Source organism: Nyctereutes procyonoides, unplaced genomic scaffold (genome assembly GCF_905146905.1).
Source record: "Nyctereutes procyonoides isolate TBG_1078 unplaced genomic scaffold, NYPRO_anot_genome, whole genome shotgun sequence".
Taxonomy (NCBI): domain Eukaryota; kingdom Metazoa; phylum Chordata; class Mammalia; order Carnivora; family Canidae; genus Nyctereutes; species Nyctereutes procyonoides.
This window is the reverse complement of record NW_026575121.1, coordinates 36,003,568-36,075,656: the sequence shown is the minus strand read 5'-3', so window position 1 is coordinate 36,075,656 and position 72,089 is coordinate 36,003,568.

The window sequence follows — 72,089 nt, the reverse complement described above, 5'->3', positions numbered from 1 at the left end:
ACAAAAGTCACCAGTGCTAAAAAAAATAAAATAAAAAATTAAAACTCACCAGTGCTAAAAGATATTTCCAATATCAAAATATTCTTTCTGACCACAGTAATATTTGGATGGGTGAAGGTTCAATGCAACTTTATTTATTTCCTATGTTCCTCCCATTAATAATGTTGTAATAGTTTAATAGCTTCAAAGATGATATTACATGTTTCTATTCTGCCAAACAAAGATTTTTTTGGTAAGCATGAAACATGTCTTAGGGCCATTTTGGGATATCGAGAACTTACGAGGTAAAGAAACTTAACTTGTTTCTGCAAACTAAAATTATAATAAAGTAGTCTAACCAAAGATTTCTGGAGGCTTATTTTGGTGTTATAACCTTAGTAATAATGATCAGGATGTAGTAGGTATACGGATCATGCTTATTCATGTCTTTAGAATTCATAGACTAAACTTGTATAAAGCTTGGGGATAACATTGTATGGATGTTGAATTTATGCATTTTTAATGCTATTAAAGTAGAAATTCTCAAATTTAAGGAAGACATAATTATTAGCTTATACTTACTGAGAGACTTTGAAAGTTGAAGAATATTGAAAAAATAGCTTGGTGATCAGAAGTCATGGGTGTGTTAAAAGGTAAACTGAGATACATTTCATTTTTTTTCAAGTTTCTTTGAGCATAAAGAGATTAGAAATGGCTAGCACCAAGCCTAAGGTGGTTAGAAGCACTCCACTGATAACAGCTAGGTTTTCATGCAGAAAATGCAGAAGCAAAACAAGGAGATTATTTGATTGGCTAGAGCTTAAGCAGTTGCTTCATTCGGAAAAGCCTAGTCGACTGTTGTGATTGGCTGTTCTTAAGTTCTGTTTTCTTGGACTTGAGTGCATTAACTCTGGCTTAGGTTTTGGTTTGCTGACTAGGCTACCAGGGCATTAGTGACCTCAATGGCTCCCTTGTTTAATGACTTCAAAGGTGATTTTGTTTGTTTTCATTGAAGGGAGGAGGAAAAAATAGATTAAAATTATACTATCCTTCAGTAAGACAGTATTTTTCCTTTAAAGAACTTACAATTCATGTCGTCTACCATTTCTTTTAAAATATATATCAAAATAATGACTTAGAATATTGATAAGATAAATAACAACTAAAGGAAAGAAAAAAAAAGCCATTACTATCATGTGCAATGTAGATTTTCTCTACCTTGATATCTTGAGAATTACTAAGTTATGAAAATAATTAACTAAGAAGATAATTTATAAGTATTTTCTCATATGGCTGATTTTAATATTAGGATTTGCAATGCCTAAAAAACAAACACAGGAAGAATATGGGAACAGTTTTGTATTTTCTGAAGATCAACTCATGGGGCATTTATTTTTAGTATATTTAAAACCATCTTTTTAAGGCTGTGCTTTCTTATGTTTTAATATTTGGTTATTATTTTTATTAACTTTAGTTCATTAAACATGCCAGTTACCAATGATGGAGTGATGACTAATAGATTTCAGGCTTAAAGGAGTGTCTAGTCTACTGGGGGAGAAAGGTGACTTAAAAATGTTTCCTGGCAACAATTATAAATAATTCACAAGATCCAAAGATTCTACACAGTCAAGTAGATGTCTGGAGAGTGCACAGTATTGCATCAGAGTAGCCACTCTTTTCAGAAATATGACATGATTTAGTTTAGAGTAGATAAGTGATGAGATGTTTATAAAATTAAAAAAAAAAAACCCTCATTCAATAGTTCTGTGACAGAGATCAACTAGACCAACATAATGAAAATTCAAAGAACTATACATTTAGCTATCTTTATCCACATGTGATTATCAGCATCGTCAGATGTTATAACTAAAAGTTACAGCATCTAGTGATAAGTCACTCATTCATAAAAAAAGGATTTTTGTTCAAATCATATAAAATCATCTTTACTACATTACCTTTAATCTTAGTTATAAACAAATCGTTTTTTTTTTTTTTTTTTTTTTTTTTTTTTTTTTACGATAGTCATACAGAGAGAGAGAGAGAGAGGCAGAGACACAGGCGGAGGGAGAAGCAGGCTCCATGCACCGGGAGCCTGACGTGGGATTTGATCCCGGGTCTCCAGGATCGCGCCCTGGGCCAAAGGCAGGCGCCAAACCGCTGCGCCACCCAGGGATCCCAACAAATCGGTTTTGTCATGAACTGATATTTAGTGAAAGACCCATGACATTGAAATAAATTAGTTTAGCATACATGTATAATTATTGATAAGTATTGATTACAGTATATATTATGTCAAATTTAATAGTGAACCAAGGACTTATGAGTATGCCCAGTCAATGGATTTGTAATTTTTCTCATCAATTGCTTTATGTATTTTGTATGAAAGTCCATCCATTTGCAGATAAAGTATTTATGTAGCATGCAGTCAAATCAACCTCATTAAAATATAAGAAAAAAATCTGCTTAACTTTAAACATTGTAAATCACTAAACCTTTTCATTTGAGGTCAATGACCCAGAGATACTTGAATTAACTACGTCCAATATTTATTGCAAAGGATGTCTCTAACCCTGTATCACTAAACTTTTCATTCCAAGAGCATTTTATGCCCTGTTCGTATTTACCATAGGATGAAGCTGAAATAAGCAATGATTACCTGACTTTCTCATTACTAGATTTCTTTCAAAAATTGATAAAACTCCAGGTGATTGTAAAACATAGCCAATTTGTTCTGCATGTCTAGCCAAGGCTAGTTGCCTGGATAGAAAAAAAAAATGGATCAAAGAAGATGCTAATTGAAGTACACATTTGTTTTTAGTGGATCCAATACACTTGCTGGAAGAAAATTTCAGGAGTTGGACAGAAGTTTAAGGGTAGGTTTAAAAGAATGTGTGTGTAAGCAAGAATTTTTGAGGCAGAATTTTTTAGGTAGATATAACTGAGCTTGAAACCTGAAGGAAATAAATATCGAATTTAGTATATATTTTACCAGGGTAAGGAAAAGAGGAAGTTTTACATTGCCTCATCTGAATCTCCAGGTTCTGCTAAAGTATAATGAATGCTTGATTATTGCTCAAAGCAAGGAGAGAAGATAATACAGGAAGGAAAGGGAAATTGTGGATAGTTGGAGGTATGACAGCTTACAAACCAGTAATTTGAATATGAAAAATGCTTTGAAGTTGATCTATTCAAGGAATGGTAATAATGCCTTGTATCTTAAAGGAGGACAGCAATAACTAATGGATTAAAGCCTCATTTTTCAAATAAGTACATTTAGCTTATTAATAAATTGACTAAATTGGTTATAGTTTCCCTGTGAAGACTTTACTTAAGTCTTTAATTTTACCAAATATCTGCTTTGTGGAAACAGAACATTTATATTCTACTTTAAACCATCAATCTGTTCTCTCATATTAATCTTGCACTAATTAAGGTGGTTTAAATAATTTGATAATTCACAACAGGTATTTATATTAATACTTCTAAAATAATTTAGCTAGTAAATTACTGACACATTTGAAATTTAAAGATGTGTTTCACTTATTGTATACTTTGACTTATCTGACGTTATTTTTATTTGTTTAGGATACTTTGAATATTTTTGTTTTTCTTTTTCTTTGAGCCATTTTGCACCACTAAAACTAAGCTGGTGAGAAGGAACATCCTGGGGGGGGGGTAGAGTATACACAGGGTGGGGGGTGATGGAGATAGGATTTAGTGGATGGGATGTAAATGTCATCTGGGCATAGGACATCTTTGAGTTTAAAATATTCTATAGTGGCAGACATGTTAGTCATTTTTTCTTTTTAAAGTGAGAAGTAGGTTTAAATACCACCAGAAGAATGTCAAATTTTAGGAAGCTGGGAAAATTCCTAGTTCCTTGTTTGCACAGATGATTATATGCATATATGCCTGATGAGTTTTCTAACTCTGGGTATTAACTTCAGATTAAGCATTACATCTAGCCTAATTTGGAGGATTTTCTAGCACTGTATAATGTAGTTCTTTGTTTGCAATAGGAAACTGAGTACAATGTAAAACCATACTAGATTCTGCAAAGCTGCTGTCATTTGTTAGCATAAAGTAGACAGATATAGTTAAATAGCATTTTTGTGAACCGTTTGCAATGCAATACTTAAGAGCCCAAAGTAAGAGCCTTTGATTTCTGGCATATATAGAAGGCAATATTCAACAATGATAATATATGAATAGAATTTTTAAAGATCATACAGTTAAAGCCCAAATAGATTTAAAGAACTTTATAGTTATATATCCATCTGTAGCCTTAGCAGCCTTAGAGAATATAGTTTATGTAGATTATTACAGATAATAGGTAGAAAATACACTGAGAAGTCTGAGTTCCTCTCCCTACTTCACAAAACTAATAGGAATGGATTTAAGCCACAGTAGATTTCTATTATCCTATGAGACTAATTGTCTCATTATGATTATAGTCCCAAGACACTTTAACACTGGTTACCTCAAAACATTGAGTCCTCCAAATTTCTTGTGAATCACAGCCATTGAGTCCTACATCAAAAAGGTTAGGTGAGCTACAGCTCCTCCATTTCATATACATGATGTCACTGCCATCTGAATTTTAGTAAAATGGATTGAGTTTTATTTACTCATTTTTTTTAGTTTATTTTTAATTCCAGATAGTTAACATATGTTTATATTAGTTTCAGATGTACAATATAGTGATTCAACAATCCATACATCACTCAGCCCTTATCATGACAAGTGCACTCATTAATCCCCATCCCCTATTTAATCCTTTCACCCTATCCCCTTCCCTCTGGTAACCATCAGTTTGTCTCTATAATTAAGAGTCGATTTCTTGGTTTGCCTCTCTCTCTTTTCCTTTTGCTCATTTGTTTCTTAAATTCCACATATGAGTGAAATCATACGGTATTTGTCTTTCTCTGACTTATTTCATTTAGGATTTTACTCTCTAGCTCCATCCATGTCTTTGCAAATGGCAAGATTTTATGTTTTAAAATAACATTCCTCTATGTGTGTGTGTGTGTGTGTGTGCATATGTATGTACACACTCCTCAATATTCTTTATCCATTCATCAACTAATGAGCTGTTGGGCTGCTTCCATATCTTGGCTATTGTCGATAATGCTGCTATAAACATCAGGGTGCACGTATGCCTTTGAATTAAGGTTTTGTATTCTTTAAGTACATATCCAGTAGTGTGGTTGCTAGATCATAGGGTAGTTCTATTTTTAACTTTTTGAGGAACTTCGATATGGTTTTTCAGAGTGGTTGCACCAGTTTGCACATCCACCATAAGTGCAGGAAGGTTCCCCTTTCTCCATATCCTCACCAACACCTGTTGTTTCTTTGTTATTGATTTTAGCCTGTCTGAAACATGTGAGGTGATATTTCATTATAGTTTTGATTTGTATCTCTTTGATGGTAAGTGATAATCAACATCTTTTTATGTGTCTGTTGGCTATCTCCATCTTATTTGAAGAAATGTCTGTTCGTGTCTTCTGCCCATGTTTTATTTAGTTTATTTGGGTTTTGGGTGTTGAGTTTTATAAGTTCTTTATATATTTTAGATTCTAACCCTTTATTGGATATGCTCTTTGCAAATATCTTCTCTTCCATAGGTTGCCTTTTAATTTTGTTTCCATCACTGTGCAGAAGTGTTTTTATTTTGATGTAGTACCAATAGTTTATTTTTGCTTTTGCTTCCCTCACGTCAGGAGACATATCTAGAAAAAAGTTGCTATCGCCAATGTCAAAGAAGTTACTGCTTGAGTTCTCTTCTAGGATTTTAATGGTTTCAGGTCTCACATATAAGTCTGTAATCAATTTTGAATTTATTTTTGTGTATGGTGAAATCAAGTGGTCCAGTTTCTTTCTTGCATGTTGCTGTCTAGTTTTCCCAGCACTATTTGTTGAAATGAATCAAGTTTTAAAACTAGGTGATGGTGATATGAATATTATATATTGGCATTTATTGTGTTATTTATAAAACTAAAATGGTTTCAATTTGATTAAAACAATGTTGTCCAATGGATTCTACATCATGCTCAAAATTAGAATTTTCAATTACAACATACGTTACCATTTCTCAAAGGTCTGCAGTAATGTGAGGAGGTGGAGTATCAAAGAGAAAAGAATGTAAGCATTAGAGTAAGACTGAATCTTATATACTAAATAATAAAGTATAGCCACTGTACCATATATATAGATAGGTAGATATAGATATGTTATATATCTATGTATATCTAGAGTCTTACATATTATAGATTTATAATAATATAATCAATATTATAAAAGTATTATAAATATTTATAATACATATGTGATATATCTATGTATCTCATCATAGTGCTATAAAAATTACCCTAGTAACATTGTGTATTCTCTCTCTCCATATATATGTATGTATATATATGTATGTATATAGATACATACATATATATACACAAAAGTAATAGCATAGTAGTGTAAATTAAGAATGACTCTGAAGATTTATTATAGTGCTTTTAACCAAGATTGAGGAAAATTAAGAGCATGTTATAGGGACAAACAACGATGTGAGACATTCTGTATTCGAACGCCTGTGCTATAGGAGAGTCAGTAATTACATTCAATAAATGATAATAAGTATGGGTCATAAATGTAGCACAAATATCAGAATATCATAAATTTGTGAAGAATTGGGAATAAATGCTGCATTGAAAGCCATCAACATGGGCAATATGTGCTATAGAGTCTGGATAAGGAGGCAAGGAAAGTATCAAAAACAGAATCTTGAGATCACAAAGTTTTGAAGAGTCATTAAAAGAAGAGAAACATGTAGAAGAGGCTGCAAGTGACTTCTGAACAAAAGGAGAAAATGGAAAGTGTGATTTGGAAACATAAGAGACAGAAACATGGAAGACCTAGCCTTTCAAATGCAGCCAAGCTTTCAAGTGAAATCAGTTGTCATGGATGCAGGCTTAGTTAAAGAGGTAGGAATGAAAACAAGACTTCGTGATTCTAAGGTGTAAAAAGCTGAAGAATGGACACAGCAAATTGAATATGTCTTTAAAGAAGCACGTCTATGAATGAGACAAGATATGTGAGGTGTTTGATAAAGGAAGCTTCAGGACACAAGGAGGCCTTCTGAAAAGAAGATGAGAAGAATACAGCCTTGCATGATGGATTGTCCCAGTGAAAGAATACACTTATAAGATAAAAGGGAAGGTAGATATCAATTAGATTGATTAGGGTTTCTGAAAAATAGGAACAGGTATTATCCACAGAAGAGATAAAGAGAGACAATAATTAGCTTTGGATTGGAGGGGCACATGCTACCTGCCGCATTAAAAACGTGAGGTGATAATGTATATGTATATATAAGTTGAAGAATAAGAGACTAAAATGAATCCTAATTCCTTATTTTTTACTTATAAATCAGAAGTGGGGTCATTGGTTTCTTGGGAAGGGAATTAGAAGTGGGTAACCTGGCTTAATTAGACTGATAATGTTTAGTATATTAAATAACAGAGAAGAGGGAGAGAAGGAAAGAGGACACAGAACATAATCTTAAAGAATAAGGGTATTGGAGAGATAGGAAGAGATGGTAGGGGCTGAAAAAGAAACCAAAACAGTGGCCAGAGAAGTTGAAAGGAATCAGAGGAATAAAGTTTTCATGAAGATATATGGTCAGTAGGATGAAATGTCTTTCAGTTATTTATATGGGAATATTTAATACTTGTTTTGGCAAAAATAACTGCAATTTCAGAGCAATTAGACAAATTTTGCATAAAAGCATGATTTAAAAAATGGAACATAGTGACAATCAATTTAGTTAATTCAAGGAGTTTGTGCAGGAAAGAAAACAGATGGGGTCATATGGTTGCCAGGCAGGCATGAGATCAAGGGATAGGATGTGAACGAGAAAGAAAAATCAAGTATGCTCAAGTAGTCAATGAAGGATCCAAAAAAAAGTGTCCGCTGAAGGCAGGACAAAATAAGATTAATTAGCAGATAAATATATCTGAAGAAGGAGGGGAAAAGAGAATGAGATGATTATTGCCATAAAAAGGTAACTTCTTGAATATTGGCAGCAGAAAGTTGAGCATTTCTGTTTGTGATTTTGAAGGAAACATTGTCTATTGAGAATGAGGACGATGGAAGATAATGTTTACAATATTTTCTCTGGAGAAAGGGAATAGGCAATAACTTGAAATGATTGACTTTGTAGAGAGCCCAGATTGTGTTGGAAAACAAGGATATACACTGGCACAGATTTATGAAGTTGAGCTATGTTTCTCTGGCAATAAATTTGAAGCCAATCATTTGTCATAATTCAGGTTCAGAGTGTCCTGGAGGTAGAGAGGGTGGTATGGTGAAGGGCAATACACAGAGGGACTATACGTACTGATAAGTCAGTGGTTGAAATCATGGAAATGGGACCTAAACTGAATATGGAAAAAGGAAGCCGATGATAGGGAAAAAAAAATCGAAGGACTAGAGTTCTGATGAGTGCCAGTATTTGATAAGTGGAAGCTCCAAGTAGATGCAGCCAATATGATTAATGAGAAAAGTAGGACGTTGCAAGGATCATTTTTCCCCAATAAAATAAGGATGAATTATGACAATATAAATGAGCCTCAGAGAACTGAGGTTTGCAAGAAAAAGCATAAGTGTGGCAGTGGCAGAGAGGAAGGAACACGTAGCCTGTGGGAGTAAGTTGTTCCTTTACTTCACAGAGATACACAGGAGATAGGTCCCTCAGGGGAAAATCTATTTTTGAAGACAAGGACATTCAAGATCCCTTAGTGAAGAGTTTTTGATTATACATTCTGTACTCAGAATAGTGCCTTCATAGGGAATCATGAAAAGATTTGGGTAAGAGTAGGACAGTGAAATTTGTGTTAGTGAAGTAGAATTAATGAGAAATATAAAATAGACATTAACATGATATGACATGTAACCAGTGGGATTTGCCTTGTGGGTAATACCAAAGGATATTAGGCATGATATGGTAGTTTTAGTGATGTCACATTAAAGATTTTTAGTCCTATGAATCTAAAATATAACTAAAAAAATTTGTCTTGTAACTAAACTTAGGTGTGGCATGATTGTCTATATTTTTTTCTTTCCAAATCACTTTATCAAGGTATAATTCGAATGCCATAAAATTGACCAAGTGTTAAGTGTACTATAGTTAGTAAATATACAGAGCAGTGTGACCATCACCACATCCCATTTTAAATTCCATCACCCAAAAACTTTCCTTGTGCATATTTGCAGTCAATGTGCTTACACTTAGCACCAAGCAAACACTGATTCACTCTCTGTCTTTATAGGTTTGCCTTTTCCAGAATTTCCTTATAACTGGATTCTGGCCTCTTTTGTGTCTGGCCTTTTAATTAAACATCACATTTTTGCTTATGTGCCACTTTATGTACATCACTTTATATTTCCATTAACAGTAATGTGTTTCTCACATTCCTGTAACAGTTTCCTCCACATTTGTACAAATACTTGATATCATAACTTTTACTGACAATCACCGTTCTAGTAGTACAGAGTGATACCTCACTGTTGTTTTAATTTTCATTTCCTTAAGGATATGTTTGCTATCTGTTCACATATCTTCTCTGATGAAATGTCTATTCATATCGTTTTTTTTTTCTTTCAAAGCTGGTTTTTCTTCTTAGTATTGAGTTTTAAGTGTTCTTTACACATTCTGAATAAAATTATTTTAGACATGGGATTTATAAATATCCTCTCCCAGTCTGTAGCTTATCCTTTTTTTTTAATAGTAGTGGTATCCTGCTACTTTGTTGAATATGGTTCTTAGATCTAGTAGTCTTTCTGTAGGCTCCTTAAAATTTTCTACATACAGGATTATGTGGTCTGCAAATAAAGGCAGTTTTATTTATTATTTTTTCCAATATGGATGCCTTTTAGTTGTTTTTATTGTTTTAATTATCTGGCTAGACTCTCCAATACAGTATTTGAACAGGAGTAATAAAAGCAAACATTCTTGCCTTGTTCCTAATCTTAGGGGGAAAATAGTCATTCACCACTAAGTACAATAATAGAGATTGTTTTTCATAAATGCTTTCATTAGATAAATATATTGCCCTTTACTTATAGTTTATTGTGAGTTTTTAACATTAATAGGTATTGGGTCTTGCCTGATGCTTTTACTCTATGATATGATGCGTTTTTGTCCTCTATTCTATTAATAAATATATTAAACTGTTATCAGTTGTTGAACAAACCTTGCATTCCTGGAAAAATTCCAATTTGTCCTGGTACATAATACTTCATATGTGTTGTGGGATTTAGCTTGCTGATGTTTTGTCAGTAATCTTTGTATTCATGTTCATGGAATTTCTATAGTTTTCTTGTGCTTTGTTTTGTTTTGGAATCTAGGATATATAGCCTTCATTGAAAGAATTGGACAGTGTTTCCCCTTTCTCTCTTTCTAAAAGAGATTAAGATTGGCAGTATTTCTTCTTTAAATACTTGATAAAACTTATCAGTGAATTCATAGAGCCTGAAACTTTCTTCATGAGAGATTTTTAAAATTATTATTGATTTAATTTCTTTATCTATAATAAGTTTAGTCAGATTATCTCTTTATACTGAGTCAGTTTTGTTAACTGCTGTCTTTGTATTAATTTGTTAATTTTATTTAAATTGCCTGATTTACTGGCATAAAAATTGTTAATAATATTCCCTTACAATGCTTTAAGTTTCTCTAGGGCCATAAATAATGGCTTTTTAAGTTTCTGATTTTGATACTTTCTGCTTTCTTTATTTTATCTTACTTAATGAATGATCAGTCAAATTTGTGTTTTTTAAATTAATTTTTGGTTTCATTGATTTCATTTATTAATTTTTCTGAATTCTTCTGCTTTAATTCATTTCTTTTTCCTTTCTCTTGAAAATTTTCTCTTTTATTTGCATTGAATAAAGATCTTTTTAAATAGAGACACTTAAAGTTATCAATACCTACAACCTATATTGTTTTTGTTTTGATTCAATTATTTTCTAATTTCTTTGACTATTTTTATTTCAACTGTAGGCTTATTTAAATTGTGCTGATTAATTCCAAATATTTGAAGATTTCCCAACTCTGTTTATTTCCAATTTAATCCTATTATGTTTGGAGGAGGATATAATTTCAATTATTTCAACCCTTTTGAGTCTTTTTTATAACATACCAAATGTCATATCCTGGAGAATATTTCATGTGCACTTGAAAAGAATATGTATTATTCTTTTTGTGTGTGCTGTGTTCTATAAATGGCAGATCAAGATGGTTCATAGTATTATTCAAGTATTCTATATTCATGGTAATGTTTTTATATAGTTGTTTTAGTAATCATTGAGAATGTGGTATTGCAATATTCAACTGAAATTATGAATTTTCCATATATTCTTTCAGTGTTGTTGATGTTTGCTTCATGTATTTTGGGTCACTTATGCTAGGATGAATTTTTAATTATAATTCTTATCTCTTATGGATCTATGTGTCCTTTCATTATTCTTAAATATTTCTGTCTCTAGTAATATTTCTTGCCTTAACTTCTATTGTATTTGATGTCAATATAGCTACTACCATTCTTCTGCCATTACTATTTGGCATGTATATCTTTATCTGTCTTTTTACATTCAACCTATTGGTGTTTTTGGTATGTATGTATTTCTTGTAGGCAGCATTCATTGAATTGTGATTTTTTTCAATTTTTATTTATTTATGATAGTCACAGAGAGAGAGAGAGAGGCAGAGACACAGGCAGAGGGAGAAGCAGGCTCCATGCACCGGGAGCCCAACGTGGGATTCGATCCCGGGTCTCCAGGATCGCGCCCTGGGCCAAAGGCAGGCGCCAAACCGCTGTGCCACCCAGGGATCCCCTGAATTGTGATTTTTCATCTTGCATTTTGATTGAATAATTAGCTAAAATTCATTTAATATAATTCTCAGTATATTTGAGTTTCTGACTACATTTTCTTTATATTTCTCATATCTTTTTTTTCTTCCTCTGTTCCTTTTTACTCCCATTATTTTGTGTTAATGATTGTTTTAGTGCCCATTTTCATTTCCTTGGTGATTGTCTAACAATATATTTATAGGGTTTTTATGCATTTTACTTTATCACAGTCTATTTCATTTTTTTTTAAATTTTATTTATTCATTCATGAGAAACACACACAGAGAGAGGCAGAGACACAGGCAGAGGGATAAGCAGGCTCCATGCAGGGAGCCGGATGCTGGACTCCATCTCGCGACTCAAACCTGGGACTCCAGAATCATGCCCTGGGCCGAAGGCAGGCACTATACCACCGAGTCACCCAGGGATCCCCTATCACAGGTCTATTTCAAGTTAATTTCAAGAGCTGTAGAAATTTTGATATTTTGCCTTACTTTCAATAACAAATAGCCTGCAAGAGTATCATGGAAGCTGACAGAGTATATGTGACTCTTAGGGAAGAAGCACAGGACTATATTACTCGCAGCAATAAATGGAAGCAGAAGGATGGGCATTCCAGAACTAGTTCTTTGAAGCCTATTTCCCACAGGGCTAACTTAAAAAGTTCGAGTGGCACTTGCAAACACAGTGAGTTCCTTTACAGGAAGGAAACTCTGAGGTTAGCTTACTTAGATCTTCTATATAGGACTGTAAGTTCACCTGTATTTTGCTCCAGTGGGAAGACACTATCTCTATCTTCCAAGGCTGTTCATTATTCATATATCCTTAAAAAGATAGTCCAAACCAAAGCCAGAAATATATATTGTCTCTGCTGACAAAATATATGGAGATGTGAAGGACCTTTGGGAATTTGACTCCCAGTGATTAATACTGTCAATCCTAGTTAAATACAACAACTTTGCACTAATAGAACCCTGTCCCAACCCTTTTGTGCTATGATTTATATATGTCACATCTTCGTATTTGATCTGAAAAACACAGTGTTGTAATTATGGCCTTATATAATCATGTGTCTTTTAAAGAAATTCAAAGAGGAAAAGAGGCATATTTTTAAAATAATTTAATTTGCCACATATTTGTCATTTCCTCTACTCTTGATTTCTTTCTGTGTATTTGTGTCAATATCTCGTGTAATTTCCTTTCAGTGTGACAGTTTCCTTTACTATATGTGGAATGATAGGTATACCAGTAATGATTTTATCACAGCTTTTGTTTATCCAGGAATGACTTTATTTCACTTTTTTTTGAAGGTGTGTGTGTGTGTGCGTGTGTGTATGTGTGTGTGTATGTGTGTGTATTCTCAACATGCCATTCATTGGCCTTTTAACCCCCAGTTATTTTGACGAGAACTCAGAATTAATCTTACTGGTGCTGCTCTCTACAAGGCAAATTTTTTTTTCCATTGCTTCTTTCAAGATTTTTTCCTGGGATCCCTGGGTGGCGCAGCGGTTTGGCGCCTGCCTTTGGCCCAGGGCGCGATCCTGGAGACCCGGGATCGAGTCCCACATCGTGCTCCCGGTGCATGGAGCCTGCTTCTCCCTCTGCCTATGTCTCTGCCTCTCTCTCTCTCTGTGACTATCATAAATAAATAAAATTAAAAAAAAAAGATTTTTTCCTTTGTTTTTTGGCTTTTGAAAGCCTGTTTATTCTGTATCTGGGTGTGCATCTCTTTAGTTTTGAACTTCTTTGTCATCATTTTTAAAACCAAATTCAATGGGTTGTGCGTCATCATCCTTCTTTTTTTCTTCCTGTCCCCCTTGTCACTCTCTTCTGACTCCCAATTTATCTATGTTGGTGTGCCTGATGTCCTCTGGGTCTCTAAGCTTCTGTGTATTTTCTTTCATCTTCTTTTCTTTCTGTTCTTCAGATTATGCACATTCTATTGATCTGTATTCATGTTCATTGATTTGTTATTCTGTCATCTTAAACCTCCTGTTAAGCATATCTATTTTTTTTATTGTTTTTACTGTTCACACTAGAATTTCCCTTTGGCATATTCGTAGGATTTCTGTTGTTTATTGATAATTACCTTTTCACTAAAACATTTTCATGCTTTTTATAATTATTTAAGGATAGTTTTCTTTGATTCTTTACATAGGTCTAATAGCTGTTTTGAAATCATTGTCTATAAAATCCAATACCTGTGCCCATCAGGAATAGTTTCTAGAAATTAATAGTTTTCTTGAGTAAGGTTTACACTCTTTTATTTCTTTACATGTCTCTTACTTTGCTGTGGGAAACTGTACCTTTTGTACAACCTATTGTAGCATTTCTGGATTCTAGTTATCTTTTTTTTTTTTTAACAGAGAAGTGTTATTGCCATTGCTAATTTTTGTTGTTTTGCTTTGCTTGATGTTGTAACTTTCCTGCACTTGATCTGTGTACTCTGTCTTCTCTGAAGTTGTGTGGTCACTGATGACTCTGCTCATTTGATCTTATGTTTTTAGCCCTAATTCCTAGTTAGTCTAGTAGGCAACCAATGTTTGTTGAAAGAGCCTGCTCAAGCCTAAAGCTAGTAAGGTTTCCACTCTTTTACAATAGCTCTTTGTACCAGATTAGAGAATATTTCCAAAGTCAGGCAGTTTTCAAATCTTTCCACCCAGCTCTCTCCTGTCTCCCATGAGCAAGTGCTAAGTTTTCTATTCTGCCGTAGTTTCTTGGAGACCTTGGGGCCATTTGAGTCTCCTCTTTATGTACATAGTGCTACCCATAGAGCTCAGAATATGGAATTGCTTATCTAACTCTACTATGGCTCTTAATTTCTAGGATCCCTCAGCTAAAAGTTTTGATTGGCTAGTGGACTTCCACTAACTCCAGGCATGATTATTACCTTAAGCTAAGAGAGCTATAGGCTTTCTGAGTTTCCAAGTGTGTTTGCTATTTTTATTAGGAATATTGCTGGAGCTGGACTTCCCATTTTCTGAAACAAATTACATTTGCTTCCTCTGCCAGGGAAACTTCCAGTTTTCACAGTTGGCACTGCTCTTGTAGAAATACTAAGCTGACTGAAATGGTGGGAGGTGGGTACAGGAGAAGCCCTAGCAATAATGACACAGATTCTCACTGTTCTTACCTGAAATCCATTGGTACATCATTAAAAAATGCTTCTGTTTTTGTTCATTTGTTGGCCTTTGACCAATTTCCAGAATCATGAAATAGATATAGATATTTGTGACAACTTTGTTCAGATACCAATTTGGATTTGAAAGAGACCATTTTATGACTTCTGTATGCCTCCATAACCAGAAGATCTCCATGTTCTTTTTGATAAGACAAAATGAAACAAAACAAAAACCTTGATTTAAACTCTTTTAAATAACAGACTTTTGCAATTTTTCTCAGATATTCCTTGCTTAAAGAATCCTCCCTCAAGGCACCTGGGTGGCACACTTGGTTGGGGTTCTGACTCTTGGTTTCAGCTCAGGTAATGATCTTGGGGTTGTGAGATCAGGCCTGTGTCATGCTCTACACTCAGCAGGGAGTCTGCTTAAGGGTCTTTCCCACTTCTCTGACCCTCCTGCTCATGTTCTCTCTCTAAAATAAATAAATCTCTAAAAAACAACAATAAAAAAGTCCTCCCATCCAGCCCACTCCTCCCTTTGTTGAGTTTCCAGGATCCTCTAGCAAAATATACAGTGAACTGTTATCACTGCCCTCATCAGACCTGTTTGGATGCTTCCTCCATCACTTCTACTGTTAGATCCCCTCTAACTGACAGTGAGAGCCCCTATAAAATTTTCTGTTTGTGTTCTCTCTCATGGCTAGTTTCTGTATCTCTTTTGGGCATGGACAAGTGGAATTGTAGGTGTCCATCATGCACTACTGAGGAAGGAAGGAATTCTGTGTTTGCTGTCTCAGGCTTGGACACACAGTGCCATTGTGATGACTGAGAGAGGCTTTATCTTGAATTTGCAGCACTGGTCTCCTTTAAAATCATTTCTCCAAATGTCAAGAGAGTTGCACCATTACAACACCTCACTCCAAAAGACTAGATCTTAAAAACAACACCCCCCCCCCACACACACACAAAATACAGGTAGAAATTATAATCTAAATATCATATCTACTTTGTTCTGACTCTATATCCTCACATACTCTCCAGCTCTCTTTCTTCACAGTTCAGAGAATTATATGGTTGAAAGCAAGGGTTCAGCTTTCTATATCTTTCTCCTTTATAGCAATAAGGAATATTTTTATTTAATTTAAAAGCTCAGAAAAAAAAAATTTAAAAGCTCAGTATTTACTAGGTTTTATAATCTTTTCTCAAGACAATGTCATTGTTCTGTCTCAAGACCTGATTTGAGAGGATCATCAGAGACAAGGGAGAAACATACTGCAGTTAGTGTATATCTTCCTGCCACAATTGCAATAGACTTTTCAAAATAGAACAAATCCTGAACATTCTCTGATTAGTAAAATACATCTAGGCCTTGATTTATCATATTTCAAGGTGCACCCTTGACCAGAGGCACAGACTGGCAATGTGAATATCACCACATGCTGGAAAAGCAAGAGCCTGTGATGTTTGGGAAACACTGAACTTACAAGAGAAAGATGTGGCTGGGAATATTCTAGCCTAGTGGTCTCTATGCTTGTCGCACATTTTTAGTTGGTCAGGGAAGAGCTTGAATATAGCAGGGTTCATGTTCCACCAAGAAATCATGATCTAATTATCTTGGGATATGAACACTGTTTAATTCTGTGATGTAGCCACAGCTTGTTTCAGCCTTTCTTGGAGGAATTAGCAGAAGACTCATTTGGTTTTATGAATCTACTGTACATACTCTGTATGAGCTAATGAAAGTCTTAGGTAGTTGAAAAATGCCTAGACTGTAGTCACTGGTGGCTAAAGAGTCTCATTTCTCTACTTTCCTTGATAGTCTTTTATCTTTCTACTTCCTATTACTTCCTATTATTATCATTATATTATTTATTAATGTCAGGGTCCCCAGACTAAAACACCCAGGCTCTGATAATATTAATGTTCTAGAACATCAAAACAGAGAACCTAGTCTTGAACATAAATAATGACCAGCTTGAGTTTACCTGCTGAAGTACTTCAGAATATATGCACTTTTTCTTTTTCTTTTTTCTTTTTTTATCTTAGGGAGTGTGTGCACGAGTGGGGGAGGGGCTGAAAGTGGGGGAGGGGCTGAGGGAAAGGGAGGGAGAGGATCTCAAGCAGACTCCCTGCTGAGCATGGAGCCCAATGTGGGACTTGATCCCATGACTCTAAGATCATGACCTGAGCCAAAATCATGAGCCAGATGCTTAACCAACTGAGCCACCCAGGAGCCCCATCACTTTTCCTTAAATGACACGTACAGCACTTCCATCTTTAAATTTTCACAAGTATTTGTTTATGGAGAATAAGCTGTCTGAGGCCAGCATGGTAGATTATTTTACTAGGCTTGCCATAATGAAATACTGCAGACTGGGTGGTTTAGAGAACAGAACAGGATTTTCTCACAGTTCTGAAAGCTGAAAGTCCAAGATCAAGGTGTTATTAGGGTTGGCTTCTCCTGAGGCCTCTCTCTTTGACTTGCAAAAGGCCACTTTTCTTCATGTGTCCTCACATGGCCTTCTTCCTGTATACATACTTCCCTGCTGTCTCTGTGTCTTATCTCCTCTTTTTATAAGGACACAAAGCAGACTGAATTAGGTACAACCTTAAAAGCCTCATTTTAGCTTCTTCACTTCTTTAGAAACCTTACCTCAGAGGGGGTTGGAACTTTAACATGAATTTTGAGGGGACAAATTCAGCCTATAACAGCTGCTGATGCTGCTGAAAGAACACGGAGAAACAAAGCTTGAAAGAAGGACTGTTTTAATCTATGATCTTGTGACAACTACTTAAATTTTATTTTTTCTTGTTTTCTTTACCTATAAAATGAGGGAAAAGTGATCATCATAGTAGTTAAAATTAGAACATGCATTAAAATTAGGCTGCACAGTATTAAGATATGAATCTCCATGGATTCATTGTGTTTCTGTGTGATCTCTTGACTTCTGAGCAAAGGGCATGCTTGAAAAGCAAGTGAAATTGGAAATTAAAAATAGTATATCCCTCTGGAGAAATTTGGAGTCATCCTAGGGCATTGAAGATGAAGCCTTCTTCCCCTCACTTCAACATATGCTTACATTATGGAGCAATAACCTAAAGATGGCATCCTAGTTTCCCATGGAGGAATTTTGCTTACATCCTATGGTACTGAGTAAATTTCACTCTCTCTGAAAGGGAGGATAGTAAGGTCACCCAAAACTCTGATAAAGATCAGAATCTTAAAATGGCAGATTTCCTTTCTTGTGGTGACAGGTTCTCATGGTGTCTCCCTGTGGGAATTGGGGTATAGTGAATCACTATAAGTTATAGCTCTGGTTGCCTTTCACATTATACATAATAAACTGTGCTTTTGATCCAGGGATCTCATGTTTTTCTGTCAGTATGTAAACATAAAATTCTACTAGGCTAACTAGCTACTTTCAAGTCTGGCGAAATTTCAGACCCTTCACAATATCTGACTAATCCCAGATAAGTACTAAATAAATGCCAGTTCTTATGATAATTTTGTCAGGAATGTAGATTACTTTAAACTGGAAAGTACATAACAGAGAAACTTGGAAATCCTCTCTTGGAATTCTTTCTCAAGGGTGCAATTTAATCACTGTATATTTGCCATATGTATGAATTAAAACTTTACTGAATTCACTTGTTCTTTTTATGATTGGAGGCAGAAATAAATTAGGAGCAAATATTCCACTTGAAATAAACGAGGAACAAATACTCTGCCCGAAATTTCTTGAAATATATTAATAATTAGAATATTTCTTAGACTATTTTAGAGATTTCTTGATTGTGTTAATAGGATATTTTTAACAAATTCTAATACAGTGGATGAGTTCAAAATAATCAACAATAATCATTATTTTACACAATTGGTAGAAATGACTTTTGTTACATTTATTTAACAAAACTCCTTAGCTTAGCTCTAATTAATGAATCTCTTTGTCTTAAAAGAAAGGGATTGGGACATAGAAAATATTTTCACTTTAATTTTTCCACCTTACTAGAATATGCTTGGGTTCACGGTCTTGAAAGCACAATCTCAGTAGAATCTGTGACAGAAACAAGATGCAGTATTTATAGCAGATTAACCTATTTGATACCAATAGTTACAATACCTGCCTTAACTATTGCACATAATAGACCAGGCAGTAGAAGAAAAGTGCATGGATCAAAGTATCTCTAAGTATATGTATAGGATAACAAGTGCATGGGATGGTGTAATTCAGCTTTGAATTTTAACATATGGCTAATGCTAAAATTTTCTGTTCCACTCATCTCCAGTCCTGTCCCATGCTTTTTATTCTATCCTCTCAGTATGTTCCACTAACCCACATCAATTCCTCTCTTCCATTTTTCAAAGTGTAATTTGAAAAACAAGCTAGAATAGCTTTTGATTTAATCTAATTTTTTGGCTTCATCCTAACCATGAAGAGACCTGCCTTAGAACCACACTTCCAGGTGACTCTTATGTGCACTAATTTTGCATTCTACTTTCCTGGCCTTTAAGTCTCTGTGAAACTTTCTCATTATTTTAAAATTCAGGCCTAATAGTTTAATTATGTTCTTGATTGACTTCTAATAGATCCTGCCAGACTGTACTAATAGCGCTCATATTGACACTACGCAGGCACTTCGTATAAGTTATCTCTCCTAATTATCACACCAGTCCCATGGAATGGTTTATTCCCATTTCACCTATCAGAAAATGAGATGAAGAGTTAAATAGCCTTATAATTCACTGGCAGCTTGTAGCAGGAAGAACTTGGGTTCTAGAATACCAGAAGCAGGCCGGTAGCCAGAAAAAATAGATATTAATTCTATCTAGAGCTAGGCATTTCTGTCTAAAAATTTTCATACACCAGTCGCCACCAGTCTGTCCCCCAATAATGTCTATCTACAATCATTTGCTTCTTTGTATCCCATAAATAGCTTTGCTGAAACAAATGTTTTTGAAGTAGTCATTATGAGAATAGACCATCCCCTCCCTTGAGATTTCTTTTTGATTCTACCTGAGTTTCAACATGTCTTCCTCCAATCACTAATTTTAAACTAATTGTAAAATTCTCCATCTTGCCTCCCAAAACTTTCTGGGAAACTGAATTAAAATGCCATGATTTTGTTCTCAGAATGGTTCTAAGATTGAATTTGTATTTTATTCTTTTAATAATGTAACAGAATGCTCAGTTGTGCTTCTGTTGTTGCCCAAAATTGACAATGGTATCCAAAACTGGGGACTGAGAAGCATCAAGCAACAGGCAGTTAGAGACCAGATACTCACTTCAGCATTTAATAAGAGAAGCGACATTGGCTGTGCTACCCTGATTCTAATCTAGTTTCTGAGCCCTCCATTTTAAGCCAAGTAAGAATGTTTCCAACAAAATTACTCACAGAGTTTTAGGGTTGCCTTCTTTCTCCATTTGAAGGTCTGTTCTTTAAACTATCAGCTACATATGCTTATTTAGGCAGGAGTTGGGGAGGGAATTGAAGTGAAAATGCTAGGCAGGAAGAAGGCACAAAATGGAGCAGCAAGCATAACCATCACTCGAGGTGGCAAGGATGCATAAGTTTTCTGTGGTATTTATAGTACATGAAAATCAAATTTGAGACATGTTGCCATTGCTGGTATCTCAATCAGGAAGCCTGCCAAATCTGCTGGCTGCCAAGTGAACAAAAGACTGTGGGGTGGTAGGGGAAGGGTTGGAAGAAGGCAAACCAAAGGAATCACCCTCTTTGCATATCTCCTGTCTGTAAGTTTACCCATGTATACAGTGAGATAGCCAGCCTTCACACTGTTACACAGAACGTCAGTGATGACCTAGATATGGGAGGAAAGAAGATGCAGCCAAAAGAGACACTTGTTCTTTTCTACTCCTCTTATTCCTATCCTGGTCTAGTGAAGGAGAGCAGAACCTGAAAGAAAAAAGAAAGCAGTGAGAAAGTAGAAACTACCACCTACCCCATGTGGGCTACTAGGGCCAGAGTTGATCCTGACGTAGGCAGAGAAGTCTAGAAGATAAGCATTGAATGAGATAGGATTTTAGACTATTGCACTTGATGAAACTTGTTTGACTTTTTCAAATCTGACAAGAACCATAATGTTATTGAATCTTCCCACAATTGGATGAAAGGACAAAGCCACTGAATCTTTTTCTCTTATTCGGTTCACACTTGTGTAGCAAACAAGAGAAAACTAAAATACAATCCTATTCAGAATAATGGAGATTTAATTTGGCTTTGCATTTTTAGCCATTCTTACATGCCAGGATCTCCTTATCCTTTTTTAATCTAGGAGTTTTGAAAGTGTAGTGTTCAGATCAGCTGCACTGGCATCACTTGAAAGCTTGTTAGAAACATAAATTCTCAGGCCCTAACCGAGACCCACCGAATCAAGAACTTGGAGGTACGGCCCAGTGATGTGTTTTTTAACCTGCCTTCCAGATGATTTTAGTACAAACGGGAGTTTAAGAATCACTGTGTATTTTGTTTTCTGTTTTGCATGTCTTGAGAGAAAGAGTTACACAGATTTAATATTTAAATCACAATTTTGTAGCTTCAAATATTCATCACTTCATTTCTATAGTATTTGGTTTAACTTAAAAATATTTTGGATCTTTTATTACAGTATTACAATACTGTACTATACAATATTACAGTACAATGTTATTCAGTGATTTAAATAGTTTGGAATTTTTGTATTTTTCTAAATGAAAATGTCTCATTTCATATATTTATATTTGTAATTAGTTACTGATTATTTAATATAAACTATTAATGAGCTATCCTACTGAGGAGCTATTCCATTAAAATTTCTTTAGAATATCATGCATGGCCTTTAAAAAATGTAAGCATTTCTGTAATTCAGTATTATGCTTAATTCAGAATGACAAAGTTAAATGATTAACACATTCCCAAAATTTATATCTGGCTCAGTAATTCCTTAACAGTTTGTAACTGACCCATATTTAGCTGATAAAATATTTCTATTGCTTTGAAAATTTTATCACAGCCAGCTTAAAGTTAGCTTCTCAAAAATGCCTTATGTCTGGTTTAATCTCTAAAATGCATTTCTAGCCTTGATTGGTATCTGATGATCTTTTTTTTTTTTGTAATTTAAAAATTGGTAAAATCCTTTTCACTTTAATAATCATACATTTACATAATAGTAAAACAAGGAAGAAGGTTGTTGTCCGTGGCCATAATATTTTTTATAAAAATACAGATACATGTGTGTGTGCAAACACACACACACACACATACATATTTCTAATTAAATCATGGCTTGATTCTACTTTGGAGTTAGAATAAGGGTGCATAAGGACTTGTTGGATAACTGTTTCTGAGTAAAATAAACTTTAAAAATTCTAATTAAAAATTCTCAAATTTTACCATGTTGTGAAGCATAAAGCATTGCCACGTTATATTTAGAAAACTAGAGAAGAGACTAATGATAAATGTGCTAAATGTGCATAATAACACAAAAATGCATTTCTGCCAAAAAAAGGTGATCAGAGCAAAGATATATTTTGATTTCATGTTAGTATTTACAATATATCCACATGCCCTTAGTGTAATGGAATTTGACTTAACTCTGCTAGAGTGGATTCATAACAAAAATAACAATATCACTGTGTTTTGGGATGTTCGAAGGATGTCAGGAATCTCTGTAAATGCTAAAAATACAGTGTAGTATACCAAACAAAGGGATGCTAAGAACATGTGAGGTCTAAAATTTGTGGATTTGGGCCAGCTGAGCACAGCAACAAGTAGTTCATTTTAGCAGCATGCACAAACACTTCTTTCATAGAGGAACACTCTGTCACTATTCCAGCCCTCTGCTCTCCCTGAAAAATCCCATACATGACATTTGCATTGACTTCATCAGCTTCAAATTGCACCATCATGAATACTAGCACGTATTTTGTATTCTTTGCATCAATAGCCAGGACAGGAGGCTAATTAGTGTACCACCAATGCTTTAAACACAGAGTTGCCATAAAGAGCAATTCTGTCTTACAAAAACCTCAACTTCAAAACTGTCAATTTAGTCAGAGATGGGATTTTTTCCCCCTAACACAAAGTGAACCTGAAGAGCTACCCTATGTTAAAAAGTTTTAACTCTTATTACTAAAATGTCAAATAATATTTTAAAAACTATTCCAGTTTCAACTAAGAAACTTCAAATTCTAAGTGAAATGAAATCATTCATGGAAAGAGCTCATAAATTAATCTGACTGCTAGATAGACTTCGAATTCTGTGATAAATTAAATGCAATAGCTTATTGAAAGCTATTATAAAGTAACATGTGGTTACTTTATAGTATTTAGAGTATTAGTTGTGAGAAGGAAACTCAGAGCCTTTATTTTTAGTATCTGACCCCAAAGTTGTGAGAATGAAACTGAGAGCCTTTTTTTCTCGTATCTGATACTTGTGCTTTGAGCAAATATCACTGGGTTTAGACCTGCCATAGTTCTTAGAAACTCATAAATTTCCACTAAATAATAATATCTTGAGCATGAGAGTGAATGACCATGTATAATATTTCAACAGAATATATATACCTGCATATATATTTATATGTACTTACGCAGACATGTACAAATACACGCAAGATTTTTCTTTTTTTTTAAATTATAGATGGAAATTTGAAAAATATTGCTTCCCAGATTTTTTTCCAATAAAAAATAAACCAAGATATCTGTCATGGGAGTTGAATCTGTCACTTATCTTGAAAAAATAGATGCAAACTTTTGGTTTGTAAAAAACAAAAACTGGTTTTGAAATTGGTCAAGGGCACTTGATGGGATGAGCACTGGGTGTTATACTATATGTTGGCAAATTGAATTGAAATTTAAAAATTTAAAAGAAATTGGTCAAGGGAAAAGAAGATAAAACATCTATATATTATCTGAAATTGTTTAAAATTCTCCATTTGTAACCATGTAGTAGTTGTGACTGAGGGAAATCTCTCCAGTTTTGTTTTTGCAGAATAGTAAAAAAGTGATCATTACCATCTATATGTGAGTCAGACTGTTATAGTGAGGTCAATACTTCTGTGTAGTAAACTTTTCAAAGCACAATTATAATTGAAAACAATGTTAACAATAGTTTTTGAGGAGTTATTTTGCACCTGTGATGATAAGGTTTGACCTTTAATGGCTTTTTTTATACCTGCATATATTCCAAAATAATCACCACAGTAAGTCTACTTAACATCCATCACCACACATAGCTACAATTTTTTTCCCTTGTGATGAGAATTTTTAAAACCTGCTCCCTTAGCACCTTTCAAATATATAATATAGTAGTTAAAACTGTAGTCACCAAGCTGTACCTTACATTGCCATGACTTACTTTATAAAATGAAGTTTCTACCTTTGGACCCCCTTCACCCATTTCACCCATCTCTCACCTTCCTGGAAATCACCAATCTGTGTTTTATATCTGTGAGCTTTAGTTTTTGTTTATTTGATTGGTTCATATATAAATGAGATCTTAAGTTTGTTTTTTTTTTTGTTTCATTTATTTCACTTAACATAGTTCCTTCAAGTTCCATCCATGTTCCTTCTCTTTTATAGCTGAATGATACTCCATTGTGTGTGTGTGTGTGTGTGTGTGTGTGTATGCGTGTGTGTGACATTTTCTTTATCCATTGATGGAAAGTTAGGTTGATTCTGTGTCTTGGCTATTATAATAATGCTGCAGTGACCATGGGGATACATATATCTGTTTGAATTAGTATTTCCATTTTCTTCAAATAATGTCAGATGTAGGATTGCTAGATCATATGGGAGTTCTATTTTTCATTTTTTGATGAACCTCCATACTGTTTTCTTTCCATTAGTGGTTGCATTAATTAATGTTCCTACCAACAGTATAAAAGTGCAATGCATTGTATATGACACAGGAATTACAGATTAAATATGTGATCTCAATGTGTTTAGAATGAATCTTCACAATTAAAGAACAATTTCATATTTTGTTTTGTTTTGTTTTTCTTTTTCAGAAGCCATTAACAATGTGGCTTTTTAAAAAGACTATGCACTATGGTTTTTATATAAAAGGTTTAAAAAACATAGCATGTATTTTTTAAAACCAGTGTAATAGGAAGCATATCATTTAATAATTTTCTTATTATGGCTACCAAAAGCTCGACTGAAAATTGTAAAACATTATAGAACATCGTTCAACTAAAAATTTTCTGAGATGATAGCATTAAACTAGCAGAAGAGTAAATTAATGAGTATATTAATTTAGAAATCATTAGCTCATATCTCATTTAGCTGTACTGCTAAACAAATCAGAGTAACTGAAAAGATTTTAATTATTTAGTTAAATGTGGTCTTAAACTAAACTCCTCTCCTGCCTGTGTTGAAAATAGACTACAGATGATTACATTTCCATAGACTTCAAAACATAAGCTTCTTTTGGTTTGAAATAAGAATGTTAGAGTTGCCAAGTATAAAGTTTATAACTGCTGTTATTTTGGATTATATAGAGTTATGAAAATCCAAATGTTTTACAAAGTTAAAAAGTATTCTTTTTTTTGCTCACTTATAACTCAAAAATCTCTAAAGTCATTCTGCCAAAATATGCCAAGAAGCCCAGCTTCTTGCCATATGTCTGCATAATCTTATCGAATCACTGCTATCCACGTGCACACTCTCACACACATACAAACAGGGGATGCCAAAGATTAAAAATATACTTATTTTACAGAAGCTTGAATTGAGACCATGACCTCGTTTGAACATAGCATGTGGCCTACTTCTAGGGTTATTTTTAAGCTACCATTAACACAAGTATGTATGTATATTTTACTTAATACCTCCTGTATTACTTCCTATAATTTCAATGTATCTTACTAGTCAAGAACTATTGAAATAATCTAATACATAATTTATTTTTTAAACTTCATTTCCTATGTACAGTTTTCTTTATTTACCAGTTCATAATAGGAAACCATATAATAGTGGATGGTACTCAGGAAGCACTAAATAAGCACTAGCCATAATATAATAATATAATTAATATTTAATAGTATTATTAAAACACATGTACAAGTTGATTCTTAGACAAGGCCATTAATGTCTTAAGTTCTTAAAATAATTAATTCTTTTTTAAAAAAGATTTTATTATTCATGAGAGACACAGAGAGAGGTAGAGACACAAACAGAGGGAGAAGCAGGCTCCCTGCAGGAAGCCTGATGTGGGACTTGATCCCAGAACCCTGGGATCATCATCTGAGCCAAAGGCAGAAGCTCAACCACTGAGCCATCGAGGTGCCCCAAAATAATTAAATTCTATTAATAAGCTGTCAATTCGATTCTTTTCCTTTGTGAAACATAGCAGCTCATCAGTCTGTTCTGAGGTCATGATTGTCCAAAGTTCCATGTTTTCTGTTTCTAGATACCCATCACATACCTTCCTATAATATTAGTCTTCAGTTCCAGGTCCTGTGAGAAAACAGACACCAGGATTGTATTTTCCCTTGAGACATGGACTAAAGGGAATTTCAAATTTGGATGTTCTAAAGTGTTTAAAGAGTACCCACTGCAAGCCAAAAAATAATTAAAAACCATTCCTGTATGTCTGTGTTTTGGGGAAAAAAAATGTGAGTGGGAAAAAGCAGGAGGAGTGAGCTCCTCTCCTTATCTCAAATATCACCACATTTGTTCTAGAATAAGTAAGTCTCAAATGCTTCAGGATATAGGAGGTTCTTTCCAAGCTGATCTCTGTTCACCCTTCTATACTAATATTTTACTGATTTTTCTAATCCAAATTACTGTGTCAAGATGTATGTCCTTTCAGATTATAATGTGCATTTTGCACCTTTACCCCTTAAATGTCATGTTTCTCTCTGCTATTTATATTCACACTGACTTGTGTGTCTTGTTAATTGTCTTTCTGTTATCCAGTTGATAGTGAGCTACTTTAATTTTGCTTTTATTCTTAGTCCTAGCTAAAGGACTCATGTTTATTTAATACGTGAACAAATGAAAACTTTTTTTTTCGAGAAATACTGAAAACTGTATATAATCCACTCAGTGGGAACTACTGCCATTCAATCCCACTATAATGAATTTAAATCACTTCAATGGCACTCAGCCTTGGATGCATGTATAATCACTTGGAAGTTTTGAAAGAAATCATGTTTTAAAGACCTGCTCCAAGCACTTACATTAAAATACCTGGAGGTAGAGGAGACTTGGCATTAATCAGTTTTAAACTCTCCCAGGTGATTCTGATGGGTAGCCATGGTTGAGAACCACAGGCATAGATGACCTTGTATCTATCTATAAGTTTTAATATCACATGTACTTACAAGTTAGGACAAGGCATCAATGGGCTGGGTGTTATTGAAGCTAGCCTATAATGTGGCTAATATGGATCTACTTCCTGGGCACTTTTCTACTGCATAGTAATGTAAGAGGTTTTTTTATGGAGTTCAGACCTACGTTTTATAATCTATTTCTTATGACTCAATTTGGTCACGGTTTTGTGACATAGCTGTGTCATTTTAATCTCTTCTACAAAAGAGATTTTGCAGATGCTTCTTTAAACTTTATTTGAACAAGCCACTTTGTGTTTTTTTCTGTGATACAGTCTATACCTATTAATAGATTGTTCTAATTCTAGTCAATTTCCTGTTTAAAAAAAATAAAATTCAGCCGAGTAAATTTGAAGATCTAATTAGCTTTATTAACGGATTCATGAATCAGGCACCATCCTATCTGGTAAGTAGAGAGGAGCTGGGAATTGTACAAATGGAAGGAGGGTGGAGCATCCTTACTACCAAAAGAAAAGGATTGTTCCAGGCAAGGTTGATTTTGACTAGGGGGAAAAATGGGGTCTTATCCAGCAGATGACTTCATTTTCCTTTGGGGGATGAAGAGGGCCCACATAGTAGATTGCTTCATTGACACCAATGAAGAAAAATCCTGACTGACTGGTTAAAACTACATTTCTGGGAGACATTGAAACAACAGTTGGATTGAATATTAAACCTCAATTTGGGGACTCTGCATAAGTGATGCCATTTTGGGCTGTAGTTTCCTTTTGAACACTCCTCATTTGGATTGATTAAAAATCAGCTTCCCTGGGACACCTGGGTTCAGTTGATTGGGCTTCTGACTCTTGATTTTGGCTCATATCATGATCTCAGTTTTCTGAGGTTGAGCCCTGCATCAGGCTCTGTGCTGAGCATGGAGCCTGCTTAAGATTTTCTCCCCTCCCCTGCACACACTAGTGTTCTCTCTCTCTCTCAAAAAATTCTGCTTCCCTATAGTTTTCCCTGGTCTTTGCACGTGAAAGAATTCTGTTTACCATCTGTAAGTCCATTGAGTATTTGAAGATGATTATTTATTTTTTCCAAACTGTGTCTTTACATTCCTCTTATGTTATTTGGCTTTTGTATTACTTGGTTTGTAACAACTCTAATTAAAGTATAATTCTGCACAAATATTTAATAATGCAAAATGCATAGTGAACTAGCACACACTCCAATAAAATCATATATTTTAAGGTGACCATTTTATCTTGGTAAACCAAAGTTACCCCTCCCTTCCTACCTAGCCTGTATTTTTATTGTTTTTTTTCCCCCAAAGATTTTATTTATTTATTTATTTAAGAGAGAAAGCATGCACGAGAGCATGCATGTGTTGGGGGAGGGGCTGAAAAAGAAAGGAGAGAAAATCCCAAGCAGATTTCATGTTGAGCACAGAGCTCTACAGGGGGCTGATCCCAAGACCCTGAGATCACAACCTGAGCCAAAGCCAAGAGTCAGACTCTTAACCAACTGTGCCACCAAGGTGCCCCTATTGTGTTTTATGTCTAAATACAGATGCTATTTTTATCGTGGCTTAATATTAGTTTATTTCACAATTCTCATCATATATTATTGCATTCTAATTGTTCTAATGTAAGAAAAAAGAGATTTCTTGAGAAAGCTGGAGGCAGAGATGTTTTTCAGAGTCATTTGGGCACTAACTATGAGTTCTTCCTCTGGAAAAAGTATGGCCTTGCTGATAGAGAGTTTGTCTGATTCAGGACCTCTATGTATTTCCTTAAAAGAAAACACATTGATTGATAATTTGAGATTTTCTAAAATGTCAGCTGAAGTTCCATGCATGAAGGTCAAAATCATGAAACAAATTGACTTTTTGGAAACTGGCAAGACCCTACCTTGTTCACAGTGTGCTATGTAAGGTGATTGCCTTCCTCTACCAGGGACTACATCTGTTTGGGCATTTTTATTATGATTTTATATTTTTAGATAAATAAAATGGCAATGCAGTCTGTGTAGAGTATGTTTATCTGTGTGTATGTATGTGTATGAACATGTGTAATTATATGCTTGCATTTTGTTTTGCTTTGGTAAGCAAATAGATATTCCTTTCCTCCTTATTCAGCTTGTCTGAAAAGCAACACTCATCAGGTGTTAAATATTTCTTCCCATTCTGGCTGATGCATGGCATCAACATCCAAAATGACTTTATCAAAGATGTTAATAAAAATGCTGAAGGGAGGGATCCCTGGGTGGCGCAGCGGTTTAGCGCCTGCCTTTGGCCCAGGGCGCGATCCTGGAGACCCGGGATCGAATCCCACGTTGGGCTCCCGGTGCATGGAGCCTGCTTCTCCCTCTGCCTGTGTCTCTGCCTCTCTCTCTCTCATTCTATGTGACTATCATAAATAAATAAAAATTAAAAAAAAAAAATGCTGAAGGGAAAAGGTACAAAGATAGGACTTTGTAGCATACCACTTAAGAGGGCTCCCAATACTTTCTACCTGCAATTTGAAAGCAATCCATTACTCAACATTCCTGGGACATTACTTTTCAAATAGTTATATTGTCCTTCCACCCGTGAACACACAAGGAGAAGGCACCAGGTATAAACCAGAAAAAGGGCCCTCACCAAATAATGCAATCATGTTGGTGCCCTGTTATTGGACTCTGAGTCTCTGGAACTATGAGAAATAAATTTTTGTGTTAGGGGAAAAAACAACAACAACTAAACTAAACATGGTATCACTAGGGACACCTGGGTGTTTTAGTCAGTTAAGTGTCTGCCTTTGGCTCAGGTCATGATCCCAAGGTTCTGGGATGGAACTCCACATCAGGGGCTCCCCTGATTGTGCTCTCTCACTTTTTTTAAATAAAATCTTAAATGATATCACTAAGAATTCCACTGGCTTCATATAGCAAAGGTTTATTTCTCACTACTGTTCTGTGTCCTCTACTGTGGGTTCTATTTCTTAATATTCTAGAATTCAGGCTGAAGGAACAGGCGTATCTAGGATTTACTGGTTTTGTGGCAGCAGTGGAATAAGCAGTAGAATAAGCAGTGTCAAACCCATCCAGTGGCTCTGAAAACTTGAATGTGATTGTGGTTGAATGTGATGTATCACTTATTCCTTCATCTCCTTGGACAGAGACAATCCTATGACCTATTGGCCCTGATGAAAATGGGAGAGGGAGGTTATATTCATCCTACAGGTAGAACACTAAAGAGATGTTTCATAGATTGGAGCAGTGGATATCTAGAAAAAATAGTACAATCTATTAAGGAATTCTTTAAGGTCAAGAGCCTTGCCTTACCCATGGCTATATTTCCAGAGTCAACAATAATGCATAGTACATAATAAGATCTTAATACTTGTTTGTTTATTGAATGGAAGGATTGATGAATGACTGAATGAACAATTGAACGATTAATTTTCTGTTATTAAATACAGATGCCATTGAATACCAAGCTAAGCTCCTTAACATTTTAACTGTTAAAAGAATAAGTAATCATTAGAAGACATGACTAAAAGATAGCTAGAAATTCTTAGTGAAACTATGGAGCAAAATACAGCCAGAAGACCATCTTCTTAAGAGCCCTCAAAGAGATTGTTAAACATGCAGAATACTTGAGCTAGATCTTCTAGTTCAGATATAAAATACTGTCTATCTCAGAGAATTATGAGCACTGAATAAAATATGTTTAAAGGCATAACACATCAAAGAGTAAGCAGTCAATATTAACTATTATTAGACATTGGTATAATAATTATAAATTATATGGATGATATGTATTGCATATTTCATTGGGCAAATTTTAATTTCACTAATATCAATACATATTATAATATGTTGATGAATCTGACAGTTTTAAGATTTTTGACACATAAATTTTATTTTATAATAATTTTCTAGAGAGCATGCATAGAGGTAAGCCTTGAGTACTCATATTTTCACATTTGTGCTTTCATTTTTAATATTTGTTTGGTTTGGATATAGAATTCTAAATTCCAAATCAGTTTCCCTCCCATCAGCATCATATTGTTTGAGTTATTATGGCTGTATTCAACATCACCTGTATGATAAAACATGCTATTATTAATTATGATTATTTTTCAAATTTTCTTAAAACATTTTCTGTGTAATTGAGTTTTGGTAATGAGAAAGTTGACACTACTATTTTCATTCCTTTGTAGGCAATTTGTCTTCTAAAAGCTTTTCATATTCTCCATTTTTCCTTATAGTTCAAACTTTTTACCATGATATGTGTCTTGTGGGTCATTTTTATGCTTACTTCTTAGTACTTGACAGGCCTTATAAGTATACAGAATACAGAATTATGTATTTCTTCAGCTCTGGGAAATTTTCTTCTAATATCCCAGATTTATTTTAAGAGTCTCTAGTCCTAATATAATTACTAATGTGGTTATATAAATATATGCATTAAAATTATTTTCAACTTCCCTTGTATACTTGAAACTGTATACTCTTTTTAACTAACATGTGAAAACAAAAATTCAAAATGTATAAAATCTTGATCTCATTCAAGAAGAAATGTGTCAGAAATGTAAAAAATTCATTTATGAAAGCACAAGCAGTGTAGTAAAATTGATACAAATAATATTTTTCAATAGACTTTTTTTTAAAGATTTTATTTATTCATGAAAGACACAGAGAAAAAGGCAGAGACATAGAGGAAGAAGCAGACTCCTCACAGGGAGCCTAATGTGGGACTCAATCCTAGGACCCTGGGATCATGACCTGAGCCAAAGGCAGTCCCTCAACCACTGAGCCACCAAGATGCTCCTCAATAGACTTATTTTTTGAGGGTTTTAAATTTACAGAAAAATTGAGCAGAAAGTAGAACTTTACCATAAATCACCTCACCTTTCCTCTAGCTTCTGCTATTATTAACAACTTATATTACTTGAATATATTTGTAAAGTTTAATGAGCCAATATCAATACATTATTAACTAAAACCCAAATTTAACATTAGGGTTTACTTTGTGCTGAACATTCTATTGGTTTTGACGATTGTATCATGACCTTTATTCACCATTACAATGATATACAGAATACTTCACTGCTCTGAACTTTAGTGTGTTTCACTTTTTTATCCTGTCCTTTCATTCTAACCCTTGGCAACCACTGATTTTTATTTTATTTTTAATATTTTTTTATTTTTTTTACTGTCTCCATAGTTTTGCCTTCTCCAGAATGTCATGTAGTTAGAATCATATAGTATGCAGACTTTTCCTATTTAGCCTGTTTCTCTTAGCAATATGCATTTAAAATCCCTTATTGTCTTTTGTGGCTTGATAGTTATTTTTGTTTTTAGTGTTGAGTCATACTCCATTGTATGGATGTATCACAGTTTGTTTATCTAGTCACCCATTGAAAGACATCTTAGTCACTTCCAGGTTTTGACAGCTATGAATAAAGCCTCCATGTGCAAGTTTTTGTGTGGACATATTTCACCTCATTTGAGAAGATTCCATAAAGTACAATCATTGAGTCACATGTAAGAATACATTTAGATCTATAAAATTCTGCCAAAATTGTTTTTCAAAGTGGCTGTACCATTTTACACTCACCAGAAATGAGTGAGCATTCCTGTCACCTCATAACATTGCCAGTATTTGATATTTTGGTGCTTTGAATTTTAGGTATATGATGATATTTCATTGTTGTTTTAATCTGCTATTTCCAAATAATACATGATGTTTAGCATCTTTTCATGTGCTTATTGGCCATCCATACATCTTCCTTAAGGAGTTGTCTATTCAGACCTTTTGCCTAGTTTTTATTGCATCACTTATTTTCTTACTGTTATTTTCTTATTTACTTTTAAATCTTCTTTGTATTTCTGGACACGAGTGTCCAGGTGTCTTGCAAATATTTTCACCTAGTATGTGATTTCCCTTTTATTCTCTTAAAAGTGTATTTTACAAATTAAAAGTTTTTAATTTTAATGAGGTTCCAAGTTGTCACTGTTTTTTTTTTTTTTTTCTTTCATGGATTGTGCTTTTGGTACTGTATCTACAAAGTCATTGTCAAACCCAAGGTCACCTGATTTTTCTCCTGTGTTATATTCTAGGAGGGTTTTTTGTTGTTGTTATTTTTATTTTTATTTTTTTGAGAGAGAGACAGAGAGAGAGAGAGAGAGAGAAGGAGCATACACGTGGTGGGTAGGAGAGGGGCAGAGAAGAGAGAATCTCAAGCAGGGCTCGAACTCAGGACCCAGAGTTAATGACCTCAGCTGAAATCAAGAGTCAGACGCTCATCCAACTGAGCCTTTATATGACCCTAGTTTAGGAGTTTTATAGTATTATTTTACAGTTATTAGGTCTGTGAGCCATTTTGAGTTAATTTTTGTGAAAAGTAAAAGGTTTGTTCTAGATTCATCCTTTTAGGCATGGGGAATGTCTAGTTGTTCCAGCACCATTCATTGAAAAAGATAATCCTTTTGTCATTGAATTATGTTCTTTTATCAAAGTATACTCACAATTATACATGTGGAGAGAAGGGAATGTTTTAAGAATTAAGAAATAGGAGTAAAAACTGCCAGCTTATTTACAAATTTATGTTCAGAATTTTATGCTACAGAATTCATGTTCTAGAAGGCAATATAATCATTTTGAATTCTTCTGGTCAGAAATGATTTGCATCTCTACTAAATAAAATTCATGGTTTAGTATGCAACTACAGAGTCTGGGTCAGAATTAGTAGCAAATAGTATCTCAAACAAAAGCACATCCCATATGGATTTGAACTCGAATGTCACCTCTTCAGGAAGGCCCTTTCTAACTATGATATTTTAAGTAGTCTCTTCCTCAAGAACATTTTATCAGATGATATGTTTATTTCCTTCTTTATATTCCTAGTCTCTGTGAATTTTAGTGACACAAGTGTAAAAGAAATTGACTACAAGTAATGAAACACCTCTAGGCATGGGCATAGGAAAGCCCATGTGAAACCTTTCATTTACATTATAGCCTGCTGCAAAATGCAAGAAGGTCTTGTTTGGAGGTGGAGGAGGAATGTTAAGATCTGAGCAGCCTAGATGACCGATTAGCTACCTGGATGGTAAGAAACAATCTCATCTAGATAGATGTCTGAGCATAGAGCAGACACAGGGCAGCAAGAAATAAACCTTTGTGTGTATAGAATTTGTGCTGTTTGTTAGTGCAATAAAACCCAAGTTGTCATAATTAATATAGTATATAAATATTAATACCCAGTGAATTAGATACATAGTAAAGGAAAATAAAGAAAATATGTTTATCCTGATGAGAAAACTCCTAAATGAAGCAAAATAATTTCATTAGAGGATACAAGTGAATTTATTTGGTCAGGTCAACCTTCCAGAGAATTATGGGAGATTTCAGTTTAATTGTATACATGTGCTTCACATGTCTATGTGACCCATGTACTTAGTAATCTCTTAATTAACTAAAGTAAAAACCAAATTGAATCTAGTAATGAGATTCTCCCGGAGTTACTCTAGTGTTTACAGGCAGAAAAACCAACAAAACTGTCATGAGGGTAAGGAGCAAATATCATAGACCTATCCAAGAGCCAATAAGATCAATTCTCGCTTTCTATTTATATGGTTAATCTTCTCAAGTTCAAATCTTGGTCTTCATTTTTGTCTTTGCCTATTTAATTTTGTTCTCTATTTATGTAGTTCTCTGCTCTCCTATGTCCTTTAGAGCATGGAAATTTATAAACTGTATTTGTCCCATGTCTTGCTGGCTGGCTTTCTAATAGGTTCCACCAATAGGAATCATTGTTGATAGAGATCAGAAGGGATGAGAAAAAGAAGAGCTTCCTGATTCTAGCACAGCAGTTAAAGAGGTCCCCAGTTACCTGTTTTCACTTTCCATGGTTTCCATTACCTGTGGCCAACTGGGATCTGGAAGCAGATGATCCTTCTGAGGTGTCCTAATGCTGTGTCACAGGCCTACATCATTCATCTTATCCTCTAGGCATTTCATCATTTCACATCAAGATAGATGAGTATAGTACAATACGATATTTCAAGAGAGAAAGAGATATGTAGATATCACAGTTACATAACTTTTATTGCAATCTACTGTTGTAATTCTTCTATTTTTATTATTGGTGGTGTTAATCTCTTACTGTGGCTAATTTATAAATTAAATTTTATCAGAGGTATATATGTATAGGAAAAACCATAGTACATATAGGTTTTGATACTCTCCAGGGTTTCAGATATCCACAGGGGTGGGGGTTGGTTCTTGGAAGGTATCCCCCATGGATAAGGTGGGGGGATTACTATATTGGCAGTTGCTAGCATTATTTAGAGCAGTGGTAGCCAGGAGGTATTATTGGATACTTTTTGATTGTGTCAATGACTTTCATCTTATTAGTGTGTCCAGAACTACTACTATAGCCTCTTCTAGTGTGCAGTAACTGATGAAGGGTGGTATACTCCATTTCAGATAAATTATTAGCAAATCAGATTTTTTGGTATTATCTCTTCTTCCCTTTTATTCCTTCAGTCCATTATATCTCTTTTGATCATTCAGCCCTCTGCCACCTGTGTAACCATTCAGCCTCTTTGAACAATACAGATTAATTTCCCTTTCCTTGACTTAACTGTAGAGTTCATAGTGACAATATCTTTGACCTATTACAGGAAGGCAACAATGAGGGAATTAGCAATTTGTCAAAAACTAATGAGTGAATGTGATATAATGTGTTTCAAATAGACATATTTCTATATTTTATATAAACTGATCCTTGAGTAATCTAGAGTCTCTTGAACAATCATTGAAAATAGAAATAAGCCATTACAGGGATGTAGGTAGCCTGAAATAGTTGTCTAAAGTTTCATGCCCTACAATTCATGTACTTTACTCTGCTGGATATATCTTGGCAATTTATTTTACATACTATTCTAATAAGCTCTTTCATTTTTTCAGCCCAAAGCAAACTACTTTAGAACAATAGTTTTATATGGGGGTGTTAGAATAACTCTTAAAAACATAGTGACCAAAACCAAAATTAATAACTGACAGCTTAAACATAGAGGAAAAGGAAATACTCAAAAAGCAAAACATAGGAATTGTTCAAGTATTATCATACAGAACAAAATGTATAGGGATACATTAATTTACTACATTCAAAATATCCCCACATATCTAAAATAGTAAATTTTCCTAGGACATTTAGCCATTAATAAAAATTATTTTTAGCTTTTAAATTTTAAAATAGCAAATATATACATTAAGTAAAATTCCGTAACAAATATAACATGATCTAATTAAGTAGAATATGTGCATAAAGAGCTCTCATACCTAAATGTAAATTCTGTTTCTCTCTATATATAATGTTCATGGAAAATTTCAATTTATATTGATCTTCCCAGCATAATTTTAATGGTATTTTTCTTTCACACAGTTATTTCAATTTGTACACTAAGTGGCTATACTATCTACTGGTAATATACTTATCATTACTATAAATCATGTTTTTTGCTAATATCCAGTAGCTAACACAATTTCTGACACACAGTGGGAGTGGCAAAGATTCTTGGTTATCCTGAGTATCCATATATCCATACTCCTATTTTTCCAAGATTATGCATTCCAATTCGGAATATCACAGGAATTTTTCTTTATTTTTTCTTTTCTTTTCTTTTCTTTTCTTTTCTTTTCTTTTCTTTTCTTTTGTTTTCTTTTCTTTTGTTTTCTTTTCTTTTCTTTCTTTTCTTTTCTTTTCTTTCTTTCTTTCTTTCTTTCTTTCTTTTCTTTCTTTCTTCTTTCTTCTTTTTTATAAAGCATCAAGTGTGATTGTGTGGATAAATTCAGGTCAGATTGGGTAAGGAGAGAAGCATAATCTGGAAGTTTCCAGAAATTTTCTTTAAGAGAGTTGGCAGATACATTTTGACTTTTTCATCTCCACCCTGTTGCTTCTTGGGATGTATATGTTCCATTTTGGAACATAAGGTAGGGGGGAAAACTTTCAGAATATAGTAGAATTCTGAACAGGATAGTCCTTGGTTCCCTGGGGAGTTCATAAACCAGACACAATAACTCAGTCAGGACCACTCACATCTAGAGTGTGTTTATATAAGAGAGACATAAACACATAAGGCATTTATTTGTAGTCTTTACTGAACTAGTGGATCTTCAATAAATGTCCAAAGAATGAATCAATTATTGAATCAAGATCAAACTAACATTCAATCAAACTTAGAGACAATGTTTTATTTAAAATAATTTTAGCAGCAAGGTGCAGAAAATCCAATTCAAATAGCTGTGACAATATTAATATGTATTTAATCACATAACAGAAATCTACAGTTACCATGAGATTCAGAGTCTGATGATTTAATGGCACAATAGTAACACAATTTTTGCATGCTCTTTCCATAGTCTTATTCAGTCATTCTTTGACAGTCATGGTAGATTTAAGATGATTGCTGGAAGCAATAACAATTTTATTCAGCAGGAAGAGATGACTGTTCCTAGATTTTATAAGTGGAAAACTTTTCTGGGTAAATCAGTGGTAAACTCCTGTTGGTTTCTATTGTATTCATTCCTTTCACTATGAGAATATTAAATGTTGATTGATTTAGGCTGGGGTTTCTGCAGCAATAAATGGCAAGGGGATGAGATACTCATTAGAGCCTTTGACTCTTTATAGTCCATCCAACATCTACATAGTAGATCGTTGGGAAAAGAATGATAATAATGGAGTTCAATGACAATATCTAATAATGTTAGCACATTTGCCACCTGACATTGATGCTTCCATCATTTCTCATATATACTTTCAACTGTCTCATGTCTAGCATTTCAATGTAATACACATCCCTCTTCATCAGATACAGGTATCTTTATTCATGGCCTGGTATGTATATATAGCAAATCTATCTCCAGTGTATGTGTATAAACATATAATTTTTTTAAAGTAATAGAGCAAAGAATCTTATTTGTAAAAATTTTAATAGAAAAGACCACCACTTTTATTTGTTCACATGTCACATCATATTGGAAAGGGAAAAATAACTCTTTGAGCTGTTTGTAGAGTCCTCTTTAGGAAGAGTCCTCATGGCTTCATCTGAGATTGATGCATATTACAATTTATACTAAATTTTAAGTTATACTAAAAATTATTGTCTGCCAGTGAATTACAAATAATGTAGAGGTAAAAATAACATGTTATAATGTTATATTACTAAATTATTTCAGCATTATTATTGATATCCTAGTACTAATGAGGAAACCTAGAAAAAAATAAAATATTTATCTAAAATATTTATAAGAACATTTTATCTATGCAAATTACCTTTACAAGTTAGAAAATTATCTATTTTGTTATGCAAATTAGAGAGAAGTTATTTTTAATAAGAATAAATATAGAAAAACATGTTTGGGGCAGTTTGCTTATATATTTTTCCTTAAGTTTGCTTTACAAGTAATCATTTATGCATTGTCTAATTTATTAGAGATTGAAGTTTAGCAGCTCATCACCATTTAATTAAATTTTATAGAAAAAAGTATTCAAGAAAGTGGAAGTTGATTTTTAAGACTTCCTTCCTTCCTTCCTTCCTTCCTTCCTTCCTTCCTTCCTTCCTTCCTTCTTTCCTTTCTTATAAATCTAACTTCAAGACTACTTTTCTATAAATATTCCTAGGGCTACAATGAGCACTAGTACAGAGATTTCAAATCATTTGATCTACAAAGTTATACCTGGCAGGTCGGTCTTATTTTTATTTCATTCTTTTGAGTATTTGGCAGGACTAATCATGTTGATTGATATGTGGTAAAAGAAACTGCTGGGAAAACTGCTTCCAAGCAATGTGTTGCTGATGAAAATGGGGCAATTTAAGATTTTTAAAATAAAGATGGAATAACTTCAGTATTAGGAAGAAATGCATGGATTTCAGTGGGAATTGGAATAAGGCTTCTATTTGGACTGATATAGGCTAATAGTTATGCTAAATTGGAAATGTCATTAGCATTTGCTGTCGAAAGAAAAATTGAGACTTGAAAATGCCTAGAAAAGTTTTCTTCATAGTTTATTGTTGCATGTAAACCAATCTGGAAAAATTATATAAGTGGTTGTCAATGATTACAAGGTGAAATGTACATTTCCCCTACTTTGATATGTATGATTTCACTCTTCTTAACTTTTTTGGTTAAATTATAACATGGTAAGAACAGATAATAAGACACATTTTTAAATCACATACTTCCTATTTAAAATTATTTCTAAGTTTATTAGAAAGTTATTATAGAAATGTTATAATAAAATGTATCTCTAACATTAAAATGTAATGTAAGAGTTTTGAAGCAAAGGGGTAAAGAAAATACTCTGCTAGAATCATGGAGCATTCACTGTCTTGTAGGGAATGCCATCAGAACTCCACAGGGAACATCCACCAAATTCCATGAGGAGAGGAACATATTTGTTTTATCCATGTCTGAATCACCAGGAGTTAGCACTGTGCCTGGACAAAACAGATGCTCATACATATATTGATGAAAAGAATGCATAGAATGTTGCAAGATCTTGTCTTCTCCACAGAGTGTCCAGTAGACAAACATCAAGTGGATTCATGAGCCAAATTTGATCTAAGTCCTATTAATGCTAAGACTGTGTTTGGTGATACTATGAAAGAGGAAAAGAAACATAGGAACTTTTGTTATGCAGAGAAATGAATTATTTCTTTTTCCCACTGAGAAAGCATATGTATTTTGTAAACTTATTAACTTTATATTCTATAATTATTATATATTTATATAAATGAATACGTAAGAAGGTATGTGTCTTAGTGCTAAAATGTCTATTAATAGACAAATCATTCCAATAAGACAAATCCCCTTACATATAATATCAGTACACCACTGTCAAAAAGTAACATTAGAGTAAGACCACATATTGATGCTCAATATTTTATTGCTTAGAAGCTTCAGACTTCTCCAGTAATGTTGTTTTGTGTTGTATCTGTAATCAGAAATAGTTCCTGCATATATCCAAACAAATGGTGCCATGCTTACAACAGTGGAAATAAACCAAAACTAATAAAAAAAAAACAGTAACATAGGAAATTTGCAGTTTAGTGTTGCTTAGACTGGGAAACCAAAAGGGGGAAAAAAAAAGTCCCATTTAGGGGGGATATTAACTACTTTAAAAGATTTTTCTAGGATTTCAGAAATTCTCTATAAAGTAAGTATTTTTGTTTTTGTAACTCTAAATTCCAAGAATGCCTTTTAATTCCATAGGACTTCAGCAGGAAAACAAATATCCACACATTTTTAGAAAAAAATTTGAATATAAGTGAATTCAAAACGAAGGGCATTCAAAGGAAATAATGAGCCTGTTTTTTTTTTTTTAATTTTATTCATCTATTCATGAGAGACACAGAGTGAGGTAGAGACATAGGCAGAGGGAGAAGCAGGGAGCCTGATAAAGGACTCTGATCCCAGGACCCAGGGATCATGCCCTGAGCCAAAGGCAGATGCTCAACTACTGAGCCACCCAAGATGCCTAATGAGCCTGATTTAAAGAAATGTTTCCTGCTGCCCTGCACCACCCAAGCTCCTGTGCATGTTCTCACTGACATTTAAAGGCATGTACAAGACTTTTTCCCAACTCACACTATTGACATACTTTTTATTTAGAAACTGCTTTTTTACAAATGTATGTGACCGAGTGTGGCAGTTTTTCAGTAACAAATATACTTTACCTCCATACCTACACATGATAACTGCAAACAGAGTGCAAATGGTATCAGAAGAATATTTTGGGTTATAAAGGAAATCAAAATGCTTTACTACATGATATAATCCAACATTGCTATCTCAATATTTTCCAGTAAAACCATGGAATGTAGATGACATTAACAAAAGATGCCAATAGATCTGTTACTTTGGGTAGTACTTGAAATTGTAGAGGAATGATGAGTCACTATAGCTTTGAAAATAAATAAAAATAAATTACCCAGAGAAAGAAAAAAAGGTAATATTAGAGATGAATGTCAGAACATAAAACCCCACTAAGAAGTACTTCTCAGTATCACTCAATATTACTAGCATCTACACTATTGAAAAGATAATAGAAAATATGCCAGTAAGTCTGGATAAAAGTGAGAAAGTATTAATTTTGGTGTTATATGGTTGTGTTTTCTATGTGTGACTACTATAAAATGATACATTCTGTGAGAGGCATTAAGAAATATATGTAAATATATATATTTTAAAAAGGTATATCTGTATACATAAAGAATGATTAACATCATTAATAGCAATCTGTTTACTTTGAGTCCCAGATAGACTTCATAAAACATTCAGAACTGTATAAAGACAATAATCTTGTGATAATTTCAACATTCATCATTAAATGTAAATACAATTTTTAAATTATTTTGCTGTGGTAAAAATTCATGGATTTTGGATTTATTTTCCTAAAAATTATATGATGATAAAATAATTGAACTTTTATTTGCTATGCACATTTCAGCTGAAAATCACATTTCTTGGAGATTTATAACGATAATAATAGGAGTCAGAACATTCAAATTAATAGCAAATACTGAATGTAAAATATGGGTAAAATGCCATAGCTTTAGGAAAATCAAATTATCCCTATGCAAATGTATATATTATTTGCCATAAATTTATAAATGATTGCATTGTCTTTCTTTGTAATAATATATACAAGTATAATCACCAAGTTGTGTTGTTGATATTTTACAATATGCAAGACGCTTTCAGCCATAAAAATAGCCAGTTATTTTGCTAGCAAAATGAGTCTATTTAGGAATAGCAGAAGAACTGCAATTTAAGACAGACAAACCATTGTAAACAACAGTAAAGTTTGAAGAGACAAAGGGAAGGTCAGCTTTTGTGAGTTTTAGGAGGAAATTGTTAAGAGTTGTTTGAACAGAAAGAAGTTCACTGGAGAAGAGCAAGAATGATGAGGTGGTGGTGGTTTCTCATTGGCTACAAGTGGTGGTTAGAGCTGTTAGAGATCTGCCTTATTTTTCTTAAAGGCAGAAGATGAAATTCCTATGCAAAGGGTGTGTCCTGTCTTTTTAGGAAAACATATATATATATATATATATATATATATATATATATATATATATATATTTTTTTTTATGATAGTCACAGAGAGAGAGAGAGAGAGAGAGAGAGAGAGGCAGAGACACAAGCAGGCTCCATGCACCGGGAGCCCGACGTGGGATTCGATCCCGGGTCTCCAGAATCGCGCCCCGGGCCAAAAGCAGGTGCCAAACCGCTGCGCCACGCAGGGACCCCAGAAGATACTTTCGTTCGGTGGTTAGGCCCACCTTTGGGAGAGCGCCCCCTTCAGGGCTTCCCAACCCCATTTTATTTTATTTATTTATTTATTTATTATTTATTTATTTATTTATTTTAATAAATTAATTTTTATTGGTGTTCAATTTACCAACATACAGAATAACACCCAGTGCTCATCCCGTCAAGTGTCCCCCTCAGTGCCCGTCGCCCATTCACCCTCACCCCCGCCCTCCTCCCCTTCCACCACCCCTAGTTCATTTCCCAGAGTTAGGAGCCTTCATGTTCTGTCTCCCTTTCTGATATTTCCCACACATTTCTTCTCCCTTCCCTTATATTCCCTTTCACTATTTATTATTCATATTCCCCAAATGAATGGGAACATACACTGTTTGTCCTTCTCCGATTGACTTACTTCACTCAGCATAATACCCTCCAGTTCCATCCACGTTGAAGCAAATGGTGGGTATTTGTCGTTTCTAATGGCTGAGTAATATTCCATTGTATACATAAACCACATCTTCTTTATCCATTCATCTTTCGATGGACACCGAGGCTCCTTCCACAGTTTGACTATTGTGGACATTGCTGCTAGAAACATCGGGGTGCAGGTGTCCTGGTGTTTCACTTCATCTGTATTTTGGGGGTAAATCCCCAACAGTGCAATTGCTGGGTCGTAGGGCAGGTCTATTTTCAATTCTTTGAGGAACCTCCACACAGTTTTCCAGAGTGGCTGCACCAGTTCACATTCCCACCAACAGTGTAAGAGGGTTCCCTTTTCTCCACATCCTCTCCGACATTTGTTGTTTCCTGCCTTGTTAATTTTCCCCATTCTCACTGGTGTGAGGTGGTGTCTCATTGTGGTTTTGATTTGTATTTCCCTGATCCCAACCCCATTTTAAATGAGGGTTCCTTGATTAGTGTTCAAAATTCTAATACCGTAAAGTTCTTATTCTTAACTAAATTTCAGCCTGAACTCATCATCTAGAGGCAGTCTCTTCACCCATCTTCAAACCAAGTTACTTCTTAAATTTAAGCTTTGTTTCAAGTGTAATTGTGAGTGAATAAATTAATCATGTGCTATAACATAAGAGAGGACAATAGGCCTCAAGGGAGAGGTGAATGCAAATGAACTGAAGAATGTAATGTTCAACTTTACTGCAATATTATGATTTTCACTTGAGCAGATGAGAAATAGCGGGGGTGCGCAATCTGAAAATCATCAGTACGGTTAGCTCTTCCCTGTTCCCAAACTAAAAATCCATCAACAATCTGAATATCAGAATATAACTCCACACTCCAAAAGCCTTTAATGGTGCAAACTCATCTGTGCTACTGCTCTATGTACAGCATACCAAATGTAACTATTTAATTATTTAGTAACTATGTAAATTTGTGTGTATGAACTTGTATCTCGCAAACACCTGCTTCTAACATGCATAATGTAAACATAGTCCCAAACGAGAGGAGTTGTATAAAGGATTCCTCATAGATTTTCCAATATACTTCACCCTGCTATTTTCGTGGTGTTGCAACTGTGTCTAAAAATTAGAATATAAAATACATGTAATGAGTTTTATATTTTTTATTGCCTAAACCAGATAGGTCACAGAATAATTTAGATGGCACTTACATTTTGTTATTTTGACAGTTTCCAGAGAGCAATGAAATGGAAGCTACTTTCACCTATGTCTACCATGTCAGGAATATTCCATATTGGCTCAATATATAAAGAGATTTTGTAACTTGTTAGTGATATCTGAGAACCATCTGGAACTTATATCTTCAATACTGGGTTTTGAGTATTTAGGTAATTTAGCCAGAGACAGTAGAATCAAATGTGTCCTTGATTTCCCCTACTACTGCAGAGCATTAATTTGGTAGATGTTAAATTATTTTTTTTTTATCTTCTTGAGTAAAAATGGAATATACACCCTACAACCTAGACTTCTGTAACTAATACCCACAGGAGACAGTGGGGGAAAACTCACCACAACACATAGCTTCTTCATATATATAATTCCAAAGGAAAGAGATTTTGGGTTTAATGAGGCATGTAAATAAATTCATTCTTATGGTAAGGATAAAAATCAATCAGAAGGATGTTGAGAAAAAAATAAATAAAAAATAAAAAAAAGAAGGATGTTGAGGATTTAGACAACAAAGACTTCACTACTAGACTATAGCAAAGCAACTTAGCATGCTATTTTTCCTGGAAGTGTATCTCTCAAGTTCCTGGTTGGAAATTCTTGCTCAATCTTGTCTTCAATTAAAAGATTTTGTTGAATTTCTTTTGATTTATGATGCTATGAAATGTAGAGAGGATTGTCTGTGGCACAAGAGGACTTACTCAAAAGCTCATTATCAATAAGCATTAGGTGAGTGAGCTTAGAAGAGTCATTCAAACCCTAGAGGTTTCAGTTCTCTGTGGTTTGCAGTGATAACATTTGTTTCAGATTTAGATAATGAGTATAAATTGCACATCTAGCATAGGGCAAATACCAGATACTACAGGACTATCATGGCATTCTATGATAACACTCTTTTAATAAGACTTCCATTTTTAAGATAAAATATATGCAAGTTATTAAATTTTACTCAGTGATGTCTGCAAAATAACCCAGATGTTTGCTATTCTGCCCTTGAGTCCAATGACCCTTGATTATTAATAACAATTACGAACAACATTTTGGCCATGTGTTCCTATCTCTAGTGCTTCTCAACAAATAGTATTGAACAACTGGCCACAAAAACCTAGGTTAAAATATTTTCATAGAAATTTTAACATTTTATTGAGCATTGTTAGTGGTATATACTTTATATAGGTTATTTTAAAAGCAGATCCTCTTTTCCATATTTTTCAGATTGTCACTGAGGCTTAAGAAGTTTAAATAGATTGCCCAAGTTTATAAAGCTACAATTTAGGCTCAGGTACAATTAGGCTCCAGCTTCCATCTACTGTGCAACACAATATTTCTGTAGTTGTGTGGATGGACAATAATGAGCTGGAATGCCCCACAGATCCCTTTAGCATCTTGTTCTTGTGGATTCTGATCAAAAGAGATCTCTAAATATAATGAAAAAAATTCCAAAATGCATGGTATTATGTCAAGAAAGGCGTTTTCAGTTCTATCAAAATTATGATTCATGGATTACACAAATAGAAAACAAATTGCAAATGGAAAACAGCTGTAGATCTAGATTAGCCCTAATTTCACAAAGAGTAGAAAGAGAGCATATATGTGGGCTGAGAGGAGAGAAATGTATAGAGGGGGAAAAAAAAATCAAGGTGCTCCTCCTAGATCAGGTATAAAGTTTGAAGCTGCAATTACAGATTATTTTGTAATGTAAGAAAGAAGACACATGCACTGCTTTTCCTTTCATTAGATATTAAGTTACATGCATCATATTATTACCACAGATTTCAGACCCTTAGAGATAACACTCGCTTTTATCTCTACATTTCCCCCTTTCCACAGGGCTAATTTATCTTCCTCTTCAAGCTCTGATATTTCTTGTTTTCATTCTTATCCCACAAAACTGCTCTACTCATTTCTATTCTATCTGTTCAACATTTTTTTTAAATCAATATATATTCTATTCTTCTTCTTCACCTTTGGGTAAAGGACTATATCTGACCTCCAAGGCGACATAAATGGTCTCTTTTTCAGTAAACTTTTAACAGTACTTCACTGCCTCCCTTACACTCCCACTCCTGCTTTGCCTCCATGTGTTCTGAGCGCAAGCCATGTACTCCATGCTTTCAAACATGGTCTTCTCTATGAACGAAATCTCTCCTCCTTATCTACCCCATTTAGTTACATGAGACTTTTAGGTCTCAGCTGCTGTGTAATTTGCTCTGGAAGGACTTGCCTTTTTCTCTTGGCTTTTGGATCCATCGTTCTTTTGTATTTCCACGTTTATAACATTTATTACATTTAAATTATTTGTTCGTTGTCTTTGTCAAGAAGGGCAGTATTTTTTTTTTTATTCACCAGAGCATTCTGAGGACCTGGCATGATGCCTGGCATATAATAGAAGCCCAGTTCAATTGAATTACATTTTTCTGTCATGAAAATTCTACATACATTGACGTGGGCACTGAAGTTAAATTAAAATATATATATATATATATATATATATATATATATATATATATATATATAGAACATATGCAATACAATATGTGAATAGAATGAATGATGCCTGGTCCATGCTGTCAATTTAATTTATATCCTGGCTTACATCTTTCTATTTCTACATAGTTGGAACAAATTATACTTATATTTTGATGGAGTTCAAATGGTGGTAATTAAGGGTACAGTCTATCACTTACTCTTGTGGAGAGACCCAACAATTTAGATAACTGGGAACCCAGTGAGTTTTGAATTATTTTTTCTGTTGTTGAAGATAAATTCAGATGCACATAGTTTACACAGAGAGAAAAGTTATAAGGTTGGTCACATACAAATTTTAAGATAAATATTTGTTATGACAAATGGCAAGATAATGAGTCTCTGCTAAAAACAAAACAAAATGATACCTCTTTATTACAGGCTCTCCACTGCACTGGTACATATAATTAAGACAGGAAAAGTTTTTATTAAATCCTCTCTGAATTTGCTTGATTATATTCTGCTTTTAAGCAATCTGTAATCTATTCAGAATCTTTTTAGAGATCTTGAATTTGATTGTTTTAATTATAACTCTGAGCTTCACATAAAAGCTTGGTTTCCTTTTCTGTAATGGTGGGGAATCTAATGGCACACACACTCATACACTCATGATAAAATCCATGAGTGGTTATGCCTGATAAACAAAAATTGACTCTTTCCTTCCATTTTTTTTTCTTTCTTAAAATACATGCCTCTGACTATCAAAGTCAGAAACTCTGGTTCTGCTTCTTCTTAGGCATGAGATTTTAAGTAATTTCACCATAAACCTAAGTCTATTTCCTAGTCCATAAAAAGCATATATGATATTTCCAGGTCACTTTCTTGGTTAGTTTGCTTGGTGATAAAATTAAACAGTGGCTAGAGAAAAGCTTGGATAATATGAATACTGTCATATAGATTTAAAATAATAAAAACTTAGTCATCTCTTTTTTTCTACTGTAACCTACTCACAACAATGTTGTTGACCTTTATAAATAAGGGATCCTGTAAGGACCTGTGCCTAGTTATTTATCTATATAGACATATTTCTAGGCAGAATTTTTATAGTGAATTTAATTCCCCAGTCAATGACTCATTTTAGTATACTGTTGTAGAGTTTAAATCCAATATCCACATAAAATACATTGAGTCACTTTTTTAAAAAAGATTTGACAGCACAAGCAGGGGGAGCAGCAGGCAGAGGGAGAGGGGGAAGCAGACTCCCCACAGAGCAGAGAGCCAAACATGGGGCTCCATCCCAGGACCTTGGGATCATGACCTGAGCTGAAGGCAGATACTTCTCTCATGGAGCTACCCAGGTGCTCAGAGTCATTCTTTTCTATGCTAGTCTACACCTGTAGCTCTCCAACTATACCATGGAACAAACTTACCTTCAGAGTTTGCCAAGATAGAAACTCTGGAGGTGGGACCCAGCAACCTGATGAGGTTGATTTTTTTTTTTCTATGCAAGTTCCTCAAAGCTATCTATGCTGCTACTCCAGTGGTAGCATCTTGAGAACTAGTGTTCTAGCAGTGCTTCTCAGGTTTTTAAGATTTTAGCAATGGCCTGGCTTTATTAGCCCAGTTATTTCATTGCCCTGAGGTATTCCTCAACATCGCTTTTCCCCCTCCAAAAAAGAAATAAGAATTGAGATTCACTGCTTTAGAAGCAGTGTTTCTTGGCACACCTGGATGGCTAATGGTTGAGCATTTGCCTTTGGCTCAGGTTGTGACCCTGGGGTCCTGTGATCGAGTCCTGCATTGAGCTCCCCACAGGGAGCGTTCTTTTCCCTCTGCCTCTGTCTCTGCCTCTCTATGTCTCTCATGAATAAATAAAATCTTAAAAAAAAAAAGCAGTATTTCTCAATCCTCTTGACAAGACCATATCCAGTTAAATCAGAATCAAAAGGCAGGATTATATATTGTCATCTAAAATACTCAATACAATTTTTATCATTCACTAGGAAAAATCTATTTGAATAACAAGCACTGTTTATCTAAATCATCGCAACCTAGCTATATGCTGTTACAGATATCTAAGGGTTACAATGATCAGAGGTGTAGATTTTTCTCCTTTCCTGCCTTTAATTCAAGCATGGGATTTTATTTATGAAAAAAACTCCTCCTATTGTGAGCATTCTGATGCAGACAGTAACTAGCATACCAAGATTGTGGTGCGGTTAACCAACTAAGTATGAGAAATAACTTTCCCAGGTTCCATTTCTTTATGATAGAGATAAAATTCCCAAATTTGTAACCATCTGAAAAAGTAATTGCAAGTATCTTGGAGGCAAGAGGACCCTTAATATTCACCTTTGTTCCAGTTTGAGATTTTGGAATGTCTTTACCTTTCCTTATACATACTTACCCTGATAATAAAGCTTTGATTATGTACCTTCATTATGGAACAATAATTATGCTGCCATGGACTTTTACAGATCATCAGCATATGAGATTTGACATTTCATAAATGCTTCTCAACAAAAGAGTACATGTGTATTTCCAATGTTTACAGAATAACAAGACATCATTTCAGGGTATAATACAGAAGTGAAAAATTATGATGAAAGAAAAATTGTACTTTTAAAACTAATTTTAACTCTTATAAGCTTTTGTAAAATATAATAATCACCATGTTGGTATTCTTTAGATGCATATCGCGTATTCCTTAATCATTAATTAAATCCCTCTATTATAAATACAAGGATAAAAAGTTTTCTGCCTTTGAATCATCGATAAGTGGAAATGAACACTTTTAGGACGTGGTTTTTAAGTTATAAGTCCCGTTAGATTTTTAGAAAATTTAAAGATCTAAAGAAGCAAAGTGGAAAAAGAAAAGCCATCTTAACCTAATACAAAGATAGTAGCTTAATTATTGTATTTTTTTTTCATTTTATTGCAGATTACTAAATGTTTACTATCCCTTTATTTCATTTTAAAAGTTTAACATAAAAAATCTCATCATTTTTCATAAATATCATTTTAATGGTAATTAGAAGTAGCACTTAGATGTGTTCATTATATTTAATGTCCCATTTGGTAAAATCTGTATTAATTTTGATCAAGTGTTTTCACAACACAAGGAGACAATTATTTTTATATCTTTTACAATGAAGTTCAAAAAGCCACTATACGTTTTTTGAAAGATTTTTTAAAAAGTTGCAGTAGTCTCCTTCTAATACTTGTATTAAACATTTTTAAACTCAGTTTAATATATAAAAATGCATATATATGTAATTGGTGATTTCACACCTGTATAACTATCATGCTGTTCAAGAAATAGAACATTACCAGTTCCATGGATGTACCTTTACATCAAGTTCCAGGAATTAGCATAACTTCTTATGCCATAGGGTAGTTTCACTTGTTTTGTAGCTTTATCTTTTGTGTATAGCTCATCTAGCTCCAGATACCTTTTGTGTGAGATTTACACATCTTTTTACCATAACCAAAAGCAGTGGTTGGTTCATTTCCACTGATGTTTGCTACCCAAATGAATATATATACCAAAACTTCAATTTGACTCTTAGCTGCCAATAATCAATGGCATAATATGTACATGTATAAAAATGTGACTAAATTGTCAACTAGAAACTGAATAAGTTTTTAAATAACATAATAGAGAATGTCCATTTGCTATGTTATTAAGTATTCATTATGTTTACAGTCTCCATAAACTATTAAATTCTCAAGCACCTAAAAGCTTTAAAAATATATAATTTTGCTAATATATAATACTCTAAAAATATACGTCAAAACACATACCATTTTTGCCTTAATATCATGAATTCCCACTTTCCAACCTTAAAAACAATGGTAAGAAATGGTTATTAAATGATCTCTTTATCATACAGGTTTTACATATTGAGTTAGGGAAAAGAATAATCAGTTTTTGTTAAGAATTGTCTTAAATAGTTAGTGATTCTACATGTAATGAAATAGGTATTTATGAAGTTACCCAAATAGGTAGTTGACAATTAAGAGTTAATAGACAAATTATTAATAAAGTATAATGTATTTATTATAATAAAGCTGAAATTAAATGGCAGTTATGCAAATACACACAGATCAGTCAGTAACTCCACACTCAATAGCTATGGTTAGGAAGGTTCCAGTAATGCTGATTATCTACCCATCTTCGATCTAACTCCCCGCCCCCTTCTCTTATGAAGTGAACCTCTGATCATACATGATGCCATGCATCTCAAGGGAAGCATGACAATATTATAATAACATTGTTTACATTATAGAATGTGGGTAATTTTAAATATAAGTAGTCTTGAAGTATAAAAAACAGTATTATAATCATGTTATTTAGAGAATTCACATCATCCTCTGAGATTCTGTTAACAACTGACTGGCTCTGAATCATATAGGGTTTTCTTGAGGTGAGCCTACAAAGAGTGTGAGCAGGTTCAATGTTGGAGATCCAGTTTACCATATATTAAGTGAGAATTTCTAAGATAAAGTAAGCTAGAAAAGAAATAAATATAAAAATAGAAATAGCACCAATAACAAAATAACTTTTTCATTTTAGATAAATTTGTGGTTCTATAGTATACACTTTTCAACTAAATAAAAAGTACAAAACCAACAAATAATTAAATCTATAAAATGATATTTATATCTAGTTATATTTAAAATGTCAGCTTGGCTTCAAATTGTAAACGTACAAGTTACATATGCATATTATCTAACAAAAACATAGACATACATATTACCAAACTTGAAAGTTCCCATACTGTTTAAAATTTATGCCTATACATATATTGTGTTTTACAAAATTGTGTTTCAGTGAGCAGCTGAATTACACAAATGTAATTGGACAACACAACAGTGTACCAAAATTTGATAAGGAGCCCCGGGACTTATTTCACATTAATTTGAGAAATGCCCACTGAGGCCCATTGTTAGATCCAATGAAGTCTTGATCCATTTCAGTATAGGTGACTTCTTCACCATCATTGGTTGGCAAGTCTTTCACGGGTAGTCCCTTCCTACCATGATTAAGATACAGGATAAGGAACAAGTGTCTTCTTGGCATTAGAAAAGACCGATAAATTGGGAAACGCTTTTTCACTTCATATTTTAGTTGCTGTTTGAACACAGGTTGCATCTTCTAATAGGCTTTAAGAATTCAGCCACTGGAGACAAAAATAATACAACAAAATTTATATTCCTTGACTACCCTGGATTTGTATTAGAAGGGCTTATTATTTACCCTTGCTATACATGAAGAACATTGCTGGTCTAATTTTTGAGATTTCCTTTCATAAAGAAGAAAATCTTGCCTTGCTACTCTCAGCTGCATTAGGAGAGATATATAGTCTGTAATATCTCTCTAGGTTTAGCCTGGTTTAGTGGAGTTTATTAAAATTTCAATTCTCCAATTTTTTTCTCCCTCTCTCCCTTCTCTGTTTGTACCTCTCTTTCTCATGGTTGCTATAGAAAGACCGATTCATTTGACCAATGTGGGCATAGATTGTCTCTGACATCTAGTAAATAAGTGCTCTGATTTCCATTTTATCCATAAAGACATAACCCTATAGTAAGTCAATGTCTCTATTATCACATCAGATCATAGCAATATCATAACTTTACTATTTCCAGAAAATCTTTTTCAACGTTTTTTTTTGTATATGCAATTTAAAGACCTAATTTTCTTAAATACACATGTGACTTTGTTTGGCTTTAAATTCTGGCCAAAAAACGTTTGTACTATTATTGTTGTCTTTAAAAATCTGATACAGGGATCCCTGGGTGGCGCAGCGGTTTGGCGCCTGCCTTTGGCCCAGGGCGCGATCCTGGAGACCCGGGATCGAATCCTACGTCGGGGTCCTGGTGCATGGAGCCTGCTTCTCCCTCTGCCTGTGTCTCTGCCTCTCTCATTCTCTCTCTCTGTGACTATCATAAATAAATAAATAAAAATAAAAAATAAAAAAAGATTAAAAATCGGATACAACAACCTTTATCATAGTATCAGAATTCCATTAGCATTCTTTAATCTGGAATGGCTTTTGCATAACAAATATATTAAAGTCATAATGTAGTTTTTCTAATGGCAACGTTTACACAGAAAAATAAATTTTCTTGGTATGTAGAGAATGTATTTTAATGGATGTTTAAAGAAACCATGGTAGAACATATTATTAATGTCCTAAGAACCATAAGGAAAGGATAACGTTAAAAACAGAGACACAAAACTTGATGTCAATACCTATAAACAATTATACAGATTATGAAGATGTGTTATAATGTTTTAAATTCTAAGGAACACTTTTTAAAAATTATTTATTCATGAGAGGCAGAGAGAGAGGCAGAAACACAAGCAGAGGGAGAAGCAGGCTCCATGCAGGGAGCCCGATGTGGGACTCGATCCTGGGTCTTCAGGATCATGACCTGAGCCAAAGGCAGATGCTCAACCACTGAGCCACTCAGGTGTCCTTAAGAACATCATAAAAGGTTAGGCACTCTATTTTACCACATTCAAATATTAAGACAGGATATACAGAGATACTTAGAGAATCTATGTATGTAATCAGTCTGTGCTTCCAACAAGAGTGTATTTGTAATGTATTATACATCAATTATACACATTATTTATGTATAACTCCTTTTGAAAAAGATACCATTTTCTCTTCAAATTTGATTAATGCATTCTACATAACAGTACCATAATTTTCATTTATGACTTCTACGATATTCTTTCACAGGAAATTATGTTAACTACATTTCCTATAATACTACCTCAACTAAACAGCTTTAAAGTTACCCTGCTGTGTAAATGTAAATATGTTGTACATGGTGTTTCATGCTGCTCTGTACCCCTATGCTAGAGTAACTTGTGCATTCCAATTGTGTCTGCAATAGATAGCTTAAATATATTATTGGTCTTTAAAAACTGGTAATTTAAATATTAACTAAATGATTATAAAATACTTCTGTAAATAATTATTTAAATACCAAATTTTACAGAGTGTTTTAACAATATATGCCCCATTTAGAGTCAGGGGAGGACTTTAGTAATTTTTATGTTATTTTTCCACATACTTGTGCATGTGTGTGTTATAATCATTGTAGGGTACGGTAGACTATTGAAACTGACATAAATTCTTATCTCATTAAATATTAACTTATTAGCATACCTTAACATCAAACATGAACTTATTAAATTGTGCGACTTTGGGAAAGTTTAACTGCTTTGTAGCAGTTATATAGATTATTATTATTATTATTATTATTATTTTGGCTAATGAATAGTAGGTGTGATGAGAGGACTGATTACTTGATACTGTAAATACACAGAACTTGGTTTCTAATAGATGCTCAGTAAATGGTACCTAAAATAATTTCCATATTTTCAAGGTCAAAAAGTCTTATATTTCTGCTACTCCCCTTTGACATTTCTCCCTTTAGTTCTTTCATGATTTGTTTTATTAAATACATGATACCGCATCAGATTTTTGCTTTGTTGTTAAAGAGCATAGTTTAGCAAATAAAAGTAGGTAGCTGCAAATCAAAACATAAAACATTTATTTTCATGTGCAGTTCAACTTGCATACAGTGCAGGTACCAAAAATAAGATGCAGGGGTAGGGGAAAGGATTAAGTTTTGTGTAAGCCATAAACAATTGGTTTTTGATAAACATTATATTTAACCACATTACATTTAAGTTGTTAAAATATTAGCATATAAACTTAATGGTTTTATTTTGTAAAAAGCAATTTTAATGTATCATTTCATTAAAATAAAGCTCTTTAGACATTTCTGAAAGAGGGAGAGAAAGCTAGATTTCTTTCAGTCATGGAATTTTCTACTCTGAATTAATATTAAGTCATTGAAGTATATCTCCATCCAAGGAAGTAAAATTAGAATAATAGGAACACTAATATTTGAGTTTTCTCCATGTTGCTTTTCTATTTTTTAATCCATTATTGATTATTTTATGTATTTATCTTTTGAAAGTAAATTCTTCAGTACTTCTAGGCTAAGAGTTTAGGGACGACTGGGTTTCAGCCTCATCCTCACAATAAAAAGAAATATATTTGAAAACTCTGGGACTTCACACCTTGCCTGCTGTCTGAAATATTTTACTCTAAGGGTATTTCAAGTGTCTGAAAATAATTAACTTCAGAATATGTACTCTTATTAAACTTAGACTACCTAGCATTTGGTCAAATTGGGATTTTCTTTCATCTAGATTTTTTAGCTTCTAACATCTTCAAAAAGTGTCTGAGGCCATTTTTGAAGGAAAATGTAATTCACATTCCATAATAGTCTTTTAAAGAGTCCAATTCATTTGGTTTTACTAAAGTGGGACAACTACCATCACTATTTAATTCTAAGAAATTTTCATCACCCTAAAATGAAACCTGTACTCATTGGCAGCTACTCTTCAGTGCCTTTTCCCCCAAATCCCTGGTGATTACTAATCAACTTTGTCTTTATCGATTAGCCTATTCTGGCCATTTCATGTAAATGGAATCATAATACATGGCCTTTTATCTGGCTTCTTTCACTTAGCCTCATGTCTTCAAGGCTCCTCTTAAACTCATTATAGATAGCAAGATTCTTAATTTTGCAGCACAGTCCTTACTGGTTTAAGTAATGTTCAGACCATTTCAACTTTTGAAAAAGTTTGATTTATTGCAATTCTGCAATTTTCTTTCAAAGGTGGAAAGACAAATGTAAGCCATGTCCCTTCTAAATGAAGTGAGTTGGAGTTCTCATCCTTCACTTTATCCCTTTGCTTGATTCGCTAGCTGTTCTGTGAGATCTGTGAAATAAAGGTGATGTCTGGCCCTTGTCTGTCACAGTTGCCTGCCAGCAGCCATTATGGGCTGCATAAAAACTACATAAGATCCTTTTATCATGCACTGGAAGGTTGGCAGTGCAGGTAAAACCTTTATCTGTCAGGTAATTCATTGTTCTCACCTTAGAACACAATTTAAAAAGGCCCAAGAGAAATGGAAAATGATCTTAATGTAGATCTAACACTTTTAAGCAGAAGAAAAATGATGAACTGCTTTTACCTCCTTCAGAAATTTAATAGATAAATCAATCTCTAAATTTTATATAAATGGTGGAATGCATCAAAGATAAATCAAAGAGCCAGATAAGAGCAAAGTAGGTGCTGGAAAATCTCTGCGAAGTTACGAACAGCCATATTTTAGCATGCACAGCCAATTTTCAGGGCTCTAATTAATGTTGAATGTTTTTAAATCATGCAATACTAATTACAGGCAAGAACGGATACCCAGAAAAGTACACATGCTGAAATACAAGTGTACAGTTGTATTACTAACCTAGTTCATATTAATTTTTTTAATGGGATACTATGGCTGAGAAGATAAAACTATGAAGACCTTGAAGTGAAAAATTCTCGAAGGCTCAATTTAGAGTTAATAGTGTAGGAATTTTGCTGTTCACTTCAGTTCTTTATTAGGATTAAATAGGCAACAGTGAAGGATCTTTGACAATTGATTAATTTGAATGTGGGGGCATGATTCTAAATTTAATCCTAGTCATATTAAAGTGATATCACATTTGCTGAATAATTAGCTGAGATTCAAAAATAGAAGAAAAGCTAGGCATAGTTACCAGACAACCCACCTGTCTGTCAGAGGAATCTTGGAATTATAGATGAAAATGGACTTAAATGCCGTAAATATTCTATACTGTGTGAACTCCAGGACTTCTAGGTCGTACCTGGGTAACTTTAAATTAACTAATGATGTTTGTTAATAATAGCATCAATAGCATCAATAGACAATTATGAAAACTCAAGAAATGATATTTTTAAGGGCCGGGTACTTCGCTTGGCACATGATTAACTCCTGGCATTACAATGATAGCTTCTATTTGTTGTCTTTCAAGTTGGATCTTCATGTTAATTTCTCCCACCTGAAGTTTTAATCCAATTAACCTCATTTAATTCAATCTTTATACTTTCTTTTATAGTCCAGCTTTTAAAGCTAAGCCTAGTAAAGTAGAGAATGGATAAGCTAAAACCAGAAAACTATAAATACACTGGATTCTTATTCCAGCAGTGGTACCTTTAGGGTGTGTTTCAGAAGTTCAATATCTTCAAGGGCTTTTAGGTTAATGAAGAATAATAGCAATTTTTAGGAAGACTAACAAAGTTGACTTTACCAATTAAACTTTGGTTTGAATTGGGATTCACCATTTTGTTACTCTTTTACATTTATTAGCATTAATAATTTTCAAGGTTTAGGTAAACAAGTAAACTCACATTTTTCTCATTGCTTTCAGGTTCAGTATTCTTATGTCATAATGTCTGTAAGACATAGCAAAAGAGGTCAATTACCTTTCCAAAGTCATAAAAATAAATGAATAAATAGAGCCATAAAAATCAAGTCTTTATTTAAGCATTTCGTTTCCTAAAATTATTTATGTTAGGACTTGGTAAACAGTTCAGTGAATCCATAAAACCTACCATCCATGAATTTGTAATTTAGTTTTAACTGATCTACGCTTTCATCTTCTTTTTCCTCCTTATCTTGCAAAAGTTTGGTCATTTGAGATCTCCCTGGCATCTGTGTCAGAGACCATATTGAAGCAAAGAAATTTTAGCTAATAGTAAAAGTTTAAATTTTTGTATAGAGAGATTAAAGAGATTAAGCACAATTAAAGTTGGAGATTGTCTCTGAATTTCTCTTATTCTTGTACCATTCTACTTGTTTGCATCTAATATACAGTGAATAACTTCCTAATTTTGAGATATTTACAGGTATTCAAAACAAATGTCCATATTTTCTGTTAGGAAGTAATGGCTTGAAAAAATAACCACTGAATAAATACTAGGGTGAAAAATTTTCTAAACATACCAAACTGAATCATACCATCTATAATATTCCTAAAAATTAGTAACTTTTATCATGGGGATTTGTCACATTCATATTTAAGAGACTGAACAGTGAAGGTGGTATTTTCTGCATGGTTACAATTTCTTTTCTTTAAATTGAAATCACTCTTTGTTGTATTTTGATCTCTAATATGTTGAGATTTATACAGGTGCTTTTTTTATATACAAATTTTGATTTTCTAAAGAAAACTCAAAATCAAATACTTTAATATTTGTTGGTAGATTTTTAGAAAACCACATTTTGGTAGGGTGTTTAAAATGATTTTTATACACGAGTATTTTAGAGTTGTGATATCCTTTCAGTCACTAACACTAGAAATCTTTTAAGCCTCACCTTAAAGAATGGTCTAAATTATTCTATCATATTTACTTATTGCCATCCTGCTCCGTTGTTCATTTAAGATTTCATAATGCCTTATCTAGTAGTGGTCTAATTGTTCACTCAAAATCCAATTTCCTAGTCTGTTTATATACTCTTCACATTGTGGCTAGTTATTGTCCTAATGAACAGTTTAGATTGAGCTACTGTTTTACAACTGTTCAGTGAATATTAAAAAGCAAGCTTCTTAAATTTACATACAAGGCCTTCTGTAATATGTCACTACATCCTATCATCTTTCTGTTATCCTCAAACCTGTCTTTGAGTGTTTATGACATGCCAAATTATCTATGATCTTAACAACACTGTGCTAAATAGGTCTAGTTGAAAATGAGTTTGAGGAGGGTCTGACCAGTTGTCCCAGACTGGACGGCTAATAGTATGGCTGAACTAGAATGCTTACTAGGCTAGCTTCTTCCAAATTTCAGCCAGATTTGTGATTTGCCATTCTCTGAAAATTGAGGCTTATAGTGTTTTCCAATGCCTTTTCTAAAACCCTTCCCTTTTTTCCCTCCTTCTCTACTTCTTCAGAAGCTGTTATTTTCTAATGTTGAACCCAAATTTGAGATTCTAATTCCTTACCCAGATGAATAATTCCATCTTCCATAATCAACTGGAATTATTTATACACATAGTACCATGATAATATGTCTATCTTCTATTAAAGATCGAAGGTACCGTGAATACAAAAATTTTATTTTCTTTTTTCTCCTATATTTCCATTCATGATTAGAAACACATCTTTATCCTTATATAATCTGAATGACAGGCAGATTCAATATGTTTAATTCCATTTACTTTTATTTTTTTGCTAATTTATACAATAGAAATTTAATGATAGATTTCAAGTATATTACTTATTATATTTTGGATTCTTTGTAACAACATGAATTTCTAAAGTTTGAGGCAATATTAGAATAGTATCTGCTGAGTCTCAGAATCCTGCTGCATACTAATACTGATTACATTGTAAATCTTGGGCAGGAACATTATAAATTAGGACCATCAGGAATTGAAAGGATATACAATCTCTTCAGTAATTAGTATTTTCTTTAAGCTCTTAGCTAAGTTTTGGAAGAGAAAACATGTTTCTTCAAAAATAACATTTAAATACATATGTCCTTGTTTCTATATTAAAATATTTGTTAATATATTTCTAAAGTGCCTCTTTGTAATATTCTTTATGAATGATATAAATTGATTGTAAAAACAATGCAATAGAGAAAGTTTTCTCAAATGCACACATATGTGTATGGTAAATGTATGTAAAGCATAGGTTTCTAGAAGTCCCTTCTAAAAAGAACAGAAAACTCAAATATTATAAGTATCATTTTCAACTTTATGTTGGTTAATAGGAAGAAACGGAACTAGATTATTTTTCACATAATGTGTGAATTTCATAAATACATTATAGGACTAGTTTTTGCAAAGCAGAAATAATAAAACATAAATAGTACTTTGATAACCAAGAATCCAAAACACTTACATTTTATGGTACATCAAAATTCTAAAGACTAGGAAAATCAAAAATTCCTGAAGATAGTTGGATTTAATTTTTAAGTAGTGATAAAAAGCAAATAATTTAAAAAATCACTAGATAGACTAGTCATAGAATTAAAATAATAGTAAAAATACTTGGTATTTAATTCAACAAACTAAGTTTACCTGTGAAAGTGCTTTATTTAATATTTTTATAATTCACATAGAATTCCAGTTCAGTAAAATTTAATTAATTTCAGTACTAATTTTTTTAGAATTAGTTACCATTTGTTGGGGGTTGCAAGGATATGTGCCTATACTAATTATATAAAATAATTTTATAAGGAAGTAAATGATTTTTAAATGCACATGTATGATGACTAATATATTGATTGATTTTAAAAAGCTTTTAACATAATATGCTGGGACAATTTTTATTAGACCAACTTTACTGATCTTATAAAAGATGTCATTTATTGAGTATTTATGACTTGCCAAATTATCTGTAATTTTAACAACACTGCTAAATAGGCCTAATCAAAGAAGAGTATTATGAGGTTCTAAAAAGTTGTCCCATACCAGACAGCTAACTATATGGCTGAATGAGGATGCTTACCTAGGCCAGCTGATTCCAAAGCTGATGAATAAATAGAAGCTTAAAGGATTCCTTACAGTCTAGGTGAGTGGCTATCTCAGATTCAGAAAGACTAAACTAAAATTTCCTTGTCTTGATATCAACATATTGAATTAAAATGTCAATGACTCAATAAAATGGATTTTTTTAATATTTTCCAAATGACTTTGATGATCAGCAAAATATGAAAATCTAGGTAAAGATGGTAGCCAAGGACACTACAATTAGCCACTGGAACAGAAAGAAAGTATGTATTTTATTTCTATCCTGCTATTTAAAAACTGTTAGGCAAGTCCTATAATTTTTAATGAATTGCCATGTGGTGTCTGCTTTGTCTGTTCATTTCTTGGTATGAATAATGCTGGCTACTGATGGCAGGAAGTGGTAAGTACTACCAGCAATGCTGGGAAATCACCCCAAACCAACATCAGTTCTAAAGCACTACAAAATCTTATTTCACGGATGCTTCTTTAACTAGTGCCTCAAAAACAAATAGCCTTGCCCCCTATTCTGCATTCTGGATTATGTTTTGTGATGTGTCTTTCATAATTTTCCAGCAATAATCCCCAGTGAGCCTTGGTTAGACAGGCTATAGGACCGTAGTCCTTTTTTTCCTCTAAAGGTGAGACATATTTTAGTGACATTTTCTCCCTAGCACTCAAGCATCAGCTCCTTCAGGCTGAGTCAGACGGTGATCCAAATGACTTATACTCCAGTACTCAACTTTTCTTCCTGATCCTGAGGATTTTTAATGGTTCATATTAAATACTGTAGCCACCTTTCCATGAGAATGAATTCTTTTCCAGAGGTTGACTTGATATCTTCTCTAACTCAATCCCCCAAACAACTTCTCAACTGATCTTAAAATAATGTCTATGAATGATACAGCATTATAGTGATTACAATATAAATTATTATTATTTTTTAAAGATTTTATTTATTTTTTCATGAAAGACACAGAGGGAAAGAGAGGCAGAGACACAGTCTGAGGGAGAAGCAGGCTTCATACAGGAAGCCTGATGTGGGACTTGATCCGGTACCCTGGGATCACACTCTGAGCCAAAGGCAGGTGCTCAACCACTGAGCCACCAAGGTGTCCCAATATAGAGTAAATTATGAGCTGTACTCTATATTGTACACTATACATATTATATATGTAGTGCATATGTGTATTATATGTATATACACACATATAGAAATTTTTTATTTAACTTTCATCTATCCCCCATTTATTTTGCAGCAAAAAAAATTATGAAGTGGTTGTAAATTATTAAAATTGTGTGGAGTAAGACATTAAGACAGAGAAATTAGCTAATTTGCCCAAGATAAAAGAGTTAATGTATTACAGGTGAGATTAAGGATCTAGGCATTTTGGTTTAGAAATAACATTCTTTATGGTGGCAATATTTATATTGTCTGTCTCTGCCTTTCTTCTTTCTCCATATTAAATTGATATAGTCATATAAATGCAATATATGCAACTGTTTCATTTAAATATGAATGAATAAGTCTAAAGCCACAAAAGAAGATGTGTTACTATTCAAATGGTTTAAGCATATTAGCCTGAGGTTTTCTTTTCACTTTGGATGGTTTCTTATAAAAGGTCAAGTTAATAAAATTACTTACTCTTTCTACTCAATTAGTCATATAATATATCCACCTGTGGTTGGTACTATGTTTATCAGATTATTAAAATAGAAAAGTAAAACAGAAAAATCTTATTGGTTATCTGAGAGAGCTTTTAGTTTTACTGATGGGCAAAATTAACACAGATTAAAATTAGATGTCAATAAAGTAATAAATTATATGTTCTACTCTACTACCAAAGAAAAGGCAAATTAATTTTAATTATCAATGAGGAGATGGGACTTGAGTTCAATGCTGAAGGGTGGTGGAACTCTAAAATCAAAATACATGGAGTTTTCTAGAATATGTTTTTTGAATATCCTATAAATATGAAAATGTTTACAATTAGGATGATATATGTGGAAAGAGATAAAATGGAATGGATCTGGTGTGAATTCCCAGGCACTGCTCAGTAATATGGAGTGATTCTCATTGCATACATAGGTTTATTCATTCAGAAATAATGTTGAGTGATAGCATTTGTGCAGGGCCCTGAGCAGGGTATGTTTTCTGCTGTTGCTGAACAATTTTTACTTCCTTTTCTAATGGTAATATAAAATTCTTTTAAGATAGAAATTATATGTTAGCTCTCCAACCATATAGAGCCTGCAAATGGACAAAGTAGCCTGGATGAAAGGGAGATTCTCAAGTGTAAGCAAATTCAACCATGGCCTACATAATTACAAAGAAATAGCTTAGGAGAAAAATAAAATGGTGTCTGTGTGTGTGTGTGTGTGTGTGTGTGAATTTTTCATTCTTTGCATATAAAATTTAAAATACTTGTGATGGCAAGAGTACTTACATTTAGTTCTTATTAAAAAAAATTTTTTTTAGCAGATTCTGATTATTACTCTTACCCTAGGAGTCTAGAGACCTACATAATTTTAGCTGTAGTTAAAACAAAAATAAATTTTTGTAGTTTTGGTTTTCTAATTACACATAGGTTATGCATTTAGAGTAATGAACATTTTCACCTATCTAAATAAGTGACATTATAAAGACACAGATTAAAACTGGTTTGCTCTACATGTACTGTAGAGGAAAAATAGTAATCAAATTACTGTAATGAAGATGAACTCTAATAGATTCAATGAGGATTTTACTACTGAGTAGTTGATAATCTTGAGTGATAATGACTTTTGTATATCTACCAAGCTTAATCTTTAAAAAAAATTAGTGTTCTATCCTTTATAAAAAGATCTAACCTTATGTTAAATAAATATTGTCAAGATTGATATATTTGTCATTTTGACCTCAGATGTCCAAATTGCAGTGTAATCACAAAATATTTCTAAGGACATTTTAAATTAAGGGAGGATAATACATAATTGTAGCATTCATTCATGCAAAAAGCAAGTAGAATAGATTGATTTGAACATGAAGGCAAGTTAGAGAAAAACAAGCAATGTTCCTCATCTAAAAAAAAAAAAAGTCTTGTTTATTTAAGAGTAATCATAAAAATAACTTCCATAGAACAAACACACATAATAAATCTAGATCTAAGGGAAAAGGCACATTATGAAAGACATACAGATGCATTCACTTTGCTCAAATAATTTCCACAAGAAATAGTAATTGCACACACTTTTTTTGTCACCATGGAGCTAGGTTCTGGGGATAGAGAAACAAAGATAAAATCATTTTTGAGGAGCTAACAGCCTGCCATGGAAAATAGTTACTTGAACTTATAAAAGGATGTACAACTACCATAATGGAATATACAGTTGATTTAAAAAAAAAAACTAAACTAAGAAGTACATTTCTCCAACTATTTTAGCACAGGGTGTTGGTACTGGAAGGGTATTGGAGTTGGCAGATGGTAACTGAGAATGCACCCTGCAGATGTGATTACTAAGCTGAGTATAAAATAATCATATTAGATGATATCTAGGTCTATAAGGACAACTACTCAAAATGGGTGCCATGAACATATGCAGGAGATAAGCACTGTTTTAGAAACACCTAAATGATTATATTTTTCTAAACACCAATTTGAATTAGACAGCAGGGGCAGTTGTTGGAGAAATAAGGGTCTATATCTAAAAACAATGTCAAAAAATGTAAACTATTCAAAAGGCAATTATGTTATTCCAACTAGTCTGGCACCAACTATACATACTATGATTCAATTCTGATACTAATCACATTGAGTTGGCACAGACCCACAGATGAAGGGCAGAGTCCTCTACAAAAGACTTCTTTCACTTCAGATGCCAGCTGCAAGTCTTGAGGGCATCCTCAGACCCTCCCACTTCTGGCCAACTGGCTACAAATGTAGGGGTTTCCATAATGATTCCCAGCGGGTTTAATAATATGTTAGAATGATTCACAATACACAGGAAAATACTATGTGCATAATTTCAGTTTTATTACACAGGGAATGCAGAACTTCTGTGCACTCTCCTTAGGGAATCAAGGAGTGTCACCCTCCTAGCACATTAATGTGTTCACCCACAAGGAACCTCTACTAGGTTTGGGAATACAGAGAATAAATTGAGATTTCATTATATAGGTATGATTGATTAAATCTGTCCATGTATTTGAATTCAATCTCCAGCTACCTTACCCTTCTTAGAATTTGGGCTAGCTCAATGCTCTAACACATTAATCATGAGATTGTTCTTTCTGATGACCAGCCCCCATTCTGAAGCTATGTAGGGGCTGACCATGAGTAACATCATGAAGACGTTTCAATATCTATCAAAACTTGACTAATATTGTTTCATCCATTTGCCTTTTTTCTTTCCTCACATTATTTTGAGTCAAATCATAGATACCATTTATTTATAAAGATTTTTAAATTATTTGTTGTAACTTGGTATTGCTCTTAGTCACAAACATTATTAAAGACTAAAGCAGGGATCCCTGGGTGGCGCAGCAGTTTGGCGCCTGCCTTTGGCCCAGGGCGCGATCCTGGAAACCCGGGATCGAATCCCACGTCGGGCTCCCGGTGCATGGAGCCTGCTTCTCCCTCTGCCTGTGTCTCTGCCTCTCTCTCTCTCTCTCTCTCTCTCTGTGACTATCATAAATAAATAAAAATTAAAAAAATTAAAAAAAAAAAAAGACTAAAGCACAGGGCAGCCCGGGTGGCACAGTGGTTTAGCGCCGCCTGCAGTCCAGGGTGTGATCTTGGAGACCCTGGATTGAGTCCCACTCAGGCTCTCTGCATGGTGCCTGCTTCTCCCTCTGCCTGTGTCTCTGCCTCTCTCTCTGTGTCTCTATGAATAAATATATAAAATCTTAAAAAAAAAACTAGAGCACAAAGAATGAAATAAAACTATGTAATAGAAAACATGATCTTATTAACTCTAAGTATACATGAAAATTTAAACAGGCCACTTTAGGGCTATGACAAAAGTGAAGGGGAGCTATGATCTTTAGAGTCAAAAAAGTTTAGGCATTATTACCAAATGTTAACTCATTTTACAGTCATCAATTTGACTGCTGTATTTTTCTACCTTTCATTTGTAGAAGCAGATAAAATACTTGACAATATATTTTACCAGCTCAGCATATAGTGTATGGATTATATCAAAGTAGTAACCAGTAGTAACCAGCACCTGGGTGGCTCAGTCGGTTAAGCACCTGACTCTTGATTTCTGCTGGGGTCATGATCTCGGGGTTGTGAGACTGAGCCCCTTGTTGGCTCCAGAGTTTGCTTGAGATTTTCTCCTTCTCCCTGGGCCCCAACCCCCTATTTATGTGCACTCTCTCTCAAATAAATAATTAAATTCTTTTTTAAAAAATGTAGTTATTTGGGTCCTGTGGAAACCCTGTAAAAAATAGTACTTTAGGCATCTGCTAATTTTTTAAATGAAAAAAAAAAAAACAGTTTGCTGTTTTGGAGTGGTACAAATTTAAATTATTGCAAAATACAAAGAGCTGCAGAAATGTTTACCACTCTGACAACATGTTAGTAAATAAAAGTTTGATTTAAAGTAATATAAGTGAAACCTTTAAGAACTAATTTAGAACCAAATAAATTATGAAAAAAGAACTGCCAATTGATTGTGAAAGCACTTTTTTTTCTTTTTGTTAATTTGTTGTTGAATTTCAATACTATAACATTTTATAATTTATGTGGGTTTTTTTTTCCTCCTATAATGAACATCAACTAAATTTAATACATTGCTAAATGGGAAAATGTTTGTTACTCTAAAATAAAGCACTTTGTTAAAATGACTAAATATTAAAATTCCTAGAGAAATCCTTTTAAAAAGATTTCCTAGAAGAGAGAAGATTAAGAAATGTTGCTCAAGTTGTAGATATTTTTATGAGTCAAATTAATTACAGGTGGGCTGCTAAGAATGGTATATACCAAATTACTTATTATTGGGATTTGTTCATATAATTGTGAAAAGGGTTAAACAATTTAGCTATAACTATTATTTCTTGTCAGGTGGTGGCTCTAAAGAAATGAGGGCATGCAATACATCAGGAAATATATAGTGTCAGAGCAAAGACAAACTAAAACTTGTGAAGATAAGCTAAAACCTATGAGGATGAACTGGAAACCATATTAGCCTCTCCACACCTCAAATTATTCAACTTCAATGATAGGGATGATTTGCAGAAGAGACTGGTGCTGTTTATCAAGGGCATAAATAAAAATCTGGCTCAGGAGTCAGTGGAGCTGGAGGAGGAGATCTAGCAGATGGCAGAGGAGGTGGAAGCCCAGTTACGGTTTCATGCCAACAAGGTGAGTCAGCAAATATGAGACACTGTGCATGAGCTATAATTGTATCCGATCCTACACTGACACCCGGAGCCTCAATCTAGCTGTTGTTCACTTCCACCTTCTAAATCTTACATATAATGTTTTTCTTATGGCCAAGCTTAGCCCAGAATAGAGAGGGAAAGAAACTCTGGGAAATAGCATTCCAGCTTAGTTAAACTGACACAATAGAAAAACTATCAATATTCTTTTGCCATCCTGAAATCTATATGCACTTGTATAACCACAAATGAATTCTAAAATCATACTTCCTCTTAACATCATGCTACATACTAACCTTCTTCCCAGACAAATTCACTGAGTCCTTATATTTGTCTTTGGTTGATGCTTATTCCTCTTCAGGATGAGTCACACTTTGACATTCTGTAACCTAAATATTGAGATACAAGGTTAGCCACTGTTACCATATCTTATATTTGCTGATTGTGAGGAAAAATGCTTAAATTGGTATCTTACTAAAATAAATAACTATTACTCAACTATTGTAGACCTCATGTCAGGCATTTAGTCATGAGTTCATAATTGGTGTTTTTCACTACCTTTTCCCACTTTCATTCCTTTATTCCCAGCAATCACCTCAGCCCACTGTGGTTCTTGTCTGGTTGAATAAGCAAAACCTTTAAAGTGTTGGGGTCATTACACATTCTGACTGAACTGGATTGATGTGATTTCCCATGGACTCTAATCATAGGATTTTGGAGTGCCCGTAAGATCCCCGGAAAACCAAGCATTCTTCTCCTTACCTCCTATTTCCTAATTGCATCACAGTTTCTCTTTTATACTTAGGACCAACTCCCCCCGCCCATCTGCCAGCCCGCCCAGCCACAGAGCAACCCTTCCTATCCTATTTATCTACTGGCATGAGTAGCTCTAAGAGGTTACATGGTATATTCAGTCGGCAATTATTTGAAATCATTGGTGTGTCTCCCCGTGGAAGCTGGGTTTTATTTAATGATACTGAATCTGTGATATAAAAACATATGTTCTCATGTATAAAAGTAATATTTAAGATTTTTTTACTCCTTTTTGTTACACTTGCCCGGTCTGTGTATAATGATATAGAATGAGTTACAAAGCTTTCTGTTAACCCCTCCTTCCAACCTAAACCTATTTTAGCAATTTTTAAATAATCTGTAAATTATCTATCGTTTGGTGGTTCAGTGGTGTTCTTTCCTGAATACATTTGGCTTTATTTAGCCCCTTCAGTTGGTCATTAAGTTCCTTTTATTTTTTTTTAATCTCTTCATATTTTCTGTTACATTTTGAAAATGAAACTTCCCCTTAAGTAATTAACCTCCTGGCTAATCAATGCAGTCCTGACTGTTCTCTCAGATTTTAATATTACTCTGTGGTCACACTGGGAAAAGTCCTCTTTTTGGATGCCAATTCTTTCAGTTTTTAGGTTCTAAGTTTTTACTGCTACATTTCATCATTAATCATATGTGCCTTATTTTGTGAAAACCTAAAGTTATTCTTGTAGAAATATAGTTCTCTACCACGTATATGTATAGAATTCCTTCATCACTGTTTTATAAGTGTTGCATTATATTTCCTTGTTTTTAATTTTGTTCATCTTTTGAATGCAAAATGTATAAAAATGTCCGGAGAATAGTGTGACACACATGTATCTAAAATAAGAACAAATTTATGTTGAAATCCTATGCCCATTGCATTGATATTAGATGATGGACCCATTGGGAGGTTATTAAGGCATAAGGGTGGAGCCCTCACAAATGACATTAATGTCTTCATTACAAGAGGCTCTCTAGGGGCACCTGGGTGGCTTGGTGGTTGAGCATCTACCTTTGGCTCAGGTTGTGATCCCATGGTCCTGGGATCAAGTATCGCATCGGGCTCCCTGCTTCTCCCTCTGCCTATGGCCCTGCCTCTCATTCTCTGTGTCTCTCATGAATAAATAAATAAAATCTTTAAAAAAGAGGTCCTTGAGAGCTCCTTTGCCCCTTCTAACATATGAGGATATAAGAAGTCTGGGACCCTGAATCACGGGTACTCTCCTCACCACACTGGTCCTCAGAATAGTGAGCAATCTGTTTTTTTATAAGCCATGCAGTCTGTGGTATTTTGTCTGGACAGACTAAAATACCACTTATAGAATCAAACATGAAGTCATTGAATATACTTAAAGTTGGCATATTAACATTTTTATTGTTCATTCTATTTATTTAATAAATCTTTCCTTGGGATCCCTGGGTGGCGCGGCGGTTTAGCGCCTGCCTTTGGCCCAGGGCGTGATCCTGGAGACCCAGGATCGAATCCCAGGTCGGGCTCCCGGCATGGAGCCTGCTTCTCCCTCTGCCTATGTCTCTGCCTCTCTCTCTCTATCATAAATAAATAAAAATTAAAAAAAATAAAATAAAAAATAAATCTTTCCCTGGTGCCTAATATGTGGCTGACAATGGTCTAGACATTGGGAACCCGGCAGTGTATAAAACATAGTTTTTGCCTTCTTGGCATTTATATATATTGCCTCTAACTTTCTTGATATGTTCATATGTCAAATGGTCTTATACTCCACTGCTCTACAGACATTCAATTACAGGTTTATTCTCTAGATCATTTCATGATCAGTAACAGCCACCTCCTTAGACTAATCTCACTTGCAAGTACATCAGTATCTGATTAACACCTCCTTTCCACCTCACTAACTATATTACTGCAATTACAACAATCCTTCTAACCCACCATAGTCTACAGCTAATACTTCCAACTATTTACTGTCTACTAATACTAATATCTTCTTTATCCCCATAACTTGATTAAATTTCATGATCAATCACTGTACTCATTCTGTGGCAAACATCCTCATTCCTTTCAACTCTTATTTTTTCATGCTCAGTTGCTAAAGCTGCACCCCTGGCCTGGAACTATGATGCTGAATATGGCTAAAGGCAAACTGATCTTGCTGAATCTTCCAGTTTAAACTCATGATCAATGATTTCAATTGAACACTCACTGCTCTCCAACAATCACATTTTATTTCTTTTTTTTTTTAATTTTTATTTATTTATGATAGTCACACACACACACACACACACACACAGAGAGAGAGAGAGAGAGAGAGAGAGGTTGAGAGAGAGACATAGGCAGAGGGAGAAGCAGGCTCCATGCACTGGGAGCCCGACGTGGGATTCGATCCTGGGTCTCCAGGATCGTGCCCTGGGCCAAAGGCAGGCGCTAAACCACTGCACCACCCAGGGATCCCACATTTTATTTCTCTAATCCATCCCTTCTCCCAGGCTGAAATATGACTATTTTACATCTTTTTGTATTTCAAACATTTAACATTTCCTGCTTCTACTTACACTCTACTAATACCCCTACTTTATATTTTACCAACAGAATAGAATACAGAAGAGAATATCCATAAACTCTCATAATTTTATATACCTCGTGTCCATGCACTATACCATCTGTTCTGTCATATTGCCATTAATGAAGTGCCAGACTTCTTCTAGATTTAACACTTTTACTTACACATCCAATTCCACATCCTTCGTACTGTTTCAAACCATTGCTCCAAGATTTCTCCCTTTCTCTTTTGTATCATTTTTCCCTTGCTACTGAATCCATATTTACAGTATAAAACCTTTTTAAAAAAGTATTTTAGAGGGAGATAGAGCATGTGAGTGAGGGGAGGGGCAGAGGGAGAGAATCTCAAGCAGAATCCTTGCTGAGCATGGAACCCTACTCAGGGACTGGATCCTAGGACCCGAGACATGACCTGAGCCAAAATCAAGACTCAGAAGCTTAACTAAGCCACCCAGGTGTCCCTAAAAACATGTTCTTATTATTTTCATGTTGAACGAAAGACAGGACTTCCCTCAATCTTATTTATTAATTTGTCCCTACTTCTCTCCCTTCCTTTGCAGCAAAACTTAACTTTATCATATATATATATACCCTCTGACCTTATTTCGCTTCTTATCTTTCTCAAACCTGCTCCTGCCAGGCTTTTGCCACTATCACTATATCAAAATATCTGTAGTCAAGGTGCCAAGACATTAAATGATTTCTCAGCTGCTAAACCTAATGGTCAAGTCTCCATTTTCCTCCTGAGCCACAGCAGCATCTCTTATGATCTCTCTCCCTCTCTTTCTTTCTCCCTCTCTCTCTTTCCCCACCTCCCCCCCTTTCTCTCTCTCTCTTTCTCTCAAAGCCCTTTCCTCCCTCATCCTCCAAGTATCTTCCAGGTTTGGTGTCTATCTCCCTGATCATTTCCTTGGATTCTTTCTCATTTCTTTGCATATAGATCTTAGAGTACTTCAGGTGTCTATCCCTGAAATGTTTTTGGCCCACCTGCACTCACTCAGAAATTTCATTGTCTCATGCTGTATTTCCATACCCTGAAGAATTACAAAATTGTATCCATAGCCAGAATCTCTTTCCCAAATTTGACTCAGTTATTTAAAGGCCTATTGATATAATCATATGAATGTCTAATAGATATTTCTCTAATAGATATTTACTTTTGGTGAAGTACCAAAAATTGAGACCTTAATTACTCTCCCACCTCCCACCCCAAATTCTTCTCTAGTAGATTAGGGAAGATTTTTCCAAGTTCCTTATGTCTACTTGGTCTCACCAAATCCCTTAAAGTTTTCTTAACTGATTCCTCCCCCCTCTCATTATTCAAGTATATTTAGTAATCTTATTTGCTTTACATTCAAAATTAATCTGAATCCAAACATTTCTAATACTTCTGATATTAGCATTCTGGTCCAAACCACCAAAATAGGTCAAAGGGAATACAGCTTGGACTGCCACACTACTTCACACTGCTCCTGCCTTTTTAAAATTATACTCCATTCCCTTTAAAGCAGTGGTCAGGTCACATTGGTTTAGCTCAGAATCCTCCAGTGCTTTCTCATCTTGCTTCCAGGAAAAAGCATAACTTTTACAAGTTGACAAAGTGCTATGCAATCTCTAGATCTGTAGGCACATTATGGGTGTTTTGCACAGGTACCCTATACTGCCGCCCCCCCCCCCCATCTCTACCCCATCCCTGTGACTCTACTTCTAATAGCACAAGACTGCAAGTCTCCACTGAGGATTGCCCTAAATGACTGTAGCCATTTAGGCCAATGACTGAGCCAATGAGCTGAGTGTCCCTGAGAATTTGTATTCCTTCAATCAGTCTTTGGCTTGAGGACTAACTTGTGCTGGCATAAGAAAACCTAGCCATGTTGACTGAAATTGAGATCAGATCTGGAGGGTGATTTGTACTCTAGAACTCCCCTGAAAGATCACAGTCTTTCTTTGCTCTTTCCATATCCATTCTTGAGTACACTTTTCTTTTATCAGGTTCTTCTGGAGAACATTTCCATAATAAATAACCTATGTGAATGTATACCCTCAAGGGTTTGCTTCTGGAGACCAAACCCAAGAAAATCCTCTATTCCAGTTACCTTCTGGGCCACATCTCCTATTACTATATCCCTCATTTTCTCAGCTTCAGGTCTTTCCTTCCCCCTTCTGGCTTTTCCCTATGAGAGCAAGCATGTTCCCTTCTCTGGCCCTTTACATTTATTCCCTCTGCCCTCTTCATCCAAGTATGTTAAGCCTGGTGTTTCACCCTTTTTTTTTTT